Genomic DNA, 72,089 nt, shown 5'->3' with positions numbered 1-72,089 from the left:
TGATTTGGTGTGAATCCGTTCAGTGTTTTTTTAGTTGTTAAGTGGAAAACAAATTTGTATATATAGGGATGTGGATCCGTCGTGACTCCAGTGCAAAGCGTCGCAGCTCCTCGTGATACAAGAAGTTCTGTCATTGGCTGGCCACAACCTGTGGAGAAAGTTGCGGCCATCATTATATGAACCAGTGCACAGTCCCGGGGGGGGGGGGGGGGTGAAAATAGGGACTGAAAACAGTAAAAGGGGTCAGGGTAGAGTTACTCTGACCCCACGGGGGGGTTAGTAATGGGTGTCTGAGGGACCCCTCATTGGATGAAAAAAGTTTTTTAAACTTTTTTTTCGCCCCAATCATGGAGTTGTGACTTCATTGCTGTGCTCAGCATGCCCCCCTCGTAACACTGCGACCGAGGCGGGAACCTGGCCGATATTTTTTTAAAAAAAAATATGCATTCCCACACACCCTCAGACACTCATGCATCCACTGACAGACCCACTCAGACAGTGAAACCCAAATTGGCAGACCCATGAAAAAGACACTGACATGCCCACTCAAAGACCAACTCATGCACCCACTCACAGACACATTCATGCATCCACCCACAGGCCCACTAATGCTAATACACCCACTCAAAGACCCACTCAGACACTCATAAACCCACTCAAAAACCCTCTCAGGTACTCATACACACACTCATGCAGCTACTCAGAGACCCATTGACACTCATACACCCACTCAAAGACCCACTCAGACACCCACTCAAAGCCCCTCTCAGACCCTCACACACCCACTCACAGACCCACTCAGACACTCATGCAGCCACGCACAGACCCACTGACACTCATACATCCACTCAGACCCACTCACACACTAATACACCCACTCAAAGCCCCACTCAGACACTCACACACCTACTCAAAGACCCACTCAGACACACACACACACTCAGAGACTAACCCAGATACTCATACACCGACCCAGAGACCTGCTCAGACACTCACACCCACTCAAAGACCCACTCACACACCAACTCACAGACCAACTCAGACACTCATACACCCACTCAAAGACCCACTCAGACACTCATACACCCCTCACAGACCTATTCAGACACTCATGCATCCATTCACAGACACACTCACACTCTCATGCACCCACTTACAGACCTACTGACACTCATACACCCACTCAGACACTCACACATCCTTTCAAAGACCCACTCAGACACTCACACACCCACTTAGAGACCCACTCAGACATTTATACACCCACTCAGACACTCATACATCCACTCACAAACCCACTGACACTTATACACCCACTCAGAGACCCACTCACGCAGTCATGCACTCATTCACAGAACCATTGACATTCATATACCCACTCGAAGACACACACAGACACTCACACATCTATTCACAAACCCACTCACACACTCCTGCACACACTCACACACCCAAAGACACTCATGAACCCACTCAAAGACCCACTCAGACACTCACACACCCACTCACAGACCCACTCATACACTCATGCACACACTCACACACCCACTGACACTTATACACCCACTCAAAGACACACTCGGACACTCATAAAGCCACTCAAAGACCCATTCAGACACTCACACACCCACTCAAAGACCCAGACACTCATGCACCCACTCAAAGACCCACTCAGACACTCATACACATACTCAGAGACCCACCCACACAGTCATGCACCCATTCACAGAACCATTGACACTCATACACCCACTCAAAGACACACTCAAACACTCATGCACCCATTCACAGACTCACTTACACAGTCATGCACCCATTCGCAGAACCACTCAGATACTCCCACACCCATTCAGAGACACATTCAGACACTCATACACCCATTCAAAGACCCACTCAGACACTCACACACCCACTCAGAGACCCACGCACACACTCATCCACCCACTCAAAGACCCATTCAGACACTCACTCACTCACCCAGATACCCCCTCACATAGTCATGCACCCATTCAAAGAATCACTCAGACACTCACACACCCAATTAGAGACACACTCAGACACTCAGACACCCACTCAAGGACCCACTCATACACTCACACACTCAGTCAGAGACCCACTCACACACTCATACACCAACTCAAAGACGCAGTGAGACACTCATACACCCACTCAAAGACCCACTCAGACACACACATACTCAAAGACACGCTCAGACACTCATACACCCATTCAAAGACCAACTCAGACACTCTTACACCCACTCAGAGACCCACTCACACAGTCATGCACCATTCACAGAACCATTGACACTCATACATATACTCAAAGACACACTTAGACACTCACATGTCCACTCAAAGACACACTCAGACACTCACACATCCACTTACAGACCCACTCATGCACTCACTCACAGACCCACAGACACTTATGCACCCACTCAGACACTCACACACCCACTCAAGGACCCACTCACATCCACTCAGACACTCATGCACCCACTCATAGACAAAGTAGTACTCATAAACCTACTCAAAAACCACTCAGACACTCACACACCCACTCAGAGACCCACTCAGACACTCATATGCTCACTCAAAGACTCACTGACACACTCAAACACCCACTCAGAGACCTACTCACACACACATGCACCCACTCACAGACCCACTGACACTCATACACCCATTCAAAGACCCACTCAGACATTCACACACCCACTCAAAGACCCACTTAGACACTCAAACATCCATTCACAGACCCACTCACAAACTCATGCACCCACTGAAACTTATGCATCCACTCATAGACCCACTCAGGCACTCACACACCCACTCACAGATCCACTCAGACACTCATGCACTCACTCATAGACAAAGTAGTACTCATAACCCTACTCAAAAACCACTCAGACACTCACCCACCCACTCAGAGACCCACTCAGACACTCATATGCTCACTCAAAGACTCACTGACACACTCACACACCCACTCAGAGACCCACTCACACACTGATACACACACTCACAGACCGACGGACACTTATGCACTCATTCAAAGACCCACTCAAACACTCACACACCCACTCAAAGACCCTCTCAGATTATCACACACCCACTCAAAGACACCACACATGCACTCAAAGACCCACTCAGCCACTCACATACCCACTCAGACACTAATGCAGCCAGCCACAGACCCACTGACACTCATACACTCACTCAAAGACCCACTCACACACTCATACACCCACTCAAAGCACCACTCAGACACTCACACAGCCATTCAAAGAACCACTCTGACACTCAAACACCCACTTACAGATCCACTCATTCACCCACTCACAGACCCACTCAGACACTCATACACCCACTCACATTCCCACTCAGACACTCACACACCCACTCACAAACCCAGTCAGACTCTCACCCTTACACTCACAGACCCATTCAGAATGTCGCACACTCATTTATAGACCCACTCAACACTATTGCTTCTGCTTACAGCCACATTAGACTTCCACCGAGGTATTCAGAAATGTATTACAACATGGAGAGAGTGAAACAAAGATATCTGAACAATATATTGGGTGCTGTGCATTGAATGTGTGCTTTTGTTTGCGGATCCACAACCAAAAAAAGGTAATCAGATTTTCTTTTAAATTTAAACAGTTGTGGGAGGGGCCTAGATGGCCATCGTATAGGAGCGAAATCTCAGAGCTCTGTTGTTGGTGGGGTGAGATGTGGGCTGCCTAACCACCGATTTTGGCCGGACCTGGGTGAGGAGACAGCGTGGAGAAAGACAGGAGCCCTCTTTGAGCCTCTGATGCTCCGTGCTGAGCAGTGAACCGCTGAACACAGACGCAGCAGAGTGACCTCGTTGCGGTGGTGACATGGTGGCCAAGTGATGCGGGGAGATCAGGACTGACGGGGACCTCGAGGAGTGTCTACAGTGCTGCTCCAGAGTAGAAGCCGGCCACGAACATGCAGGAGCCCCTAAGATCCCTGCTGCTTATGACCACGGAACTGGCGTGAGTGTTGGGCGTGCCGGCCTGCACGTACCAGGATGGGATTTCTTGCAGTGGCAGGAGCCAGCACAACACCCAAGGTAGACCACACTGGTGGTGGGAGCAGAATCATAGCAGGCTTCACCTGATATGCACCGCAGTACTGACTAAGCGCCCAGAGGGATACAAGGTATAGTGGCAGCACCCTTCGCAAGGCTCCTTAATTAGTGAGTGGCTTCTCCCCTTGTGGCATATTTGACTGTTGTTGTTGTCGCACCCAGTTCCTTGTGCAGCGACTAACCACGAGAGCAAGTGGAGGAAGAGACATGATGGCCTGGGGTGCTTAGCAGTGGGGACTATACCGCAACCTCCAATAATGTGATGGCTGCCGGGGCCTGCATGTGGTGCTGATGAGCTGGACCTTCATGTCTTAATTGTGTGGCACGGCAGAGTAGCAAAGGTAGAGTGGTGCTTTTTCTGCCCCAAACGGGCCTATCCCCATTGTAGGCAGTCATACCAAGGCAGGGGGATTCCAAGAGTGAGGGGGGAGCTCTTCAGAACACTGGTGGTCACTTCAGACCGGCGCAGTGGAATCTTAGGACTACTTCCTCACCAGTTGGGGTCTCCCTATTAAAGCATAATAAAAAAAAGGAGGGTACCCTCAAGGATCTTTTCAGCAAGACCCAGGCAATGACACTGGACCCCCCTCAGGGTTGATCATTGGAAAGCGGTGGGACAGATTGCGGAGGGTGCCCAGATGTCAACACCACCATAATAACAGAGGCTTTCCTGGAATGATTGTTGGGTGTACTACTATGTTAAAGACTTTAAAAGGGAGGTCACTGAATTGGGGCAGTGAATTGACACAGTGGAACCCACCCATGATGCCCAGGAAGAGGATTTGGACCAGCACAGGCAGGAGATTCTAGCCCTACAGGGCAAAAACCAAGACCTGCAATACCATCTGGAGGACTTAAAAAACAGATCCCGGCACTCCAATATCCGCATTAAGGGATGTGCTGTTGCAGGTGACCATCGGGAAGCTTGAGGACTTCATGATCCACCTCTTCCACCGTGTCACCCCAGGGCTCAAAGACCAATAGATACTGCTAGACCACACTCAGATGTCCGGCTTGCTCAATCCTCAGGTCCAGCGCAGGATATTCTCATGTGCCTCCACTATCACCAGCGAGAACTTATTCTAGCTGCAGCCTTAGCTCTGAAAGCAATTGAATTTGAAGGGCATAGACTATGGCCCTCATTATTACCTTGGCGGTCTTTTTCAAAGACCGGCAAAGCCGCGGGTGCCAGAAGACCACCAGTGCTGGTGGTCTTCCGCCCACCATATTACGAGTACTGCAGGATTTCTGTCACATTTTTGGCAGAAATGCTGCGGTGTTCAAGCTGGCGGGCAGAGACGCATAGGCGCTTCCACCACCGACCCCGCCCCACCAGAAGAACTCCACCCACCAAATTATGAGCCGTAATACGGCATGGCAGTGTCCTGATGGCGGGGCGCTGCTGGCTGTGGAAGGGACTGTTCCCGTTCCCTGCTGGACGACCTCCACGCCGGACAAGATAAGTCAGGCATTCGACAGGGGAAGGGGAGTGGGAGGGTGGGGGGTATAGAGTGTGCACGTGTGAGTGGGTGTTGTCTGCGTTTATGAATGTGTGTGTATGCATGTGTGTATGAGTGTTTGTATGCATATGCGTGTGCTATGTTAAAGAGAATGCGTGTATGAATGTTGAAGTGAATGCGTGTATGGATGCATTTGAGTGAATGGGTGCATGTCAGTGTTTGTGAATGAGTGTATGCGGGGTTCTTGTGGGTGGCTCTGTGCGTGTGCATGTATGCGGGGAGGGGGATGCTGTAGCTGAAGGGGTGAAGGGGGTGGAGGAGGGGGTGCTGTACTTGAAACAGGGATGGGGGTCCTGGTATGGAAGGGGGTGGGGAGGGTATTGTGCTTGCTGGGGGGGTGGGGGAGTCGTCTGCCGGTGACAGGGAAGAAATTCCCTGTCGCTGGTAGCCTTGCCACCAGGGTTTTCGTGGCAGTGCTACTGCAGTGGAAACCCTGGTGGAAAGCCGGCTCATAGTACCACCGGCAGCCTTCATTGGACCGCTGGGTCGGAGATGCTTATCTCCGGCCTGGCAGGTCCAACCGCCCTGGCGGTGTGACTGGGGATGTGGCTGTGGCAGGTTGGAAGAGGCCAACCTGCCACACTCATAATGTGGCAGTCTACACCACCAGTCTGCTGGTGGTGAAACCACCACCGTGGCCCTGGTGGTTAGAAGATCGCCAGAGTCATACAGAGTGCCTATATTTTTTCCAGGACCTCTCTCCTTTGACATTGCAGCAACGCCGGTCCCTTTGTCCTGTAACGGATATTCTCAGGGAAAAGGGGATCCTTTATAAGTGGGATCATCCATTCCGGCTGTAGTTGCAGAATGAGGCCCACTCTGTCCATAAATTGGAAGAAGCCACATTTCTATCAGACATAAGTGTTGGCCAAGCGGAGTCTTCATTCCAAGAGCGGAGCTGAACCCTGACACTGCCCGCAGATTACTGTTGCTGCAAATCCCGACAGCGGAAAGGGAAACCCCACAATCCCTTTGAGGATGAGAGCAGAAAGGAGAGAGCTGCACTTCGTTGCCGCCTGAGGAGCCAGGAGAGTGCATCGGAGGAGGAAGCGGATACCTAGTGACAATGGTGTGGATGCACCTCTGTGCCACAGTCAAGGTCCCAGCAACAAGATGTGCTTATAACATGACTGTCCCACTACTGGTTTGGGACTGATGACCGGTGGATGGCGGTGGCCCGGTATGAGATGACAACAGAGTTTCATCCTCAGCAGATGAACGTGGAGATACAATTGGTACACGGTGATGTACCCCGGGATGTACTTTGTGGTTTCCCTAGCGGGTACTGGTTTGGTTAATAGTTGTTTGTTTGTTTGTTCTTCCTTTGTTAATGATATTTTCCTGTGACACAAATTATGTATACATGTCCCCATCAGGACTAACAAGAGATGTTTTAGCCCTCTCACTACATAGACGGCTACCTTAATATACATGTATGACAATCAACGTACTTAGTGACAGAGTTATACTCTGCGCCAAATTTACGTCTTTTTTATGCAAATTCAGCACAAACCTAACTCCATGTTTAGATTTTGACGTTAGACACGTCTAATGTCAAAATATAGGCGTTTGCATCATTTTTTGGATGCGTGCACCTACCTTGTTTCAGTGAGATAAAAGGTAGGTGCTCCAATCTAAAAAATGGTGCTATCCCCATAGCCCTATATTTATCACCCCATCGTAAAACGATGCACAGGTGGGAGGAGGGGCCAAATAATGTTGCAAAGTTTGCTTTGCACCATCATTTAATACCTGGGTCAGACCAGGCGTTAGGGGACCTGTGGACCTATTTCCATGGTTAAACACCATGGAATGGGTCCACAGGTGTCCTTCCCAAGCCTCAGAAACACCATCCCAAGTAAGTCTAGGTAAGTATTTTTTTATTTTTATTTGTTTTGCCATCGGGGGCCCTTACTTGGGGCCCCCTGCAAGGCATAGGATGCAATGGCCATGGCCAGGGGACACTTGTCCCCTGTGCTGGCCATGTCTCCAGTCTTTCCTAAGACAGGAGTCAGGTTTTTGGTGGTTGTGTGCCAGGAAATGGCACCAGTCTGGTTAGAGGCATTTTTTTGCCTCTAACCAGGCATGCATAATTTTTTGACCCACAACCCCCTCCTTCCCTACCGCCACCCCCACCTGGTTAGCATCTTATTTTAAGATGCCAGCCCAAGTTTAGCGCCGGCTTGCTCAATTCCTTTAATATGGCACCGACTGGCGCTTTGGAATGGTGCAACCCTGTGCTATACTTTTTGCTGCAAAACTGCATTTGCACAGTTTTGCAGCAAAAAGTTTGAATCAGGCCCTTAGTCTTAACGTTAGAGGTTCCAAATTTGAAATATGACTTCTACAAAAAACCCACCTCTGGAGGAGACTGAGATCCCATTCTGCGGGCCCAGGAAGGAAGGCAGGTGTAACGATACTGCGGGCCACGCACTTCCCAGGGAGGAAAACAGGAATACAAACTGAAGTGAATTGGAGACTTCCTCCACTATGTGGACATACATGGGTTCAAATTTACAATAGCATACATTTATAATCTAATGACCGTCACAAAGAATTCCTGAGAGATGCAATTGGACAGGTACTTTCCACACCCGACAATGACGTACTTATAGAAGGGAATTTTAACGTCATCCTGGACTCTCACTTAGGTAGAATAGCTCAGCATCACAGGCAGGCTGGAGCCTTCTCCCTGGGCTTTCAGGATTGGGTGGGGGAGGTGGCAGTTGTGTGGTGGTTGAAGAACCCTGCAGCTAGAGGATATACATATTTCTCAGCTGCTCATCAACATACATACGCTTAGACCTCTATCTCTCCTTGCCTCACATTCATAGCATGGTGGCTCAAGTGGAGATCAGGGTTGCAGACCCTTTCGAATTACACCCTGGCCACACTGCCCCTCTGAACAACTGGTCCTCAATCAGGTTTGAAGCCACGGCGCCTGAATATTAAACTCCTCACGTTTGAAGATGTACTAGTAGAAAGTAGGAACACAATAGAGGCTGACCTTGCTGTAAATCAGACATCGACAACCCCAGTGGCTCTCTTAAGGTACAATTTGAAAGCAGTGGTGAGAGGCCATTGTTTTGCCATTGCAGCATGTTTTAATAAAAGTAGGTGTGACAAGCACCAGCAACTGGAGGCCCGAGTGAGAGAGGTTGATGGAATGCTAAGAAATACTGGCTCTATGATGGCGTGACGAGAGCTTACAGTGACCTGCAAACAACTAAAGGCCCTGGACATAGACAGGGTGAAGTATGCGCTCCTGCGCACACAGCAAATGTATTATGTATTATGTTGGGGGTAATAAGGAAGGGCGCCTTTTGCATACCACCTCCACGTTCAAGCAGTGCAAAGGATGGTAAACATTATAAGATTGCATGACGGAGTTGTGTTGGGCGAGGAGGATCAGATTCTTAGGGAATTTGAGTCAAATTTAGGAGTCGGACACTGCCGGGATTGTGATTTACTTGGAGGCAGTCTCATTGACCTGTCTCCCACAGAGCGCAAGCGTCACACTAGACAAAGACATCACCCCCACTGAAGTGCTCATGGCCATCCAACGTCTCCTGCCAGGGAAGTCCCCAGGACAAGATGGTCTCGGAGTGAAATTCTATAAAAACTATGGGGTCCTCTTAATGCCTATCTTTCCACGACTATACAATGGCTTTGCGGCTTCTGGCAATCTCACCCCTACGATGTAACTAGGCCCGATTATAGTTATGCTCAATCCCGGTAGGATCCCCAATTATGTTCATCTTATTGTCCTCTCACTTTGTTAAACGCTGACACTAAGCTCTTTATGGGCATTCTATCATATAGATTGGACCCCTACCTGCATGGTCTGGTGGACCCAGATCAAGCAGGATTTATCCTTGAACGAACCTGCACAGACAACACTAAGAGGCTCTGCCACATCTTGGACATAAGTCAGCATGCTCTGCTTCTGTCTATAGACACAGAGAAGGCTTTCAACAGGGTACAATGGGGAATCTTACACAAAGTCCTACCCCGCTACGGTCTGGGACCGCGGTTCTGTCAATGGATCCTATGTAATTACAAATCTCCACAGGAAATGGTCAGCGTGAATGGCTCCCTCTCTAAGCCATTTCCCATCTATAGAGGCACACAACAAGGCTGCCCCCTGTCGCCACCGTTATTTGCCTTGTACATATAGCCATTTGTTGAACGTGTGTGCCATAACCTTCACATACATGGCATTCAAATGGGCGGGCGGTCTCACAATGTAGCTCTCTGTGCAGATAATGTGCTGTTTTATGTGTTCCAACCACAACAGTCGCTCCTGGTGACAATGGAAGAGTTGACAGCATTCGGGGCAGCTACAGGAATTAAAAAGAATCTACATAAGTCCTCCAATCTAAATCTTACAGTGCCGGAGATGGTTGAAGCATAATTCCAACAAACTTTGCTCTTTGCGTGGGCCAAACAAGGGATAAAATAATTAGGCCTACAAATACAACCTACACCAAGAGCTACAGCTTCATGCAATTATGCTGCGCTGCTGAACAACGCACGCATTGAATTGACTATATGGAAAGGATATGGCCTCTCTTGGCTCGGCCATGTGTCAGCAATCAAAATGACGCTGTTGTCCAAATTACCTTTTATCATGTAAACCCTGCTGCTGCAGTCCCCACATGGGCTCTTAGATAAACTACAGAACCTTGTCTGGGATTTCATATGGGCCGGAAAGAAGGTGAGAATGGCAAAAGTGCAAGCATACCTGCCAGTGTCTGATGGTGGGGTGGGGGTGCCTCACTTGTTGAGCTACTATCAGGCAGCCCAACTGCGCTACTTAGTGGAGTGGTCACGTGTAAGCACTAAGAGATACTGGTGCTTTATTGATCAGGAGGTGGCAGGGCAACTTATATAGAAAATTCTATGTCTCCTGAAGGCACATGGACCTCCAGGTGTATACATATCTCCCATCTTGCGTGCCACAATGGAGGTGTGGGACAATGTGTACATGAAGTGGGGCTTATCCACTCCTATATCCCCACAGACCCTGCTCATCTGTGTTCCAGATCTAGAAGGGCGCCAACTGTAAAAGAGTTGGCAACCTCTTTGATGCTTATGGCATCACAGAATTCCCACAGCTCCAAGATGACTATGGGGGTCATTATGACCCCAGCGGTAGGTGATAATGTGGCGGTAGTACCGCCAACAGGCTGGCAGTACATACCGCCACATCATGACATTGGCAGGTTGGCTGCAGCCAACCCGCCAATTTACTATTCCTACTGCCATGGCGGTAGCAGCTGCCGGGCCAGAGATATCCATCTCCAGCCCGGCGGCCACTATAGTACCGCCGGTGGCATTATGAGCCAGCCTACCGCCATGGTTTTCGTGGCGTTCACAATGCCACGAAAACCATGGCGGTAGGCCCTACCACTGACAGGGAATTCCTTCCCTGTCACTAGTTGGAGGTCACCCACCCGCAAACACTCCCCAGACCCCCCCACTCCCCTCCATCCACGCTCCCCCCTTCCAATTCCCCACCCCCATACACGCACACACCTGCAGACACGCACCACGCATACACACACTCACTCACACTGGCATACACGCATTCATACACGCATACATCCAGTCATGCTCGCACACATCCGTACACACATTCACACTGACATGCAGACACACATGCACATTTCCATTCTGACACACATTCACAAACATGCATACACCCACGCAAACAACACTGCACACACAGACGCATACATGCACATACTCACACATTCATGCAGACAACCCCCCCCCCACACACACACAACATGCCCCACTCCCTCTCCCACCAGCAGCGCCCGCCAGCAGAACACCGCCAGGCCGTATCATATGTCATGATACGGCTGCAAGAGGTCTACTGGCATGGCGGTGATGGTGGTAGCTGCGCCACCTTAGCACCTTCCGCCAGTATGGCCGCAGTCGGATTTCCACCCTTCTTGTGGTGGACGTCCAGCTGCGGTCATAATCTGGCGGATGGCTGGTAGCCGCGGCGATGGTCTTTTGGTGACCGTCACCACGGCTGTAGGCGGTTTATACCACCAATGCCATAATGTAGGCCTATGTCTTTCCAGCAGCGGCGTACTGGCAATATTTGGCTGTTTGCCACTGGGTGACTTTGCATGCAATCTGTCCACCCACAAGCAGACCTCTTACCCCTTTCGAGAGATGGTTGCTCACCCGCACATCTGATAAAAGGCTTATTTCTGGTATATACGCCTTTTTGGTGATTGTTCCACTCCTGATAAAGACTTCAGAGAGGTGTAGATGGGAAAGTGTGGCCTCTCTATTCCTGATAAAGAATGGTGAGATGTCCTGCATCGTGTGAGGATTGAAGCTTGTAATATGAATACCAAAGAATTTTGCCTGAAGATAACTCATTATTGGTACAATACACAGGAACGGGTTGCCCGAAGGGGGACAGGTAGTACAGATCGATGTTGACACCAGTGTGGTCAGTTTGGCACATTAACACATATTCTGTGGCACTATCCTAAGATTGCCTCCTTCTGGGACTCGATTCTGCAAACTGTAGATGAAATCTATGATACCACCATCCCCTGGTTCCCAAGCTATGTCTTGTTGGCCCTACTGAACCCACTGACTTAGTCCCTCAGATCCCGAAGGGGCGGGCTATCCCACTGGTGATAGGGGCTGCTAAACACTTGTTATTGGCTCATAGAGGTTCGAATGCCATCCCACATATATAGATTGGCTCCATAAACTATTAGACATACTGGGACTGGAAAAGATCACGGGATGGCAATGTGCGCAGAGTTGCTGTTCGCTAAGACCTGAGGCCCATGTATTGCCTACCTCTCCGACGAGTTTAGGGAGCTGACTTGCCCTCACTATTTGCACATACTACACTTGATTTCCCTCTACGGCACCTCGACAAGACAACAATCACCTCTTTAGAGCCATATAGCTAGTCCCTGTTTGCCCTTTGGTTTAAGGACCTGTTGGACATATCACAAACAGTCATAAGCATCTTCTGTTGTTCTGTCCTTTATTTTCTCCTTTTCCTTCCCTCCCCTTTCTATATCATCGATGACCACTGGCCAGTGGTTGTAAGAGGAGTTGTTGTACCTGTTTCATGCACTAAAATCAATACAATTATTTTAATCCTAAATTTAAATTGTGTTTGGGATATAGGGTGGCTCTAAGAAGAGCCTTTTTGTTTATTGCGTGTATATAATTAGTACACATAAGAGCGGATGCAGAGTTTCAAGTTGCTCAGAAGCACCCTGTTGCCTTCATCTGTAAAGTGAACACCATCTCTTCTATATATCCTATACATGTCAAAGTGCAGGTTGTTATTGTAGATCTAGCCCACGTTATGTTTTCTGAAGAATGAAGGAAATTAGCAGTAGCAGACAGGAGAAGGCTGCAGCAGAATGAGGCAGTTTTCAAAATGTGGAGTGTTGAAAATGGAGGGAGCACCTGCTTCAAAAGAAATACACAAATTTGATTGGATGTTGTAAATACATTGGTTGAAAAAACCAGGATGTGAATAAAAATATAAAGCCAGTACACTTTTGATTGGCTCTGATTATTTCACAAACAAGTAAAGGAGTTTTGATAGGCTTATGTTCTGCAACAGTCAACCACTCCTGCTACTGAACAATATAAACTACTATGCTGCTGACAGACAGATGGTACTGTGAACGTTTGAGCTACTGGTAGAGTAGAGTGTTGCAAAGTAGGTTGCTATGGCAACTGATGGGAAAAACCGTGGGGGGAAGGGCAGTTATTAAAGCAGACTTACAATCTTAAATTAAAAGAAGATTTTAGTATATTAGTACTTCGTAAAAATATATTTTTCCAAATCACAATTCCTATTGGATTGCAAGTGTACATGAAAAATAAGCTAAATACAATGCTAAATATATTTTCAACCCTCCCCTCCCGTCTGGACTCGCAACTCCGTCATAATGTTACACAGGGGCCATGCTGGGTACAGCGATGGTGTCAAGAATCCGACTGCACACAATAGGAAATTGGGCTTCTTTGTAAAACTACAAGTAAGGGTTAGCATTCACTGACCATTCAGGTATTGGATAGGAAAAATAAAATCTGAAAAACATTTTTCGATTTATTGACTAGCAGAGTATCTCTCAGACTACAGTTGAATAGGTTGTAATTAATGGTTTGTTCCTATGAGAGTGGTGTACCATTCTTATGCCGAGAGTTATTGATTATAAAAAGCAAATATTTCCAGTGATAGTAAGACATAGTTTTATCTATCAACTAAAGCACTATAACACGTATGTGAACTAAACTGTATGTTTACAACAGGTGTGTATCCATAGGTGTATTATAAATAAATGGGTTAAAAGTATATGACCTAGAGAAAAGAATAGTGTTTCTGAGAAATCCAGAGAAGTATTGATACTTTAATTCATATGTACCGTAAGGTATTTTTTATTTAATAACATGATTAGCACTGGTTCATTTCCAAATATACCTTTTGTGTGCTACAGCAGACTTTATATGCTGAGTTGCAGCTCTGAGTTGACCTGCCATTTAAAACACTTTATAAGCCTTAAATTACCTTTTTACTAGATATAAATAATGTGTAAAGTAGGGTATATGTAGGTTATAGGGAGGGTGGTATGTGCTAAATTTGAAGATGATAATTTTTCTACTCTTAGGGTCAGATGTACGAAAGTTTTGCGAGTCGCAAATCAGTCGCAGCGCTATTTGCGACCTCGCAAAAAGCAAAATGGTATGTTCCAATGTCATTTCAGAGTTCCAAATAGCGATGCGACCCATTACCGACTCGCAATAATTGCGACATGAAATTGCGACTCGCCAATAAGAAATTGCAAATTGCGAGTCGCAAACCAAATGCACAAGGCAGTCGCAAATTGCCACTAGTCGCAAAAAGGCCTTTTTGCACACCCAGATTAGCACTGATTCAAAACAGGTGGTAACCAGAAACAAAGTATAAAAGGAGACCCAGAAGGCATCAGGGTTTCTCAAAATGGCTGCACTATATGTGATAGCATGGAGGAAAAGAGTCCAGGCTTCCCAGCAGAGGAGGAGGACGCAGAGACAGGAGAGGATATACCGAACCAGGCAGACACTATTTCAACAAACTGAGGACGAGATTTATGATAAATACAGACTGAGCAGCACGGTTATCCTAGAGATTATTGAACTGCTGAAACCTCAGCTAGAACGCCAGACAATGCACGGCTGCTCCATCCCCACACATGTGCAAGTGTTCTGCTCACTGCACCTCTTGGCCTCGGGTAGCTACCAGGGGTGATTGCTGTTGCTGGTGGGGTGTCCCAAAGTGCCCTGTCATGATTCATCGACGGTTCCTAGATGCCATACTCGCACACATGTCCAGATATATATACCTTCCTAGGAATGAGGCCGAAATTAGAAGCACCAAGTTGGACTTCTACAGAATCGCCAACTTCCCCCATGTAATAGGGCGTGTGGACGGGACACAAATATCAATTTGCCCACCAGCAATTCTGGAATATGTGTTCCGCAATAGGAAATGTACCCACTCACTAAACATCCAGGTGGTATGCGATGCCCATAATGTCATTACTGACATTGTGGCTAAATTTCCAGGGAGTACACATGATGCATACATATTCAGGCACAGTGGGAAACACCGATGGCTAGAACGTGGGGAGTTTGGCAAAGGATATTTGTTAGGTACTGTGTAGTACACTCTAATGTCTTAAATACATGTCACTGCATAACCATGTGATGCCATGCTAATTTTGTCTCTTTTGTCACACAGGTGCATATGCTCTTAGGCCATGGATACTCACCCCATACCTAACACCTGGCAATCAGTATGAGAGGTGATACAACATAGGCGGACCAGAGCTGTCATTGAGAGGACTTTTGGCTTGTTGAAGTCACGTTTCCGATGCCTGCACAAAAGTGGAGGGGCACTCCAGTATGCCCCAGAGACTGCATGCAAGATCGTGGCTACATGTGCCATCCTCCACAACATCGCCACCAGACGTGGACTACATCTCACCCTTGACAACACAGATTCGGAGGATGAGGAGCAAGAGCTACCACACCGACAGCCTAGGGATGGTAGCATCACATTGGAGGGCAGACAGAGACGGGACCACATTGCAACTCACTACTTTGACAGGTACGTGGCAACCATGACAACATGCACAAATGTAAGACACAGATAGCCAGGTGGTGCAGTACAAAAACAAAATCCCTTTAATGTCAGGAGTGTAATAATTAACTTTTGACATCTCAACTGCAAGAAAAAAGCAAAATGTAATGTCTGACACATTTACATCATGTGCCTCAGGCAAATCCCAGAATAGGTAGATAACACCCTCCTGTGACTACGGCCAACATGGGCCAATCCTGGTTGGTCTCCTGATCCTTGGCGGGCACTGCTACTCCGCAGGATGTGTGCATCTGAGGCTGAAACGCTGCTCACGCTGGAGATGTCCTCACTATCCTGAGGGGTATTGCCAATGCCCCTTGCTGCCTGGGTGGTCTCTATTAGGCCCACCGCATGGCTGATGCACCCTAGTCCCCTTGCTACATCACCAGCAAAATGCCCAAGTTCAACCTGCAGCTTTACGGTGCACCTTGACAGGCAGGTAGTAGTGTTTGCAAGGCGGCAAATTGACTGACTCTGTCGGTCCAAATGGGCAGCAATGTTGCGCTCTCTGCGCCTTGCATGGGCCCTATCTGCCACCATTTCCCTGACCAAGTCATTGATGGAGCTGGTGAGGTCTGCCATGTTGTTGTTCATGGCAGTGAATTGGTTGTCAACATTGGCAAAACCCTGGGAGAGGGTCTGTTGCAGTCTGTGCAGGTTCCTGTTCATAACCTGCATATGTTTATTTTGCAGGTGGTGACTGCTCAGTAAGGATGCATCCAGTCCTAAGAATTGTTCACCTGTGACATCCTCCTCACTGGCTGACTGTTTTGGACGTTGCCATCTCCACCCAGACCCAGTTGACCTATGTGGCCGACTCCCACTAATCTGTGGCCCCGATGTCAGGTTGCCTGGCTCAAGATTGATGTCTCTGTCCTCGGTGGTCTCTCTTGCATGGTGGACAAGTGGTGTAGTCATGCACTCCCCTGCTGTTAAACTGGCTACCTCGTCTGCTGTGTTGGTGGCAGATTCTTCTCCCTGCACAGTAGGGTTGTTGGTGGGTACTTTTGGGAGACCTGTGGGACACAGGGGATGCACTGTCAGTGCCTCTCATATGTTTGGTGTATCACAATAAATATTTCTCAAATGTTGGACTACTGTACTACATTGCCCATAATGCATTGTTCTGTGGTTTGCAATATGGGAATGGAGCAAATCTGGAGGATGCATGCTTTTGTGTACTGTAGTTGTGAGCATGGTGCATTGAGTGGTGTAAATAAGTGATTTTTGCTACTTACTTTTGGATGTTCCCTGTGCAGAACTGTCCAGGTCTCCAATTCCTACCACAGCCTCCGGCTCCAGAGTGGTCTCCACCATGCTCTCAATGGCTGTAGGAGGTGGTACTGTTGATGGTCCTCCTCCAGTTCCGTGCACCTCACTCATCCGCTCTGCCACCCTTTCTTTGGTCCTGGATCTGAGGTCGTACCACCCTTTGCGGACCTCATCGATGGTGTGATGGGTAACTCCAATTGCATTGATTTTACTCTGGATGTCCTGTCAGATCTCCTTCTTTTGTGTGTCAGGGACACTCATTGCTGCCTTGCCAAACAAGACATCATGGTCCAGGCAGCACTCCTCTGTCAGGATCTCCAGCTCCCTTTCCGAAAACTTTAGTTTTCTCTTCCTCCCAGCAGTGGGTGTCTCCTTGTCCTGAGCTGACATGGCTGTAGTTGCTCCTCTCAGCTGGGTATGCCTCTGCTATCTGTGCTGGGTAGGCTCCTCCCTGTTCCATGGGGGTACCTCCTGGTTCTGATGTCATCACTCAGAACCAGGAAGTGTGTTTTCACCTATTTTATTAGCACCTGCGCCCAATTTGCGAGCCAGTCGCAATTTGCGAGTCCGGACCACACCTTTGTGCAATTTGCGATTTTTACCTACACCCCGTTTTGCGAGTAGGAAATAGCGATTAGCAAGGAGTCGCTATTTCCGAATCGCAATTCTTTTGCTTCGTACATGTGGCCGATTGTTCCATGTGGTGTATTATAGGTCCAGTGTCTCACCTATACTGTGTCTCACATACTTGTTGTAAAAAGCATTGTTGTACTCATGCACCTACTGAAAAAGATACTTATGAAGTTATGTATTGCTCAACATACTCACACAGTATACTCAGGCACACACTTATGCATACAGTAAGACACTCAGACACACATTCATGCATACACTAACATAACCAGGCTTACACTCATTCATACACTACCATGGCCAAGTACACACGTATCCTCACACTGAGATACCCAGGCACACACTGATACATACACCTACACACCCAGACACACACTGACATACAGTGACAAACCCAGGTAAACCCTGATGCAAACAATGACACAAAAAGGCACACACTAAAGCATACAGTGACAGATCTAAGCAGACTCTGATGTGTACACTGAGACAATCAGGTACATACTGATATATACAGTAATATAATTATACATACACTGATGAATACACTCAAGCACCAAGACACCCTAATGGATACAGTGACACATCCAGCCACACACTCATGAATACACTGACACATTTAGGCACACACTCATAAATACAATCACTGATGTATAAACTGACACACCAAGGACAGATTTATCTATGCACTAACACACATGATGACATACTTACACATACACTGACACAGCCAGTCACATAGTAATGCATCCACTACCACAGCCAGTTACACACTTATACATACTATTACATACTCAGGGAAAGATGGTCACATATGCTGACACATTCTGGTTCACACTTATGCATTCAGTAACATATCTACAGATACACTAGTGCATGTGATAAGATACCTGAGCATACAGTGAAATATACCCTAATGCACCCAAGTACACACTGATGCATATAGTGAAACTTTGTGAAACACTGATACCTATGATATTAGTGACAGGCCTAGTCTTCCTTAAACATGAACACTAGCAGAAGTGGAGTACAGAGCAGATAATGATGCCATTTTTTGTATTAGATTTCAATGTGTATAATATATAAATGAACAGCATGTTATGAAAATGTAAACACATTGCTATTTTCTTTATTTTAGAGGTCTATTTCAGCATTAAAAGAGACTTCTAAAATGCCATAAAATCAAATACAAAAGAAACTGAGGACAGTATACTATCAACTTGCAACAGAGAAATGAAAAGAACAACATGTGGACAATGTGCCTAATGAGAAAAGAGCTGCTGGTAAGAGAAGCAAACATTTCTTGAAATTGTCTGCAAAATCAAGTAAATAAAAAGAAACATTTGACATCATCCAACAAAGGACAAAAATAATTTCAGATGAAGTGTAAGAAATCATTGAAGAAAGTAGATAGCTTAACCAGAAGATAGCAACAGTTCCAGGAAATTAGTTAGAATGTTTCGTACCAGGGTAATTCAATATCTTATGAAAACTATGAAGCAGTACAAAAGGAGAAGAGAAGTAGTCAAACAAAAAAGAATGTGTTGAGGCTGTCGTTGATAAGGCGTTTGCCTTAAAGAGGAAGCGTTTTATTTTGATTCGCACTAGAATGAGAACACTGGATAAAATGGTGTATGAAGAGATGCTGCCAAAGGAAAGACTTGTTAATAAAACAAATTTTTGTACAATCTTTAGTGGTGAATGGAAGCATACCTCTAGAATCGAACCTTTCTTTAATGAAGAGGTTATTTGCAAGAGAACGCATATGTGCATGCAGTTTATTCAACTGGTTGATGTTATGAGTTGAAGGATGGCAGGCCTGTTGAAAAAGAAGAGATTGTTGCTAGAAATGTAGAAGAGTTTTTAGTTGAAGAGGTTCAGGGAAGGCGTAGACAGGATCCTGTTTATAAATGGAATTGTAGAAATATAAGAAGTATTCGGCAGCAACCTATTGATTTGTTACAAAATTTTCTACGTGTGTTTCCATGTAGAAGTCTGAAGCAAAATATTTCAATTTTACCAGGATTAGATCCATGCAAAGTAAGAAAGTATAGTTATTTACAAGGACATTCACTAGCATGTCTATCAAAGAAAGTGTGCCAAAGTACCTTTCAGTACACCACTCACAAATGCAGCATTTTGTTAGGAGGCTTTAATATGTGAAAACTCCAGCCTTATGTTTAGGAGATGTGAATAGAGTAATTTTGCATGGTACAGTAGAAGAGGTACAAAATGTTTGTGAAGATGTGGAGTTCCGTTTCTTTGGTTCTGAAGAGAAGTCTAGGGGAAATGAGGAATTTGTAGATCCAGGTATTGGGGAACAGAACACAGGTATAACTACTGACAAATGTGAACAAGAGCTTATAAAGTTTAACATAGTTTGTTCAGAAAAACTAAACTATGTTTGCATTTGTTGTAGACACACTCACTACAAAAGACAAACACAAAATGTAGATGTATTTTCTAAAACTGAAGGGCAAAACAAAGAAAATTGGCGAGAACATGTTGTTTATTTATTTGTAGAGAAGCTAATTGACTTGTCCATGATGCAAGCTATATATAAATACTGCTATAATACGTTAGAGGATTATAAAACACCAGCTAGAGCAGTTCTTAACAGGTTGGAACTTGTGACTATTCCAGAAGAACTATGAGTCAATCCTTATGCAGTCTGTAAATCCATTTCAAGCAATTATATGACAGGAGCCAAAAACAGGTACATTACATTCAACAGAGTTACAGAAAGGCCTTAAAGGAAGAGTAGTGTATTTGCCATTAGACTTTAAAAAGAATAGTGAAATTGTAGGGGTAGACAAGGACACTGATGAGCCACATTTTATTCTAGTAAGTGGTGTGTCAACTAAGAATAAAACAATTTGGCAAGTATTAGTTGATGTTAATAAAGTAAAACAAGCAACGTTCTACCTGGTACACAATCATGTTTATTATAAAAATGTTGATGTTGGGTCCGATGTATCAAATGTTGAAGATGACAGTTTGCCAGCAAGCAGACAAATAGAAAAAGTGGATTGATCACGACCAGAACAAATGTATGAGTAATACAGAATCTATCTGTAACATTCCAAATAAGTCATTGGTGGTGCTATTGAGCTATTTCAAATGAAACAAGCAAAGGGAATTTCCATGAGTGTGTGGAAAAAACGTTTAGAGGCTTGCTGTTTTCCCCAGTTGTTTCCCACTGGAGTAGGATGTTGCTATGATGACTGGTCCATACAAATACCAGCAGCTAAATACCAATCAAAAAGATTATTTATTCAAAGGGTCCAAGATTCAGACAGTATATCCCATACATATTTCACCTTCTATCTGAGAGTGACTTGTCTGGACTTTCATATGCAGTAAATCACATTCTAAAAACAAGAGTTAATCTTCAAAATCTCTCTGCAAGAGATTTTGTTAACAAAGCTCATGAAAAGGACAAAAACATAGGATAGAACTTGATTAATTTAATGGCGTGCCAAAGCGGTACCACCGAATATTGGTTCTGCAATCATGGAGAGCTGAAATGTATGCTGAGAAACCTGGGTGCCCCAACCTGGTTTCTAACACTCAGTTGCACTGAGTATGTGTGGGACAATCTCCTTAAATTCTTGAGAGAGGCAAACTCAAACCTGAAAGGCATCAATGTACAGACAGATGGAGAACTTTGCTCATTAGACCCTGCTAATATTTGTAGATATTTCAACCATAGGTTCCAGGCTATAATTGCTTTTATCTGCAACAAAAGCAACCTTCTTCTTGGAGAAGTAACTCATTTATTTTGGCAGAAAGAGTACAAGACAAGAGGTGTTCTTCATAATCATATGCTGCTATGGATAAAAGATCTCTCTGCTGCTCTCCACAGGCACTAGCTACAGTACTCTGTATATGGAAGACCTTGGCTGGAGGCAATCCTTTGCCTACCTCATGGGAAAGAGCTGGAACATCCTACCCCTGCACCTCAGGCAGTCATCATCGCTATCTCAATTCAGGAAGGACCTTGAAACCTGGCTCTTCAACTGATGCACAGAGGACAAACCCCCTCAGTGCCTTGAGACCCTTCCGGGTGAGTAGTTGCACTCTATGAATCCTGACATGATTGGATTTGATGCACCCAAATATCATGCAGACACTGATGAGTCTATACAGCTTTCGTAGATTAGTATGGGACATGTACACTACCAAAACACACTGGTGAAAGAGGTCGCAGAGAACACGTTTTGTGTTTCCAAACATATAAATATGGGAAGTACTGCTGTCATAAATACAGATCCAAAGAAATTGTTTACACAAAATGTAGATTTGGATTTCCAAGACCTGTCATTTCAAAAAGAAGAGTGAACAGCTTATTGTCTTCAGTCAGACATACACTGACATGTAAATCACCAAAGAACATATATAACCTAAAAAGAACAGAGGCTTCTAAATACATTTATGACTATAACCTTGTGAAGTAGAAACTGCAATGGAACAAGTGTGACACAAATCTGTGTATCTAGAACAGGTAATTCGCCAACTCAACAATGAACAGAATGACATTTATATTGAAGTAAAAGGCAAAAATAAAACATGGATTTCTTCATGAGAAGAAAGAAGGCATTTGCTCAGCATTCAAGCCAAACTGTTTATATATCAAGCTGGTAATGGGAAACGCTTTTTAATTAAAACTTTCTCTACTTATCAACAGATAACTTCAGAATCAAATATATTGTGTGCAGTAACACCACCAACAGGATTAGCTGCACATAATATCAAAGGAATCACTTTACATGGATTAGTTATGCTGTTGAAAGAGCATGATAATAAATGGGAGTACAAGAAGTTATCTGGTGAAGCTTGTCATGAGGTGGCAAGAGTTTTGAAGACATTTAAGCTTTTAATTATTGATGAGGTGAGCATGGTTTCAAATCTAATGCTTGCTTTTGTTCACCTGAGAATGCATTTGATTTTAAAAACTGGATACAACGTCTTGTTTGGAGGAAAGCATTCAATTGTTTTTGGTGACTTATTACAACTTACTCCTGTAAAAGGACAGCCTATTTTCAAAACTTTTTTGCATGAAGAAACTCAGAAATCTTTGGGAAGTATTGGCAATATAAACATTTGGCAGTATTTCAAATACAAGGAACTTGTGAAAATGTGCAGCAAGCCTCTGACATGGAACATGGAAACATTCTATAGTACATTAGAACAGGAGTTTTGACAGAGTAGGAAAAACATATGTTGAAAAGTTGGCTTATTAGAAAACTGTTTTCCTGTAAGAGCATGGCAGCAGGCCAAATGTATGGCTTTTGTAAAGAAGACAAATCCATAGTTTCTTTAATGCCTACTCTTCAAGAGAGTGCTGAATTTAATGAAGAATTACAAAACTAGAGAATGAGGAAATTAGGGAGATGGCTGCTATCAATGCTATTCAGTGAAAAATTAAAGATAAATTGAACTCTTTGGAGAAATCTGTATCCAGGACTGCTGGACTGTAGAAGTGTTTATGTGTCTGCAAAAATTGTAGAGTAATTTTAAAACATAATTTAAGTGTTGAAGAAGGATTAGTACATGGTGCAATAGGTAAAGTGAAAAAAATTATTAAATACCCTAACAGTGATGAGAATGAATTCTTAGCTATAAAGTCTGATCAGGTTGGTGGCTTAAAGTAAATTGGACAATGTGTTGTACGCTTTTTCTTGTAAAAGACTTATATAGCAGGCAAAAACAGTTCCCAGTTTGTCTTGCATATGCTGTAACTATCCTCAAGTCTCAAGGCTTAAATGTTGATGCTGCATTTATTAATATTAGAAGTATGGTATTTAAAAAAGGCAGCTGGTTTGTAGCATTGTCACGAGTTGAAACATCTGGTTTATTTCTGGTTGATTTTGATGAGAAAAAGCTTAGTGCAGATGCAAATTGTGTGAGAGAATACAACAGATTAGGAAGTAAATATGCTCCACATTTAGGATAGTATCCTGTTTGTGACAAATGGGAATTATGTCGTAAGTAGAAACTGACAACACAATCAGCTAAAATTACAGAAAAGACAGAGAACAAGGCTGAATAAAAAGGTATGAAGAAATCAAAATTGGAAAATAATGGAGAAATTGTAGGTTACCACTTGGATAACAATAGTGGTGTAAACCCGTATGGTAATGTTGTTCTCAGTGTTCTCTTCCATCTACCATATGTTGTAAATGCAATTCAAGAGAAACAACAGAGCACATTCTGCACAGCACTGTTTCATTGCTTTCAACCCTTATCGTGTGACAGAAGTGTAATACATATTGCTTCAGACATTTGAGAACTAGTAGACAAATATAGAGGATCTGTAGTATTTACTCTAAATGCTCAACAAGATGCATAGGAATTTATTATGGTGATCCTTGAAGTTTCAGAAGAAGATGTAAATATTGATGACATATTTGGATTGAGTTACACATGGAACCAAGAATGTGAAGATTGCTCTTTCGCATCTACCACTGACATCCAATCTGAGAGATTTCTGTACTTAACTCCTCTGGATTCTAAAACTGTATCTTTTGATTAAATAATAAAAAAGAGTGACCAAAGTATGACCTGTCCAAGTTGTAAATCAAATGTATTGTCTACATTGCTAATACGGAGAAGTTATAAATACATTACAGCAATGTTTCAACAATGCATAGCAGATGGAACAACATTGGACACCAAGATCACATACTTTAAAGCTGGTAGGACATACTGCACTTTAGCTATGATCTTCCATAACAGCCTTGATATTAGATATGGACATTATACTGTATATTTAAAGACAAAAGCTAGGTGGACAGAGTGCAATGGCAGCTGTTTGCATTTCAAGCAAAAAAACTACCTTCCAAACTTCCAAATTCTTACCTGTTATTTCCTCAGCCAAAGGTCTAAGAAGTATTGGTGGAAACAAAATGTGATATTTAGGCTTCTATATTGATCATTACTGGTTAATATATCATTCACCCAATCCACGGTCGTGGATTGGAAAAGTTGTCAAAAAGTGAAGTTTAAATGAAATGCTGTCAAAGAATTTGTGCTAAAAAATATATGGTTTCCTCTCCACATGTATAATCACTGTTTAAGACATTATTCAGCCTATCAGGGGTAATGTCAACAAAAGGATATCTAAAAATGAAGTGTGGATAAAATGCCTTCATGTACTGCTACAGCATAAGTATTATATACTGTTTTGTTTCAGATCTCTTGTAACCTGAATGCTCACTTATATTTTTGTTATTCTTTCAGCAGTATTTGGAGACATTTGTCATGAAATCTGTGAAGATAGTAGGAGTGGCAGAGAAATATTTCTTTGAGAAACGTATGGAGGCAGTCTTCATCCATAGAAATTATTTCATATGTGTTGACACCAGTTGTTTTTTTTGTCACTAACCTATACAGTACCTGACAGACACACACTCAGTCACTCTCCCATATAAGCACTGACACAACTGTCCATATACCACTTATACATTCACTCACTCATTCAGTCAATCATTGACACACATGTGATGTCACTAACTGACACATACTGCAGTCATACAGTCATTAAGTCATCCATAGATCACTAGTATACTCACTCACCCATACAATCACTCATACAAACAGTCACTCACACTGCCACTCAAGCACTGTATCTTTCACCCATCCAGTCAGTCCCCCATACAGTCACTCACTCACCCACATATCCACTCGTACACTCACTCACCCATACACCCACTTATGTGCCAACTCACTCGTCCATACAACCACTCGCACATCCTCTCACTTGCGGATCCACCCACTCATTCTCCCACATACTCTGTCGTACAACCACTCATACACTCTCTTTCTCACCTATAGTCACTCATCTGTACAGCTACTTCTGCACACTACCACTCACCCATACAGCCAGTCATTTATATAGTAAGTCACCCATACAGTTGCTCATACACTTACTTAATCATACATCCAGTCGTCCACCAACTCACTCACCTGTACAATCATGTGCACGTTGTCTCACTCACGTATACACCAACTCATCCACCCACTGTCTAATACAAATAGTCATGCGCCTCTCTCACTAACCCATGTACCACTCATGCACCCAGTCACTAAAACATACATGCAATCACTTATGCACCCTTTCACTGACATAGACCCACTCATGCACCCACTAACTCACACACCCAACCACCCATGCAGTCACTGATACACCCACTCATTCACCCAGAAAACCACCTACATATCTTCTCACTCACTAATACAGGCACTCATGCACCCAGTCTCTTCTGCATATATCCACTCATGCACCTTCATACTTATCCATACATCTACATATGTGCCCATTTACTCAGTAATATAATCACTCATGCACCCTTTCACTCACCCATACAGCTACTCATGCATCCATTCACTCATACATAAAAACATTCATACACCCAGTCACTTTCCCATTCAATCATGTATGCACCTAGTCAATCACCCATACAACCACTCATCTATGCAGCTACTCATGCACTCTATCTCTTAGTATGCAGCCACTATTGTACTCAATCACTCACCCATACAATTACTTTTGAGCTCACTCATCCAAACAGGCACTCATGCACCCAGTTACTCATCCTTACAACCACTCATGAAGCCAGTCACTCATCGATATAGCCACTCACATGCCCAGCCACTCATACAGCAATTCACTCACCCATACAACCAATAAAGCAGCTTATTATTCACTCATACATATGGTCATGCACTTACTCACTCACTCATACAATCACTGATACACCCTATCACTCACCCATACAGCCACTCGTGCACCCAGTCACTCACCCACACAGCTACTCACGCACCCATTTACTCATGAACACAACGACTCAGGCACCCTATTACTCACCAATACAATCAATCACAAGCCCACTCATTCACACATACTGCCACTAACACATCCTGTCACTCACCAATACACCAACTAATCTACCTACTCCCTCACCCATACAGCCACTCATACAACTACTCACTCACGAATACAACCACTGATGCACCCACTCACTCACCCATACAAATGCTCACACACTCACTCACACATACAGGCAGTCACACATGCATTCACTTACCCATACAAACACTCACACACCCTCTCAATCACTCATAAAGAAACACATGCACCAACTCACTCAGTCATTTAGCCACTCATGCAGTCACTCACACATACAGCCACTCACACAGTCACTGAGCCATACACCCACTCATGCACCCTCTCAGTAACCAACGCACCCACTGATGCACCCACTCACTCACCCATACACCTACTCACACACCCAATCACTCTTTCATACAAACACTCATACACCCAGTGACTCACCCATACACCCATTCTCTCACCCCTACAACCAGTCAAGTAGCTTATCACTCGCCCATCCATTCGCTCATACACCTGCTCACTCACACATACAATCACTGGCACACACTATCAATTACCCATAAAATTACTCAAGTACCCCTCACTCACAGATCAGCTACTTATACACCCACTCACTCACTCATAGAACTACACACAGCCTATGGGTCAGTCATACAGCCAGTTATGAGCTCAGCCAATTACCTATACAGCAGTCATACACTCATTCACCCTTATACACACACTGTCACGACCTGAGAGCTTCTTATCGCTGTAATTTGCCAGTCTCTGGGCACCACCAGGTTTCTTGCTTGTTCTGGATGGACCAAGGTAGGGGCGATCCTTTCCAGTAGCCACGGTGCTGCTGATAATAGAACACCAAGCAGGCCATAACCTCCAGAAGGAGTCCCAGAGATAAAAAACAAAATTTGGGGAAAATCTCAGATCAAGGAACTCCTGAAAAAGATAAAAAGAAAAGAAAAAGTAAGGCACAAAAAGTCTCGAACAAAAACTGCAGACAGGGAAGAGCAGTTGAAGTCCAAAATCACAGGATACAGGAGCAAGGAGCACAACCGGAACGGAAGTGTTTGAAACGTAAGGTTCAGAAGACCTACTGTGCTTATATACTGACAAACAGGAAAGGACATGCAGGAAGTAATGAACACACCATCTTCGATTGGGAAAGCCACATTAAAGTAAATGGAAAAATGGCCGTAATATAAAAAGTAGGGAGAAGGGCATGCAGCGAAGGAAACACAGACACATGGGAAAGAGAAAATATGGCCAAGAAGAAACAAAAAAGAAAAAATAAGAAAAGAATAAAAACTGTAAAAAACAGGTAAGAACAACTAGGGGGGGGGGGGTAAAAGGTGGGCGCAGCGTGAAACAGAGCCCAAAGGGAAAGTTTCAGGTCACGCTGCGGCCCAAAAAACAGGTCGCGACCTGAAAAGCGGCCCGCGGCAGAAACGGCTGTCTGAGATGCGGACTGCCGGTCTGATTGCGACCTGCAAATGGGACGCCGCAAGTCTTCGCGGCGTCACACACACATGCAAATACTCTCTTATCCATAAAAGCCGTCTTACTCCCTCTTACTCACCCATACAATCCCACTGCACTCATCACTAATAGACACACATGTATGTAGCGAATCGCCCATGCAAGCACTCATGAATTTCTTTTTTAAAGTGTAAGATGTGTTTCTAAGAAGAACAGTTTTTGTTTTGTGTTTTTAACATTTTTTTAACTTTTTTGTGTTTTTCTAACCATTTTGGTTTTTGTTGGTGTTTTCTTTGTTTTTTCAGAAAAAGAGTAACATGACTTGTAACAGCAAGTACATAAAATTTCAAATAGTGCAACCACTTAAATAGTTTTTTTAAAATAACATTTTGTTTGTTAATAATTTGCACTAGAGTAAGCACAGCTTGTTCACCTACACTCAGCGCCTTTCCGCATTTTGGGCAAAAAATTCCAACTTTGGTGAATTCCGGAATAGTGGTAGGACCTCTTGAAACCTGCCCTCCAGCGGATGATGTTCCTGGCTGGTCATTGCTTCCAATAGAAGACCCTTCCTCATTTTGCAGTCTCTGCATCTCCGCTCTGGCAAAACGGTTGGAGTGGATGGTACTTAAATGTTTTTACATACTTGATGTACCACAAGGATATTTCTTCTCACTCCATCTCGATAAAACGTTCTTGGAGAGTGTACAGCTCACTTTCCTTGCATTTACCTTTTTATCTCCTTCAAAAATTCAGAAAACAACCCACACAGTGCTCTCCTTCCTATTTTTGGGGCTGGTTCTTCTTCCTCCACAGGTTTAGGTCTTTCTCTTCCGGAAGTTGTCTAGAGAATGCCATGTTCTCACAAAATAATACAGCATGAATACACCAAGGAAAAATCTAAATGAAGGGTTGACAGAGAGAAGTGTGAAAAGTCACACCCACTCCCAAAGCAAAGAAGAATGGGTGGGCCTTTTCTGTATGGAAGATAGAAAGGGACTTAACCAATGAAATCCTTTTTTTCTAGGTCACCTGGGATGCGTGATGCTGCCGCCTCTCCGTCGTGACGGAAACACGACTCCAATAAACGTAATAAAACTATATTTAAAACGTATTTCTTGTCTACCCATATTATTTTTCTTTCTGTTGTAGTACACTTCTTTCTTCAATCTAAACATTGCAAGTGTCTATATATGTTTTTTACTAATTTTGAAAAACATCAGGGTCCTGTAATCTGTGCGATTTCCCTAATACATACCAGCATGGTGTGCCAGGACGTTACGACTCTTCAAAAAGTAGTAAAACAACAAATATAATATTTCTCCTCTATTGCTATGGTACTAACTAAAAAATATTAGTGAACCTTTTACCTCAAACTAAATTTCAATATCTTCTATATATGTTTTCAACAAATATCTAAACCAATCCGAAGTCGCTTACTGCTTGTGAGGGTTTGCCTATGGTGCATGATTCCCAAACTTAAAAAATAAATTAATTACACCATTTCAATAATATAGATACATAACAACCATCTGTGAATTCCAGAAGGTTAGGTGGTTATAAAGGATGGACACAGGGCCTGACTACAGGCCAGGCCCTCCAGGCAACTATGCCGTGCACAGGCAAAGACCATGTGCAGCGGTGGTTGCACTAACGTATAGTTAAAAAAAACACAGAAATTCACTGAAAAAAAACAAAGGTTACAGGGACTTTATAGTTAGGATCTGAATTTACTCACACAAAACCAGAGAAATTCAGCATTTATAGTTAGAGTTATTTCAAGTTGCTATAACTCGAGCCCTAAGGTAATTATAACACAGGCCCTCACCATGCACCGCTAATTACACAAGATATTACAGCACTCATGGCAACTTCTATAACTTATTAAAAATACAAATGAAGCATTATAAGTCATTTTAATGAAGAAAAACTGTGCATGGTGGGGGGCGCGAGTTATAGTTAATTTAGGGCGCAAGTTATAGCTACTTGAAATAACTAACTATGACTGCTGAATGTTTTTGAGAAGATGGGTTCACTTTGGTGTTTCGGAAATATGTTTCTTAACGGTGAGGTTGGTGTCCTTGGTGAATCTGAGTGACTTGGTATTGTCTGAAAGTTGAGGTTTTGAACCCTTCTAGTTTCATGCCATTGAGTCAGGTATGGACAAGTTGTTGCTTTCAGATGCTTTGCGGCACTTTACACAGGCAAAATAGAGACAACTGGAAAGGTATAGGGGTGGGAGGTGAGCTCCTCACTTCTAGTAAAGCTAACACAGCTTTGGCACTCCGCGCTCTGCTTGGAGTGCGGAGGTCAGCCAAAAACTCTGCTAGTTCTGCGCTGTGTGGCCCATAACTGGCCTGCTGTGCGCGCACTCGGCCCAAAGATGCCAGTGGCTCCCGGGCATGGCACTGCTGTAAGCTGCTGGAGTGCTGGTGAGGGGCTGTAACGGCGCAAGCACCGGATCTGGCAGCCTCCCTCCTTTCACTGTCCTCAGCAGCCCGGGAGTAGGGGGCAGAGGAAGGCAGAGAGCCAGGCCACTGGCAAGTGGCAACGGGGACCCTAGAGTCGGCCTGGACCCAGGTAAGACCCTAGTTTCCCTTTCTCTTCTATGGGCACACAGGGGCCGGCACTGGGCATGGGCAGTATTTTTATATTAGGAGGTTGGAGGGGTCTGTCTTTGGAAAAAAGGAAACTTCAGTCAGAGCTCCACTTGAAAAGAACCTGCCTCTCCAGAGTCCCTGGGAAAGGAAGTAGTGTATTGGGGTACGGTGCTGAGGCTAGATGGGAGAGCTGGAGACTGGGGCGGCATCAGCTGCTGAGTGGTAGATCAGATGCCCCCCAGATAGAGATGTGTGTCTCCTGAGAGAGTGCCTTAGAGCCCAGTGGCAAGCCAGGCTAGGCAGTTTGTGAAAATACAGGCTGCTGGTGGTGAGCTGGTTTGCTGCTGCTAGTGCTGGGCACTATAGAAAGGGTGGTCTGAGGCTTTGTGTAGGTGCAGACAAAGTGATTGCAAAGCTGGTACAAGACAGGGGGTGTGCTTGGCCCTCTGAAGCAAGTTTGTGAAGGAGGGCAGTTGGTGAAGGGAAGTGTCTTGCAGTGTGGTTGAGAGCAGCAGGCTATAGAACTGTGGGCTGTCAGCACAAGAGGCCTCAAACAGCAGCTTTTGCTGCCATTTTGGCATACCCTGGCCTGAATGAGCCTGGGTTAGTAATACTAACCAGGCCCAACCCTTCTTAGTGCTTCACAGATCAGACGCATTTAGTACCAGAGTGGTAGGGCAGGCAGCACTCCACTGCACATGGAACTCCATGGAATCCCATAGAGTTTGTACCCAACTCAGTGGAATTCTGTGGAGTACAACTCTGTACACTTCACCCACCACTAGAAAGTTGGTTGATAGCATATTAAGGTTTTGTAATAGCCGGAAAATGAACTATGAATGTGCTGTTCTTAGGGTCAAAATATGTGTTTATAGCAGTATGTGGAGAGGAAAAAGTTAAACTGGCGATAAGTAGTAATATGGCTCACCAGTACACCCTTGCATACAAGAAATTGGGTTATTTTGAGAGGGATGGAGGCCCCGCTCAAATAATAGACACAGGGGGTCATTCTGACCTCGGCGGTAAAAGGCGTTTACCGCCGGTCAGAAGACCGCCATAACACCGCCGCGGTAAACCGCCACGGTCATTCTGACCCGCAACTGCCAAACCGCCAAAAACCCGACATCCACAAAAGTCCGCCACACCAAAGGTCAGCGCAAAAATGGCGATGAACAAACCTCCACCGTCACGCCAACAGAAATACGCCCCTACCATTCCGACCCACAAATCCACGCAGCGGTCTTTCAAACGCGGTATTCCATTGGCGGTACACACCGCCGCGCTCAAAATACACACACACATAGAAAACTCAGCCACATTGGTCAGTTTGAAATACACACACCTGATACACATACTAACACCACTCCCACACACCCAACACAATATAAAACACAAACCCACATCACCCACAAGCCCCTACGACCCGAAATTATTGACGAAAGCTAGAGAGAGAGCACAGAATAGACAATCCCACAACACAGAGGCACACAACACCATCACCCACACAGAATCCACGCACCAAACACCACACACCACCACACGCACCACACTCATCACCACAAACGCCACCCCACACCTCAACCACACCACCCCATGGCACCCCAAAGACACCCAAGGGAAGATGGAGCTATGGCAAAGGATAGTGGACAGGGTTAACGCGGTGGGACAGCATCCACGCAATCGGGAGGACATCAGGAAGAGATGGAACGACCTACGGGGGAAGGTGCGTTCCATGGTATCAAGGCACAACATTGCGGTGCAGAAGACTGGCGGCCGACCCCCACCTACTCCCCCCGAATTTACCGCATGGGAGGAGGAAGTCTTGCACATCCTGCATCCTGAGGGCCTCGCAGGAGTAGGCGGAGGAATGGACTCTGGTAAGTCAAATCTTCACTACTGCTTCCCACCCCCACCCCACCTGCATGCCAAATCATACCCCCACCCCCATCACACCAACACCTAGCAAAAGGCTCACCATCACAACCCACCCATCCCAACACCAAGCCCTGCATGCGACCACAAAGCATGGACACCCATCACCAAAGCATGCCCACTGCACCCCCACATCACCCCCACAAGCCACCCTCACAAAAGCCCCCACAAGGAAATGCCTGCACTTGGGTACACGGACACCCACCCATCACACGAAATGCCACACACAGAAGCAATAACCATACCTTTATACCCCTGCAGGACCCGAACGCCACCACACCGCCACGGAGGGTCCAGAGATGTCCATCCCACCCCCAGAAGAGGCCCCCAGCGATGACAGCAGCTCTGTCTCCCTGGAGCCAGATGACCAGCCCGGCCCATCAGGGACCTCTGGACAGTAGGTTCCCCACAGACAGCCACAGGCTACACCAGACCCAACCCCCTCTGGGAACACCAGCACAGCTCCCACCCAGCGGGCCCATGCCTCTGTCTCCAGGACACGTAAATCAGCGGTGTGTCCACCACTACAGGGCACCCAGGTTGACCCACCACCCCAACAACAACAGGGACCTGGGGGCAGTGGTAGTGGGCACACCGTCCAGGGGACAGAGGCCCAGGAACACAGGGGAACTGGGAGGGCTGCTGTGCGACAGGGGAGGGACAGGCCCGGGGAACCGACTCTCCAAGAGGCCCTCTCCTCCATCATGGGAGCATACCACCGCTCCCAGGAGACGATGGCGACGGTACTGGCCCGGTTCCAGGAGATCCAGGAACTGCAGGAGGAACGGTACATGGGGTTCAGGGAGGAACTGAGGAACATCGGTTCCGCAATGGGGACCATCGTCGTGGCCCTTACCCAGATCGTCACCACATTGCGGGACCATGTGGCACCCCAAAGGGCCCCTGTCACTAGCCCAGGCCAGGAACAGCCTACCACCTCCTCCGGCGCTAGTGGGCAGGAGGCCCCCACACAACGACAGGCCACCAGAACCCCACCTCCTGCAGAAGAAGAACCACCCCGCAAGCGGAACCTGAGATCTCACAAGAAGACAGAGTAGGATTTGAAGACCCCCGCCAGCCTAAGATACCCCCTGATGTCATCCCACTGTCCTACATTGTCACCCTGTCCAACCTTGAACTGCCCCTGCTCCATCCTTCCACAGGCATATGGACAATGCACCTGTGCGTCTGAGAACTGGACTCTGCCATGGACATTACTCCACCCCTATCCATCACCGTTTCCCAATCATGTACCTATATGTAGCACTTAAAATAAATCACTTATTGCACTTAAAATAACAGGAGTCTGCTTGTATTCTTAACAAATGTATTACACATAACGGTGCAATAATGTCCAGTTACTTTGTGATGACAACATACCAATTTCAATAAGCTTTAGTCCATGGGCAAACAAAGCTGAAGTCAGGCAGTGGGTCATACAGCTCTGAAAAGGGAAGGGAAAGTCACAAATCAGTTAACAGGAACTGGGGGGAAACACAGACAGTGGAGACGCATGAGGCCTTAAGTAAATGTAAAATGGCGTGGCTGATTCTTACCTGTGTGCTACTGAAAATATTGTTGTATGACTGTATCCCTATTGTCCGTGTCGTCCCCGTCGTCTTCCTCCTCTTCACTCTCCACAGGCTCCACAGCTGCTACAACACCACCATCTGGACCATCCTCCTGCAGAAAAGGCACCTGGCGTCGCAAAGCAAGATTGTGAAGCATACAGCAGGCCACGATGATCTGGCACACCTTCTTTGGTGAGTACATTAGGGATCCCCCTGTCATATGCAGGCACCTAAACCTGGCCTTCAGGACCCCGAAGGTCCTTTCTATGATCCTCCTAGTTCGCCCATGGGCCTCATTGTACCGTTCCTCTGCCCTGGTCCGGGGATTCCTCACTGGGGTCAGTAGCCACGACAGATTGGGGTAACCAGAGTCACCAATTCGCCACACACAATGTCTCTGTAGCTGTTCCATCACATAAGGGATGCTGCTATTTCGCATGACATACGCGTCATGCACTGACCCAGGGAACTTGGCATTTACATGGGAGATGTAAACAGACCACCTGGACATTCATTGAATGATAACTTTTTCTGTTTCTGTACACCTGCTCACTTTCTTTGGGGGGAACCAAAGCCACATGGGTCCCATCAATGGCACCAATGATGTTGGGGATATGTCCAAATAGAAATCACCCTTCACTGTAGCCAATTCGCCCACCTCAGGGAAAATAATGTAGCTCCGCATGTATTTCATCAGGGCAGATAACACTCTGGACAAAACCTTAGAAAACATAGGCTGAGACATCCCAGATGATATGGCCACTGTTGTCTGAAAAGACCCACTTGGCAAAAAGTGGAGTACTGACAGAACCTGCACCAGAGGGGGAATCCCTGTGGGTTGGCGGATGGGGGACAACAGGTCTGGCTCCAGCTGGGCACATAGTTCATGTATAGTTGCTCTGTCAAGCCTGTATGTAAGTATGATATGTCGTTCTTCCATTGTCGACAGGTCCACCAGCGGTCGGTACACGGGAGGATTCATCCTTCTCCTCGTAAGTCCCAGCGGACGGTGCCTAGGAAGGACAACATGGAGCACAGAGTCAAGCAACCCACAGGTTCGTTCACACAGCTTGCACAGTACACGAATCGCTATTCATTGAAAGGCTTGTATGAGTGGCAATGCAAGGCCTAGGCCTGTGTGACGCAGTAGAAATCATGCCATGTGGGCCCTTGAAATGGCGGCTGCCTGACCTGTGAAGTGTGACAGTGGGATGTGAGGTCACTGCGCTGGCGTGGCACACTGTGGCGGTAGGCGGTCGAAGACCGCGGCGCAAAGCAGCATTGGTTAACATTGAACCCTATGGGTTTCAGGAGCCAATGACGATGTGCGCCGGCGGTCGCGGTACACACCGCCGCGGTACGCACCGCCGCGGGCATGACCGCCATTTTCTATCTGATTAATCACTCGAGACCTGATCATCCACAGGGGAGGACCTATATTGCAAGTGCTGCTGTGACCTCGGTCTGGGAGATACAATGGCTGCTGCGACTGGGGAAAGGGCCCCTGCCTTCACTTCCGAAGAATTGGAGAGACTTGTTGATGGGGTCCTCCCCCAGTATGCGCTACTCTACCGTCCTCCAGACCAACAGGTTAGTACACAGGGTGCACGTTGAATGGGCTATGCCTGTGTTGAGTGGGGTGTATGTAAGATGGTGGGGAGGGGAGCGAATGAGGAGATGAGAGCATGTGCCACATGGCAAGGTTGGGGAGGGGGGGCCACTCACATTGACCATGCAGAAAACTGATGCGATTTCCTTTACCACCCTGTACATGTCACATAGGTCAGCGCCCATCAGAAGATCGACATTTGGCGTGCCATCGCCAAGGACGTTCGGGCCCTGGGGGTCCACAACAGACGGGGCACCCACTGCCGAAAGAGGTGGGAGGACATCCGCCGCGGGACCAGAAAGACCGCTGAGTCTCTGCTGGGGATGGCCTCCCAACGTAGGAGGGGTGCCAGCCGCCAATTGACCCCCCTGATGTCCCGGATCCTGGCGGTGGCCTACCCCGATTTGGATGGGCGCGTGAGGACATCACAGCAGACACAAGGGGGTGAGTATCAGCACATTCTGCTATCTTTGCGCGCAGTGAAGGTGTCTGGGTGGGGGAGGAGGGCTGTGGCTATCTCCAGGCCAGGGCGCATTCTGTAGGCTAGGCCCCTCCGTTAGACACGGCCCTGTGCCCCCGCCCCCCACCTCTGTAGGGTGCCAAATACAGCTATCCATGGTCCGGCCTCACCCATGTGTGCATTTGTCGTCCATAGACCTGTAGGCCTAGTCACAATAACTGAGTAATGTACCCCGATTGCACGGCCTAGTTCAGGGGGCTTCTGTGTCTGTCCTCTCAGACAACGGTGTTGCCAATGCATGCACTCAACCTGTCTTCATTTCTCCCCCCCCCCATTTTCTTTGTCTTCCTGTTCATGTGTGCATTAGCATCATCAGGCGGAGGAGAAGTGGCATCGGCGCACGAGGGAGCTACATCTCACATGGCCCCGGAGGGCCATACAACAGACTCCGAGTACACCAGTGAGACGGAGGGCGAGTGGAGCTCCACAACGGGGACCCGTGGAGACGTCAGCGACACCGACACGTCCTCGGAAGGGAGCTCCCTAGCGGTGGCGGCAACATCCGTGCCCGACGCCACAACAGGTACAGCCGCCACCCAGCGAACCAGCCCCGCCCTCCCAGCAGCTCCTCAGCCTTCGCTCCATGCCCGCTCGGCCAGGAAGGCGGGCATCTCCTTCGCCCCAGGCACCTCAGGCCCTGCCCCAGTTACCCCTGCTGCCCTCAGTGAGGAGGTCATTGACCTCCTCAGGACACTCATTGTTGGGCAGTCTACCCTTTTGAATGCCATCCAGGGTGTAGAAACAGAAGGTGCATCGGAGCAATGCATACCTGGAGGGCATTCATTCGGGTCAGGCTGCCCATCAGCGATCGTTCAACGCTCTGGCCTCAGCACTGACAGCAGCCATTGTCCCTGTCTCCAGCCTCCCTCTTCTGACTCCCTCCACCCAGTCCCAGTCTCCTGTTCCTCTGCCTATCCCATCCACACCATCAGACCAGCCTGCACACACCTCTACACCCAAGGGCAGCTCATCCAGACATAAGCACCACAGATCCCACAAGCATTCACCCAAGCAACATCCAGATGCAGACATGCCAACAGTCACTACCACCTCTGTGTCCCCCACCTTCTCATCTCCCTCCTCCCTCCCTGTGACGTCTCCACTCACACCTGCATGCACACCACCATCAGCCAATACTTCCATCACCAGCACACCCTCCATTACAGTCCGCACATGTGCAGTCACCACCCCCACTGCCATTTACACGTCCCCTGTGTCCTCTCCCAGTGTGTCTGTCACCCCCTCTTCCAAAGCACACAAACGCAGGCAGCCACCCACCCAACAGCCATCCACCTCACAACAGCCTCCGTCACAAGCACCTGCACCCAAAGACAGCACACTTGACTCTCCTACAACCACATCCTCTTCCTCCACTCCCATACCCACTACACCTACCCGTCCCTGTCCTTCCCAAGTCGTTTTCCTTTCCAACCTTGAGCTCGTTCCAATCACTGACCCACCCCCTCCATCTGGTAAGAGTAAAAAAAGCACCTCAGCCACCACCAGCCCTGCATCTACTGTGACCATAGTGCAGGGCTATTGGAGTCCACCAGCTCCTAGGGCAGGAACATCGGCCAGCAGCAAGGGGACAGCCAGCCCACCCCCTGGGAAGAGGACAAAAAAAAAAAGGCCCGGCGCGACAAGACTGAGACGGCTGCCACCAAGGACAGTAGCCTTGCCCCGTCACCTGCCACATCATCCAAGGGAGGCAAGGGCCACAGAGCTTCAGCGAAGGAGGGCAAGGGTAGCAGGGCAGAGAAGTCAGGCAGCAGGCGAGCTGCCCAGGAGGGCCCCACCAGCCCCATTCCGGTTGTGACGGACGACACCCACGGGCCCAGGACTCCATCACAGGAGGGCCCCGCGACCACAACGTCGGATGGCGAATGAGCGGGAAGTCTTGCCCAGGTCTGGTTCCCTAGACACACAGGACAAGCACCGCTGAACAGGGCCCCGCCGGGAGGAGCACCGCTGAACAGGGCCCCGCCGGGAGGAGCACCGCTGAACAGGGCCCCGCCGGGAGGAGCACCGCTGAACAGGGCCCGCCGGGAGGAGCACCGCTGAACAGGGCCCCGCCGGGAGGAGCACCGCTGAACAGGGCCCCGCCGTCTCTGCACCGCTCCGCTGGGCCCTTCATCTCAAGCACCGCTCCGCTGGGCCCTTCCTGTCAAGCACCGCTCTGCTGGGCCCCGCCGTCTCTGCACCGCTCTGCTGGGCCCTTCCTGTCAAGCACCGCTCCGCTGGGCCCCGCCGTCTCTGCACCGCTCCGCTGGGCCCTTCATCTCAAGCACCGCTCCGCTGGGCCCTTCCTGTCAAGCACCGCTCCGCTGGGCCCTTCCTGTCAAGCACCGCTCCGCTGGGCCCCGCCCTCTCTGCACTGCTCCGCTGGGCCCTTCCTGTCAAGCACCGCTCCGCTGGGCCCCGCCGTCTCTGCACCGCTCCGCTGGGCCCCACCGTCTCTGCACCGCTCCGCTGGGCCCTTCATCTCAAGCACCGCTCCGCTGGGCCCCGCCGTCTCTGCACCGCTCCGCTGGGCCCTTCCTGTCAAGCACTGCTCCGCTGTGCCCCGCCGTCTCTGCACCGCTCCGCTGGGCCCTTCATCTCAAGCACCGCTCCGCTGGGCCCTTCCTGTCAAGCACCACTCCGCTGGGCCCCGCCGTCTCTGCACCGCTCCGCTGGGCCCTTCCTGTCAAGCACCGCTCCGCTGGGCCCTTCATCTCAAGCACCGCTCCGCTGGGCCCTTCATCTCAAGCACCGCTCCGCTGGGCCCGCCGTCTCTGCACCGCTCCGCTGGGCCCTTCCTGTCAAGCACCGCTCCGCTGGGCCCCGCCGTCTCAAGCACCGCTCTGCTGGGCCCTTCATCTCAAGCACCGCTCCGCTGGGCCCTTCCTGTCAAGCACCGCTCTGCTGGGCCCCGCCGTCTCTGCACCGCTCCGCTGGGCCCTTCCTGTCAAGCACCGCTCCGCTGTGCCCCGACGTCTCGGCACCGCTCCGCTGGGCCCTTCATCTCAAGCACCGCTCCGCTGGGCCCTTCCTGTCAAGCACCGCTCCGCTGGGCCCCGCCGTCTCTGCACCGCTCCGCTGGGCCCTTCCTGTCAAGCACCGCTCCTCTGGGCCCTTCATCTCAAGCACCGCTCCGCTGGGCCCTTCCTGTCAAGCACCGCTCCGCTGGGCCCCGCCGTCTCTGCACCGCTCCGCTGGGCCCTTCCTGTCAAGCACCGCTCCGCTGGGCCCTTCCTGTCAAGCACCGCTCCGCTGGGCCCCGCCGTCTCTGCACCGCTCCGCTGGGCCCTTCATCTCAAGCACCGCTCCGATGGGCCCTTCCTGTCAAGCACCGCTCCGCTGGGCCCCGCCGTCTCTGCACCGATCTGCTGGGCCCTTCCTGTCAAGCACCGCTCCGCTGGGCCCCGCCGTCTCTGCACCGCTCCGCTGGGCCCTTCATCTCAAGCACCGCTCCGCTGGGCGCTTCCTGTCAAGCACCGCTCCGCTGGGCCCCGCCGTCTCTGCACCGCTCCGCTGGGCCCTTCCTGTCAAGCACCGCTCCGCTGGGCCCCGCCGTCTCTGCACCGTTCCGCTGGGCCCTTCCTTTCAAGCACCGCTCCGCTGGGCCCCGCCGTCTCTGCACCGCTCCGCTGGGCCCTTCATCTCAAGCACCGCTCCGCTGGGCCCTTCCTGTCAAGCACCGCTCCGCTGGGCCCCGCCGTCTCTGCACCGCTCCGCTGGGCCCTTCCTGTCAAGCACCGCTCCGCTGGGCCCCGCCGTCTCTGCACCGCTCCGCTGGGCCCTTCCTGTCAAGCTCCGCTCCGCTCCGCTGGGCCCCACCCTCTCAAGCACCGCTCTGCTGGGCCCTTTCTGTCAAGCACCGCTCCGCTGGGCCCCGCCCGTCTCGGCACCGCTCCGCTGGGCCCTTCATCTCAAGCACCGCTCCGCTGGGCCCCGCCGTCTCTGCACCGCTCCGCTGGGCCCTTCATCTCAAGCACCGCTCCGCTGAGGCCTTCATCTCAAGCACCGCTGGCCCATTGACAGTGCCGGTTCTGTGTCGAGCAGGGCTTCAGGAAGCACTCTGGGCACCATGCCTCCTCCATTAACAGTGGAGTCGGTAATCCATCTGATGGACTGTGGCTTGGCACTTCCCAGGATGGAACAGTGGGCAACCCACCCACTGTAGAGACTTGAGAGACTGTGGCTTTGCACTCCCCAGGATGGAACAGTGGGCAAGCCACCCACTGTAGAGACTTGAGAGACTGTGGCTTTGCACTCCCCAGGATGGGACAGTGGGCAAGCCACCCACTGTAGGGACTTGAGAGACTGTGGCTTTGCACTCCCCAGGATGGTACAGTGGGCAACCCACCCACTGTAGAGACTTGTGAGACTGTGGCTTTGCACTCCCCAGGATGGTACAGTGGGCAACCCACCCTCTGTAGAGACTTGTGAGACTGTGGCTTTGCACTCCCCAGGATGGGACAGTGGGCATGGAGGCCCCTCGTGGATCTGGCGTCAAGGACGCATGTGGCTGAGGTGCCCCCCCTTCCCTTCCCCCTGAGGTGCATGTAGTTTTATCATCTGATGCCCCAGCAGAGTTCTCTCCAATGGTATCAGGTCTCCTGTGTGGGCTTTGCCCATGTGTTTGTGCACATTGGCCCACGGACTATGGAACTTTGACGGAATGTGCAGGACTTATTGCCTATGTATATATTGTTGACTATATTCATTCCTTATTTTTGTATCTTTTATATAGCATATTTCCCATACCTTTAATGGAGCTATTTATACATATATTTTATAGATCATTTTAATTGTGTCTTTGCATTATTCCGGTGGGTTTGGGTGGTGTCACTCTGACTTGTTGCTCGGCATTGGGGTGTAGGTATTTGTGGTGGGGGGGTGGGTGTATGGCGCATGTGTGTGCCCGTAAGCTTTCCTCCTCCCCCCTCCCCTGTGTCGTAGGTGCAGTACTCACCGTTGTCGTCTGCGCCGGCGTTCGTACTCCTGGTAGATGAGCAGGTAGACAATAGCTGGTAGGATGTTTAATTCGGGTTCCATGCTGTCCTCCTTCCTCGTGGAGTGTGTATAGGTGAGCGTTTTCCCGTTCGTAGTCTGTTTCCGCCGTGTTTTTATCGGCGGGGCTCCCGCCCCGGAAAAGGTGGCGGATTGGTGAGTTGTGATAGGGTGGGCGGTACATTGTCTGCCGCCTGCCTGTTGGCGGTGACCGCCGCGCTGTTTGTCTGTCCCGCCGTGGCGGTCGGAGTGTTAAAGTAGCGGGCTGTGTTGGCGGTTCCCGCCAGGGTCAGAATTCCTTTTTTTTGACCGCCTGCCTGTTGGCGGGTTGGCCGCCGCTTTATCACCGACCGCCAGGGTAAGAATGACCCCCACAATCTTTATCAGAGTAAACCACAAAGTCACTAAATTAACCTCTGCTTAACTCTCTGGTAGTTTGGCACAACAGAAGTCAGACTTAACCTAGAGGCAATGTGTAAAGTATTCATGCAAAACTCAAACAGTAATCAAATGAAAACACATCACAAGTAAAATCCCCAAACCAATCGAGAAAAATTGAGTATATTTTGATAAATAAAATGACAAAAATCCAACCACTAGAACCTGAGATATTGTTTTTCAAAGTTACTGATGAAAATAGCGCCAAGAGGAACAAAGTGCTATTTGGTAACTTTGAGCCGGGGTAAAGTCCCATGTTCAGACCAATCATGATGGAGTGGTGGTTGGATTTAGGAACTAGGTTTATTCAGCTGGAGACTTACCTTCCGAAGTCCGCACCAACAGTGCCATTCACAATGGCAAGGAGGTTGTTGCTGTAAAGAAGGGGGGCCCCCTGATAATGTTCAGAGTTCCAACACAGTTGGAAAACACATACAAATGTAAAGAACTGTGGACATTTGCTACTTACTTACACATAACAAGGAAAGGGCAGTGTTAGGAATGGGGTCTCTAGTTGGTAGTCAGTTTACACCCTGTTCAAGTAGTGACGCTCACTCTAGTCAGGGTAAGGGAGATACACAGATCAGATAACCCCTGCTGACCCCCTTGGTAGATTGGCACAAGCGGTCAGGCTTATCTCAGACCAACGTGTAAAGTATTTGTACAAACGCACACATTAACACAGTGAAAACACTACAAAAGGACTCCACACAAGTTTATAAAAATAGCCAATATTTATATAAATCAAACGAGACCAAAACAACAAAAATCCAACATACACAAGTAAAGATAGACAATTTTAAAGTAAAACAAGTCTTTTTCCATAAGAATAAATGGATGTGTTGTTTTAGCACAAAGTATCTGTATGCGTCAAAGTTAAAGCTGCTGGGGTGAACGTGTGTCAGAAAAATAAGCAACACGTTTATTATTTCTCCTCCGGGTAAGCAATGTGTTGATTCTTTTCTCACAGGGAAGGGATGCAGCGATTACTGGACAAGCATTCCAGGGTCTGTGCAATGATTTTGAAGATGTGATGCCCAGGGACGATGGGTGGAAAATCCAGACGCACTGCAGTGATGAATCTGCACTGAGCTGGTGATGTGTCAATTTCATGGGTGCTATGTTGAGTTTTCAGCCGCAGTGCAGGTGTTGTGTCAATTTTTCTGCCGCTCGGCTCAGGTGCAGGAATTTTTGTCTTGGGTTCACCAGCTTCTCCTTTCAAGGGCACAGGGACTAGATGTGGAACCACTTGACAGGTTAGGGGTCTCACCAAGAGAGCCCAGGTGCTGGCAGATTAAGTTGGTCATTACAACCCTGGCGGACGGTGTTAAAGCGACGGTAAGACCGCCAACAGGCCGGCAGAAATTTTTTGGGAATTACGGCGGTACAAACAAACAGCACGGCGGTCACCGCCAACAGACAGGCGGAGGACAATGTACCGCCCACACTATTATGACAGGCCAATCCGCCACCTTTTCCGGGGCGGATTCACCGTGGATAAAAACACAGCGGAAACAGGAATTTCGAAGGGAAAACGCTCACCTCTACACACTCCATGAGGAAGGAGGACACCATGGACCCGGAACTTCAAATTCTCCGTGCGATAGGCTTCGTGCTCCTGTACCAGGAGCACCAACGCCGGCGGAGAAGACCACGGTGAGTACTGCACCTACGACACAGGGGAGGGTAAAAACAGGGACACACACACGCAACACCCCCACACCCACCCCCCGACCCACTACAACACACACACTAATACATATATATACATTATAGTTACACCCCCCCCCCCGGAAGAATGCAAGACAAAAGGAAATGAGTGTAACCATTGTAATATATCAAAAATCAGTAAGCAAAAATATACATAGATACACTATTAACAAAATATACACCAAGATTATTAGTCCAGGTATTGCAACATTCATAGTCCATGGACCACTGGGCACAAAATGCATGGGCGAGGCCCACACACGATACCAGATCAAAACAGAGAGAACACTGCAGGGGCATCAGATCGAAATACAACAGGCACCTCAGGGGGAAGCGAAGGGGGGGCACCTCAGCCGGATGAGTGCACCACGCCAGATCCACGGGGGGCCTCCATGCCCATTGATGTATCCTGGGGAGTGCAAAGCCACAGTCTCTCAAGTCTCTACAGTGGGTGGTTTGCCCACTGATCAATCCTGGGGAGTGCAAAGCCACAGTCTCTCAAGTCTCTACAGTGGGTGGTTTGCCCACTGCTGCATCCTGGGGAGTGCAAAGCCACAGTCTCTCAAGTCTCTACAGTGGGTGTTTTGCCCACTGATCAATCCTGGGGAGTGCAAAGCCACAGTCTCTCAAGTGGATAACATTCTCCACTGGTTTCTGGAGGGGGCTTTGTGCCCAGAGTGCTTTATCCTGTGAAGGGCAGAGGTAGTGATGCATGTCTCCACTGGTTCTGGAGGGGGACTGGTGCCCAGAGTGCTTCATCCTTTGAAGGACAGAGGTAGTGGATGCATGTCTCCACTGGTTCTGGAGGGGGACTTGTGCCCAGAGTGCATTACTCACCCCGTGACGGTCCCTGTTGCGTCAGTGCCCCTGCCGCTCATGGTCTAGCGGTGCTTGAGTTGGCGGTCCTTGCCCTGTGCAGCGGTGCTCACCCTGTTCAGCGGTGCTTGAGTTGGCGGTCCTTGCCCTGTTCAGCGGTGCTCGCCCTGTTCAGCGGTGCTTGAGTTGGCGGTCCTTGCCCTGTTCAGCGGTGCTCGCCCTGTTCAGCGGTGCTTGAGTTGGCAGTCCTTGCCCTGTTCAGCGGTGCTCGCCCTGTTCAGCTGTGCTTGAGTTGGCGGTCCTTCATTGCCCAGCTGGGCTGGGGCTGGCGGTCCTTCATTGGTCAGCTGGGCTGTGGCTGGCGGGGCTCTCCTGGGCAGCTGGGCTGTGGCTGGCGGGGCCCTCCTGGGCAGTTGGGCTGTGGCTGGCTGGGCTCTCCTGGGCAGCTGGGCTGTGGCTGGAGGGGCCCTCCTGGGCAGCTGGGCTGTGCCTGGCGGGGCCCTCCTGGGCAGCTGGGCTGTGGCTGGCGGGGCTCTCCTGGGCAGCTGGGCTGTGGCTGGCGGGGCCCTCCTGGGCAGCGACGATGGGGCTGACGGTGGCCTCCTGGACAGTGACAATGGGGCTGGCGGTGGCCTCCTGGGCAGCGACGATGGGGCTGGCGGTGGCCTCCTGGGCAGCGACGATGGTGCTGGCGGGGCCCTCCTGGGCAGCGGGGATGATGGCGGGCTTCTGCATTGTGCTGCTCCTCCCAGACTTGCTGGGTTTCCTGTGGCCCTTCCCCATCTTGGGCGGAGTCACAGCTGAGTCCACACTCCCACCGGGACCCCAGGGAGCAGCTTGGGTGGCTGGAGTCTTCTCCCTCTCCCGCCGGGCACTGGCCAACTTCTGGTGCTTCACAGGGGGGGGACTGCCTGTGCTGTGGCTCTGTGACACACTGGCTGTCCTGGTGGCCGGTGCGCTCCACATACCTGTGACAACAGGCACCACTGGTCCCGGAGATTTTGTGGCTGAGGTGCTAGTTCGGGACCTATGAGTTGGACGGGGGTGGTGGGAAATAGGTTAAGGGTGGACAGAAAAAGTTGTTTGGACACACTGGGACGGGTAGCTGGAGGGGGTTTGGGAGGTGGTGGTAGTAAGAGGTGTACGTTTTGTGGCTTTGGGTGCAGGTGCACGCGCTGGAGACTGTGGTGAGGTGGATGTATGTTGGGTGGGTGTGTGCCTGCGTTTGTGTATCTTCGGAGGGGGTGTCACAGACACACTGGGAAACGGCACAGGGGACGTGTGAATGGTAGTGGGGGTGGTGACTGCACATGAGCGGGGTGTGGTGGTGGGTGTGCTGGTGCGGGACTTAGTGGCTGTAGAGGTAGTGCATGCAGGTGTGAGTGTAGACGTGACTGGGAGGGAGGAGGGAGACGACGAGGAGGGGGACACAGTGGAGGCAGTGGATGTTGGTGTGTCTGTATGTGTGTGATGCTTGTGTGAGTGCCTGTGGGATGTGTGGTGCTTATGTTTGCTTGAGCTTCCTTTGTGTGGTGAGGTGTGTGCAGGCTGGTCTGATGGTGTGCTTGGGATAGGCAGAGGTACAGGGGATTGGGTCTGGGTGGAGGAAGTTGGAGGGGGAGGCTAGACACAGGGACAATGGCTGCCATCGGTGCTGAGGCCAGAGTTTGAAAGGATTGGTGAAGGGCCGCCTGACCAGAATGAATGCCCTCCAGGAATGCATTAGTTTGTTGCAACTGCCTTTCTACACCCTGGATGGCATTCAAAATGGTAGACTGCCCAACAGTGAGTGACCTGAGGAGGTCAACGGCCTCCTCACTGAGGGCACCAGGGGTGACTGGGGCAGGGGCTGAGGTGCCTGGGGCGAAGGTGATGCCCACCCTCCCGGGTGAGCGGGCACAGGGCGAAGGCTGAGGGGCTGCTGGGAGGGCGGTGCTGGTAGGGGGGTGGCGGCTGTACCTGTAGAAGTGGGGGGCACAGATGTTGCCGCCACCACAAGAGAGCTCTCATCGGAGGATGAGTCCGTGTCGCTGGTTTCAGCTCCTGTCCCCACCGTGGTGCTCCCCTCGGCCTCTGTCCCACTGGTGTATTCTGAGTCCGTAGTGTGGCCCTCCATGGCCATGTGGGATGCAGCACCCTCGTGCTCCGGTGCCACTGCTCCTCCGCCTGATGATGCTAATGCACACAAGAACAGGGAGACCACAAAAAAGGTGGGGGGGAAACAGAATAAAGACATGTTGAGGGCATGGATTACCGCTACCGTTGGCGGACAAGACAAACACAGAAGCCCCCTGCACTACATTGCGCTGTTGGGCTCTACAGGGCAATTCCTGGGAAATGGCCTACAAGGATATGGACGACATCTGCACACATAGATGACACAGGTGCATGAATAGCTGTACTTGGCACTCTACAGAGGTGGGGTGGGGGGCCACAGGGCCATGCCTTACGGAGGGGCCTAGCCTACGGAACTTGCCCTGGCCTAAGGAAACACACAGCCTTCCTCCCCGACCCAGACACCTCCACTGCGCGCAATGTCATCTGAATGAGAGTGTACTCACCCCCTTGTGTCTGCTGTGATGCCCTCAAGCGCCCATCCAACTCCGGGTAGGCCACCGCTAGGATCCGGTACATCAGGGGGATGGGAGGCCATCCCCAGCTGAGCCTCCGCCGTCGTATTGCTCCAGCGGCGAATGTCCTCCCATCTCTTCCGGCAGTGGGTGCTCCGTCTGTGGTGGACCCCCAGGGTCCGGACGTCCTTGGCGATGGCACACCAAATATCCTTCTTCTGGTGGGTGCTGACCTACATGAAATGTACAGGGTACGAAGAGAAGTCATTACCAACTGCGCCGTCAGAGTGAGTGGCCCCCATCCCTACCCTTGCCATGTAGCACAAGGACCCACCGTCTTTCATGCACGCATAACTCTGCACCCTTCCTTCTTACAACCAGCCCTCTTCACACATGCATAGCCCATACAACATGCTCCCTGTGAACTTACCTGTTGGTCTGGAGGACCGTAGAGTAGCGTGTACTGGGGGAGGACCTCATCAACGAGCTTCTCCAACTCCTCCGATGTGAAGGCAGGGGCCCTTTCCCCAGACGCACAAGCCATTGTCTCTTCTAGACCGAGGTCACAGCAGCACTTGCAGTGTAGGTCCTCTCCTGTCGAAGATCAGGTATTGAGTGATTCAACAGATAGAAAATGGCGGTCACGTCCGCGGCGGTCACGTCCGCGGCGGTGCGTACCATCACCGCCGGCGTACATCGTCATTGGCTCCTGGGACCCATAGGGTGCAATGTTAACCAATGCAGCATTGCGCCGCGGTCTTCGACTGCCTACCGCGACGGTGTACAACGCCATCGCAGTTACCTCACATCCCATTGTCCCACTTTACAGGTCAGGCAGCCGCCATTTCAGGGGCCCACATGGCCTAATTACCAACTGTGTCACACATACCTAGGCCTAGTCTCAACACACATACAGGCCACATTTTGTGTATGAATGTTGTTCTGTGTAGACTGTGGGTACATACCTCTGAGTTGTTTAACTCTGTGCTCGCTGTTGTCCTTCATAGGCACCGTCCGCTGGGACATGTGAGGAGATGGCGGAATCCTCCGTTGTACCGACCGCTGGTGGACCTGTCGACAATGGAGGAAAGAAATTTGATAATCACCTACAGGTCTGACCGTGCCGCAATCCAGGAACTGTGTTCCCAGTTGGAGCCAGACCTGATGTCAGCAATCCGCCATCCCACAGGAATACCCCCTCAAGTGCAGGTGCTATCAGTGCTCCATTTCCTTGCTAGTGGGTCTTTTCAAACAACTGTGGCCATGGCATCAGGGATGTCCCAGCCTATGTTTTCCAACATATTGTCCAGGGTGTTGTCTGCCCTGCTGAAACACATGCGGAGCTACATCGTTTTCCCTCAGGTGGAGGATTTGCCTACAGTGAAAGGTGACTTCTATGCCCTTGGACATATCCCCAACATCATAGGTGCCATTGATGGGACCCATGTGGCTTTGGTCCCCCCCCCACAGGAGTGAACAGGTGTACAGGAACCGGAAGAGTTATCATTCCATGAACGTATAGATGGTATGTTTGGCAGACCAGTACATCCCCCATGTGAATGCCACGTTCCCTGGCTCAGTGCATGACGCCTACATCCTGCGGAATAGCAGCATCCCTTATGTGATGGGTCAACTCCAGAGGCACCGTGTGTGGCTATTAGGTGGCTCTGGTTACCCCAACCTGTCATGGCTACTGACCCCAGTGAGGAATCCCAGGACCAGGGCAGAGGAACGCTACAATGACGCCCATGGGCAAACTAGGAGGGTGATCGAGCAGACCTTCGGCCTCCGGAAGGACAGGTTCAGGTGTCTGCATATGACAGGTGGATCCCTATTCTATTCACCAAAGAAGGTGTGCCAGATCATCGTGGCCTGCTGTATGCTTCACAACCTGGCTTTGTGACAAGAGGTGCCTTTTCTGCAGGAGGATGGTCCAGATGGCGGTGTTGTTGCAGCTGTGGAGCCTGTTGACAGTGATAAGGAGGAAGCAGAGGAAGAAGAAGACATGCAGAACAGGGACTCAGTCATCCAGCAATATTTCCAGTGAAACACAGGTGAGAATACATTCCTGCCTACTACATGTACTTTTACACTTCTACCTCGCTCCTGTCAGTCGATTTCACCCAGTGTATGGTCACTGAGTTGTCACTTTGCCTTACGGTTTCACAGGTGTGGGTCCCAACGTGTGCCATCTGCCTAGATTCCTCATGGACTAGAGTTGTGTGACATAGGTATGTTGACATTACTATTTCATGAACATTTTGTCACTGTAATTGCAAATACACTATTTCGAAATCACAGACAGACTCCAGATGTTTTGGTGCTTTAGGTGTGTTTATTTATATACAAAATATTGGAGGGGGAGTTAAATGGTGAGGGGTGATGGCGGAGGAGTGTCCATGGCAGAGTCCAGTCTATTAGTCTCACAGGTGCATTGCCCATATGGGCATAGGAAGTGGAGCTGGGGCAGTTTCAATATGGACAGGGTGACAAAGTGGGACAGTGGGATGACATTCAGGGTGGTCTCATTTCTTGGCGGGGGTCTTGGCATCGTGCTCCGTCTTGTTCCTGGATCTCAGGGACCGTTTGCGGGGTGGTTCTCCGTCTGCAGGGGTTGGGGTGCTGGTGTGGTGGTCCTGTGGCGGGGTGTCCTGTCCACTAGCGCCGGCGGAGGTGGTGGGCAGTTCTTCGTCCATGCTAGTGTCAGGGGCCCCTTGGAGTGCCACAGTGTCCCTCCTGGTGTTGAGTACTTCCTTCAGCACCCCTACGATGGTGCCCAGGGCGGAGCTGATGGTTCTGAGTTCCTCCCTGAACCCCAAATACTGTTCCTCCTGCATGCGCTGGGTCTCCTGAAACTTGTTAGAACAAAGGCACATAGGAAGAAAATCATAGGATTTGGGCGCTCACAGTGAGTCCATATGGTAAAATTCGAATTCTAAATGTGGCACGGTGCTCCTGGCAAGAGGATCTTCCTTACTCCTCCAATGTTTCAAGGGAAACTACCAAAGAAAAGGCCAGCTGTCAGGGCACTCATGATTAAAAGTTAATACGGTATAGAGACTTTAGCTTTGGAATGGCAATAACACCATAGAGAGTTCATACACCATTTATTTTTGCAGTACAAAGTTCGCCATCAATATAAAACAAATCATCCTTAAATTCGGATATTCATGCAGTAGCCAAAGCTTTAATGTTCATGTAGCAACCATAGCCAACACGTGTTTCATCCTATGAGAGAGTATTCTCACGGACTTCATCAGGGCTTGATTCAAAATAAGTTTTATATAGGAAATCAGTCCTAGTAAGACTCTGTAGAAAATCTATAATAAGTACAAAACATTCCATAATACGTCGTATAATAGAGAAATCTTCATGCGTTACTTCAATGCGCAGTGCGGGGAGAAGAGTAATCGATAGCTAAGAATATAGCTGGGAAACCTATCTTCAAAGTAAATATCTATATCCAAGAGAGACACTCCGTGGTGCGATAATCCCACTAGGCTCTCAGTAACGGTGAAACGAAATCGTAGGTACTTTGGCTACTGCATGAATATCCGAATTTAAGGATGATTTGTTTTATATTGATGGCGAACTTTGTACTGCAAAAATAAATGGTGTATGAACTCTCTATGGTGTTATTGCCATTCCAAAGCTAAAGTGTCTCCTGAAACTTGGCCAGTACCTTTGCCATCGTCTCCTGGGAGTGGTGGTATGCTCTCATGATGGAGGAGAGGGCCTCGTGGAGAGTGGGTTCCCTTGGCCTGTTCACCCCCTGCCGCACAGCAGCACTCCCAGTTTCCCTGTGTTCCTGGGCCTCCGTCCCCTGGACCGTGTGCCCACTGCCACTGCCCCCAGGTCACTGTTGTTGTTGGGGTGGTGGGTTATCCTGGGTTCCCTGTAGTGGTGGACACACAGCTGATTGACGTGTCCTGGGGACGGAGGTATGGGCCCGCTGGGTGGGTGCTGTGCTGGTGTTTCCAGAGGGGGGATGGTCTGTGGTGGCCTGTGCCTGTGTGAGGGGAACCAACTGTCCCGAGGCCCACGATGCTCCGGGCTGGTCATCTAGATCCAGGTGGACAGAGGTGCTGTCATCACTGTGGGCCTCTTCTGTGGGTGGAGTGGACATGTCTGGACCCTCCTGTCTGGTGACGTTGGGTAGTGGGCCTGCAGGGGTGTAAAGGCATGATTATTGCATCTGTGTTTGTCATGGTGTGCAATGGGCGGGTGACTGTGTACCCCAGTGCTGGCATTCCTGTGTGGGAGCTTGTGTGATGATGGTTTAGGGGGGTGTATATGTATGTGCAGTGGGCATGCTTTAGTGATGGGTGTCCATGCGTTGTTGTTGCATGCAGGGCTTGGTGTTGGGATGTGTGGTTTGTGATGTTGGTACATTTGTGAGGAGTTAGAGTGATGGGGGTGAGGGTGAGGGTGGGGGTATGTGCTGGGGGTTGTAATAGTTAAGATTTGACCTACCAGAGTCCATTCCTCCACCGACTCCTGCGAGGCCCTCAGGATGCAGAATCGCCAAGACCTGCTCCTCCCATGTTGTTAGTTGTGGGGGAGGAGGTGGCGGTCCGCCGCCAGTCCGCTGAACCGCCAGGTGGTGTCTTGAGACCACGGAACGCACCGTCCCCCGTAGGTCGTTCCACATCTTCCTGATGTCCTCCCGATTTCTTGGGTGTTGTCCCACTGCGTTGACCCTGTCGACTATTCTTCGCCATAGCTCCATCTTCCTTGCAATGGAGGTGTGCTGCACCTGTGATCCAAATAGCTGTGGCTCTACCAGGACGATTTCCTCCACCATGACCCTGAGCTCCTCCTCCGAGAACCTGGGGTGTCTTTGCCGTGCCATGGGTTGGTGTAGGTGATGTGTGGGGTGGTGTGTGTGGTGATAAGTGTGGTGATATGTAGTGGTGTGTAGTGTGAGGTGCGTGGAAGTTATGTGGGTGATGGTGTTGTGTGCCTGTGGATGCTAGTTTGTTGATGGAGGTGTCTCTCTCTGGCCTTCTCTCTGTAATTGTTGTCGTAGGGGTTTGTGGGTGATGTGGGTGTGTGTTTTATATTGTATTGGGTGTGTGGGAGTGGTGTGTGTATGTGTATCAGGTGTGTATATTTTGAATTGTCCAATGTGGCTGTGTTTTGTAGGAGTGTGTGTATTTTGAGCTCGGCAGTGTGTACTGCCAATGGAATACCGCGGTTGGAAGACCGCCGCGTGGATTCGTGTGTCGTGATAGTGTGGGCGCATTTCTGTTGGCGTGATGGTGGAGGTTTTGTTTTCGCCAGTTTATCACTGACCTTTGGTGTGGCGGACTTGTGTGGGTGTCTGAATTTTGTCGGATTCCGAGATGTGGGTCATAATAGCTGTGGCAGAATTCCGTGGCCGCGTTGGTGTGTTGGCGGTCTTCTGCACAGCGGTAAGCGGCTTTTACCGCCAATGTTGTAATGACCGCCTAAGTCTTTGATGGCCCTCAGACTTCAGAACAGGGGGCAAGCTCATTCCAAGCCCATGGAGAAACTGCACAAGCAGGATTTCAGAAAGCAAAGTCAAGTCCTTTCACTCTCAAGGCAGAAGTAGCAGCAGCAGGCCAGCACAGCAAAGCAACAGGCAGAGCGGCAGGTCCTCCACAAGCATCAAGCTCTTCTCCTTGGCAGAGGTTCCTCTTGATCCAGAAGTAGTCTTAAAATTTGGGGTTTTGGGTCCACTAATTATACTCCTTTCTACCTTTGAAATAGGCAGAATTCAAAAGAAAGTCTCTGTTGTTCAAAAGATCCTGCTTTGGCCAGGCCTTGCTCCAGACACACTCCAGGGGGTCTGAGACTGCATTGTGTGAGGACACATACCAGGCTTAAACAACGCATCCATTGATTCTTATGGATTAAGACTCTTTTTACTTCATCATTTAATATCTGTACTTGTGTATGTTGCATTTTTGTCGTTTTTGTCTTGTTTGATTTAAATAAATATTGGCTATATTTCTAAACTGGTGTGGAGCCCTTTTGTTGTGTTTTCACTGTGTGTTTCTTTGTACAAATACTTAACACATTGCTTCTGAGATAAGCCTGACTGCTTGTGCCAAGCTACCAAGGGTGTGAGCAGGGGTTATCTGAGCTGTGTATGTCCCTTTCCCTGACTAGAGCAAGGGTCCCAACTTGGACAGGGTGTAAACTAACTGCCAACTACAGACCCCATTCCAAACAGACAGAAACAAATGCACAACAAAATACTAATCATACATACAAATTATTTATTATTGTCAATTATATATTAAATATACAAACATATGGAAAGCTCTTACAAAAAACAAAACACTACATATAGGCTTATAAATTACATACATACTTCTATCACAGCACATTCTCATGCCACGCAGGAAAACAGACTTACAGACAGAAAAAACAAGAAAATCTATTATAATTACTTTATATTTGGGATTACCATTAAAACTCTCCAAGGAACTATCATTTACACATAATCTTTCACAATTTCATAACTTGAAATTGTAGGTCAATTATCATCAATATATATCTTTTCCATGTACTTTCAATGTTACTTCTAATTTCTCCTCAATGGAATCATAATAATCATGGATCAGATAAATATATTTCTTCCCAACACACTCGCAATATTAGTTACAATATCTTCTCAGTTGAATCACAATAACGGTGAAACAAATTGATGCACGTTTCGGCCCAAAAGCACCTTCTTCAGGACATCCACCAAATAGCCTTTCCTACAATCACATGTCACAAAAAAACAATTGTTACTGCATTAACTCCAATTTAGAGATATGTGAGAACTAAAAATTAAAATTCAAACGTTTCTAGCCACTGTACACCAACACTCAGTGAATGTTTAGTACCTCATGCATTTTTTCAAAAGTGAATGGAACCTAAATAATAAATGAAAGATATAATGCAAAAAGCCAACCAAGAGGAGACAAAAAAACTTAAAACCCATTTGTGACACAAATCATTTGTACTTTAAAATCAGAACCTTTACTACATAATGCACAGAGCCAACCTTACCACTTAGTATGGCTATGATGCTGCGTTCATCTAATGTAAGCAAATATCCGAAGGACTACGTAGCTACACAGTGACCCGTAGCTGTGGTCACAAGGTGTTTACTTGTAGCAAAAAAGTGAATAGCAGTATAGATAATCAAAAATGAGAAAGAAAACTACTCAGTGCACAATACAGAGAATTACAATTTCACCAGTAACACTAAATAAGCCAAGGCTTGGCTTGGTAGGATTGGCACTTTTTGATGTAACCATTACAACTATACATTAAGGCCCTCATTACAATCCTGGCGGTCGGTGATAAAGTGGCGGTAACACCGCCAACAGGCCGGTGGTAAAAAAATTGAATCATGACCACAGCGGAAACTGCCAACACAGACAGCCACTTTAACACACCCACTGCCACGGAGGTAGCAACAAACACCGCAGCGGTAACCGCCAACAGCCAGGCGGAAGACAATGTACCGCCCACAGGATTACAACAGGCCTATCCGCCACCTTTTCCACGGCGGTACCAATGCCATCAAGAACACAGTGGAAACAGTACTCTGAAGGGAAACGACTCACCTCTCGACAGTCAAGGAAGAACCACAATGCCATGGAGCCCGAGCTTCACTTTATTCCAATGCTGGTGTACCTTCTCATACACCAGGAACACGAACGCCGTCGAAGACGACCACAGTGAGCACTGCACCTAGCACACAAGGGAGGGGGGAGGAAAAAGAGAGTGACACACACATGCAACAGAAAACACCCACACCAACACCCCCACCCCCAACACCATACACACAAGCAGATGCAACAACATTACATATACGCCCCATACCCCTCAGGAATAAAGCAAGGACAAAAGGAATGGATTAAAATGAGTGTAATAGTACAGTTTTAGATATCTACGTCCTTAAACAATAAACAGTATGTACAATATATATTCAATATATACAAAAGGAGACCCTAAAATGTCCATGGCCCACGGGGCCATAACACATAGGCCAAGGCCACTCTTGACTCCTGCCTCAATACAGAGAGAACACTGCAGGGGCATAAGGTCGAGAAAAAAACACAGGCACCCCAGGGGGACGGGGAATGGGGGGGCACCTACCCCGGAGGATAGTACAACGCCACTGGCCTGGAGGGTGCTCCATGCCCACTGCTTGGCCCAGGGGAGTACAAAGCCACAGTCTCTCAAGTGGGTGATTTGCCCACTGCTTGGTCCTGGGGAGTGCAAAGCCACAGTCTCTCTAGTGGGTGGTTTGCCCACTGCTTGGTCCTGGGGAGTGCAAAGCCACAGTCTCTCAAGTGGGTGGTTTGCCCACTGCTTATTCCTGGGGAGTGCAAAGCCACTGTCTCTCAAGTGGGTGGTTTGCCCACTGTTTGGTCCTGGGGAGTGCAAAGCCACAGTCTCTCAAGTGGGTGGGTTGCCCACTGCTTGGTCCTGGGGAGTGGAAAGCCAATCTCTCAAGTGGATGGCTTCTCCAGTGGTTCTGGAGTGGGCTCTGTGCCCACTTTGCTTCATCCTGCCAAGGAGGGGGTGGGTGGATGCCTTCTTCCACTGGTTCTGGAGGGGGCTTTGTGCCCAGTGTCCTTCATCCTGCCAAGGAGGAGGTGAGTGGATGCTTTCTTCCACTGGTTCAGGAGAGGACTTTTTGCCCAGTGTGCTTCATCCTGGATGGGGCAAGGTCACAGTCTCTCACCTGGGTGTCACACCGACAGGTGTTGCAGGGGCCAGGACGCACTGCAGCCCATGTAGTCACTACTACACACTGCTTGCTGGTGATAACAGCTGCTCAGTAGATGGCAGTTGCGCTGCAGGTGACGGTGCTGTCAGTGGTGGTGGTAGCCTCCAGGCCTTTTACTGCAGCCTCGGATGGCTGCCTACTGGGGCTGCTGCTGCTGGCAGTAGTGCTGCTGGCGGGGGGGCAGGTTGCAGTGCTGGCTGCAGTGGTGGTAGCCTCCAGGCCTTCACCTGCAGCCTCGGACGGCTGCCTACTGGGGCTGCTGCTACTGGCAGTGGTGCTGCTGGAGGCAGGGTAGGTGGCGGTGCTGGCCGCGGTGGTGGTAGCGGTGTTGGCTGCGGTGGTGGCCGCAGTGGTGGTAGCGGTGCTGGCCGCGGTGGTGGTAGCCTCCATGCCTTCACCTGCAGCCTCAGACGGCTGAAGTGCAATGGCTGGTGTTGTGTGCCCCTTCCTGCCCTTGGCAGATGGTGGTGCCTCCTTGCTTCTGCCAGCTGGTGTCTTTTTCTTGCCCTTGCTGGCTGGTGGTGCCTCCTTCCCCTTGCCGGCTGGTGGTGTCTCCTTCCCCTTGCTTGCTGGTGGTGCCTCCTTCCCCTTGCTGGCTGGTGTCCTCTTCTTGCCCTTGCTAGGTGATGGACCCTTCTTGGCCTTGGCAGGTGGTGCTGGCACACTGGCTGGGCTCACGGGGCCTCCTTGGAGCCTCTCACACCTGCAGTAGCTGCAGAAACCACAGTGGCCGTGGACTAGGTGGCTGAGGTGCTGGGCTGGGTTCTGGCCAGCCTGGCCCGAAGTAAAGGACGGGGGGACAGGGGTAGGGAATAGGTCAGTGGTGGTGAGGAAAAGATTCTTAGGGACACTGGGGTGGGAAGAGGGTGAAGGTTTGGGTGTGGAGGAAGAGGGAGTGGTTGTAGGAGGCGTCAGTCTGCTGTGTTTGGGTGCAGGAGCATTGGCTGGATGCTGTTGTGAGGTGGATGGCTGTTGGGTGTCTGAGTGCTTGCGTTTGTGTACTTTGGGAGGAGGGTTCACAGACACAGTGGGAGAGGACAAAGGTGTGTGTGCATGGATGTGGGGGTGGTGACTGTCAGTGAGGGGCATGTACTGATAGCTGTGCTAGTGATGGAGGTAGTGGATGAGGATGTAGTGCATGCAGGTGTGAGTGGAGATGCTATTGGGAGGGAGGTGGATGACGAGGAGGAGGGGTACACAGTGGAGGCGGTGGATGTTGGTGTGTCTGCATGTGGTTGGTGCTTGTGTGAGTGCCTGTGAGATGAAGTGTGGTGATTGTGTTTGCCTGAGCCACTTCTGTGTGTTGATTTGGGTGACTGCTGGTCTGAAGGTGTGCTTGGGATAGGCTGGGGTTGAGGGGATTGGGACTGGGTAGAGGAAGTTGGAGTGGGGAGGCTGGAGACAGGGGCAATGGCTGCCATCAGTGAGTTGGCCAGAGCATGGGATGCTCTCTGTTGGGCCACCACGCCAGAGTGAATGCCCTCCAGGTATGCATTTGTTTGTTGCAAATACCCTGCTAGACCCTGGATGGCATTCGGTATGGTTGACTGCCCAACAGAGAGGGATCTCAGGAGGTCAATAGCCTCCTCACTGAGGGTAGCAGGACTGACTGGGGCAGGGCCTGAGATGCCTGGGGCAAAGGAGATGCCCACCCTCCTGGGTGACCAGGCACGGGAAACACGCTGAGGGGCTGCTGGGAGGGCGGTGCTGGTACGGGGGTAGTGGCTGTATCTGTAGTTGGGGTGGGCACAAAGGTGTCCGCAACTACCAGAGAGCTTCCATCGGAGGAGGTGTCGCTTTCCTCTCCTGTCTCCCTTGTGGTGCTCCCCTTGCCCTCCGTCCCACTGGTGCCCTCACCGTCGGTGGATTCAGCCTCCAGACCCATGTGAGATGCAGCTCCCTCCATCGCCGGTGCCTCTGCTCCTCCGCCAGATGATGCTAATGCACACAAGAACAGGGTGACAATACAAAAAGGGGGGGGAGAGACAGAGGATACACTTGGTCAGTGCCAGCAACAAAACTACTGTTGGCGTACACAACTCACAGGAAACAGCCCTATGCACTAGGCCATGCACTACCAGTTACAATGCTAGTCACCAGGCAGTGGGGTACAATGCCTAATGCCATTAGCTGCACACCTGAAACACACAGGACCCTGCCCAGTAGTACATAACCACTAACATTATTGGGGTTGGAGTGCATCTGAGCTTGCCCATCATTGAACCTACCCTGCCATGTTCGCCCTGGCCTAGGGGCACCCACAGCCCACATGCCCCACCCAGGGAACACCTTAACGCGCACTAAGTCATGAATCTTGAATCTGTACTTACCCTCTTGTGGCTGCTGTGATGCCTTCAAGCGCCCATCCAATTCTGGATAGGGCACCGCCAGGATACGGAACATCAGGGGTGTGAGGGTACGACGGGCACCCCTTCCTAGTTGGGAGGCCAGCCCCAGCTGGGCCTCCGCTGTCTTCCTTGCCCAGCGGCACAGGTCTTCCCACGGTTTGCGGAAGTGGGTGCTCTGCCTGTCAAAGACCCCCAGGGTCCACACCTCTTTGGCGATGGCACCGCAAATACCTTTTTTCTGATGGGCGCTGACCTGCAGAAAAAATACAGCAGAAAAGGTATTATTCATACCTTCCGGAGTGTTATACTCATGACCCACCATATCACCCCCATCCCCTTACGCACATACATTGACCACCATACATGCAGCACTCTGCCCAGGACCCCCTACACGAGGCTTTACACACACAGCAATCCATACATTCATGCCCCACGAATCATGCTCACAGTTTACCCACCTGTTTGTCTGGAGGACCATAGAGTAAAGGGTACTGGGGTAGGACCCCATCCACCAGTCTCTCCAACTACTCTGAAGTGAAGGCAGGGGCCCTTTTCCCAAACACTCGAGCCATTGTCGCTTCCAGACACAGGTCAGAGCAGCACTTGCAGTGTAGGCCCTCTCCTGTTGAAGGTCAGGTAGCAAATGAGTGAACAGATAGAAAATGGTTGTCATGTCCACGGCGGTGCGTACTGTCACCGCCGGCGTACATCGGCATTAACTCCTGGAACCCATAGGCCCCAATGATAACCAATGCGGTGTTGCATGGCGGATTGTCGACCGATGACCGCAACGGCGCACAACGCCAGCGGAATTACCTAATTTCCACTTGTCCTACCTCACAGGTCAGGCAGCCGCCATTTCGGGGGGCACAGGTCATGGCACCTAACTGCGTCACAGAAGACATTGGTACATCAAATGACTTACGATTTCACATACTGTTTCTGTAAAGCAAAAATTGCATATTAATCTGAGAATATGTTTGAATATGACCTTCTGTCACAGTTTTTCACCCTAGAGTCCAACCACTGAGGATGAATAGGAGATGGAGAAATCCCCCGTGTACAGACCCCTGGTGGACCTGGCGACAATGGAGGACAGGCACATTATCCTAACTACAGACTTGATAGGGCCACAGCACTGTGTGCCCAATTGGAGCCAGACCTGATTTCAGCCATCCGCCACCCCACAGGTATCGCCCCTCTAGTGCAGGTCCTTTCAGTGCTCCATTTCCTGGCAAGTGTTCCTTCCAAGTGACAGTGGCCATGGCATCAGGGATGTCACAGCCTATGTTCTCAAACGTACTGACCAGAGTGTTGTCTGCCCTGATGAAACACATGCACAGCTACATCGTTTTCCCCAAGTGGAGGATTTTGCCACAGTGAAGGCTGACTTCTATGCACTGGGACATATCCCTAACATCATTGGTGCCATTGATGGTACACATATTGCATTTGTCCCCCCCCCCCGGAGAAATGAACAGGTGTTCAGAAATCGAAAAAGCTTTCGCTCTCTGAATGTGCAGATGGTGTGTTTGGCGGACCAGTACATCTCCCATGTCAATGTAAAGTATCCTGGCTCTGTGCATGATGCCTTTATCTTGAGGAATAGCAGATCCCATATGTGATGTCCCACCTCCAGAGGCACAGGGTGTGGCTAATAGGTGAGCCCATGGTCCCCACACAGTTGACATAGGTATATGGGTGTGGGGTTGGCCCTAAGGGTGAGTGTCTGGCTAACAGGTATCCCTCGATATTTACAGGTGACTCTGGTTACCCCAACCTCTCATGGCTACTGACCCCAGTGAGGAATGCCAGGACAAGGGCAGAGGAACTTTACAATGAGGCACATGGGTGAACAAGGAGGATCATTGAGCAAACCTCTGGCCTCCTGAAGGCCAGATTCCGGTGCCTCCATCTGACAGGTGGATCCCTGTACTACTCACCCAAGAAGGTGTGCCAGATCATCGTTGCATGTTGCATGTTGCACAACTTAGCCTTGAGACGCCAGGTGCCTTTTCTGCAGGAGGATGAGCCTGGGGATGGTCGTGTGGCAGTGGTGGAGCCTGTGGACAGTGACGAAGAGGAGGCAGAGGAAGAGAATGTGGACAACAGAACTACTCTAATTCAACAATACTTCCAGTGACACACAGATAAGGCACTGTAACTTCACCTTCCATGCAGTTTTGTGTTGGACATTGAACATGGCACCCTGCTTTTCCTATTTCTATGGCCACTCACTGTACCATTTGGCATCTCTATTTTCAGATCTCTTTGCCACACTCAGGCTCCTGGTGTGTTTACTGCTGCGCACTACGGGTCATACCTATGTAAGTATTACAGTACATTTGAATTGCAATGTTTACAGTTTGTTAAACTAATACATATTTCAAACAATTGACAGACTCCATACTTGTAATAGTTCCAAGGGTGTTTATTTCAGTGCTGAAAAGTAAATGGGAAAGTGCAATGGGCTGGGTTGATGATGGAGGAAAGTCCAGGATAGAGTTCAGTCTATTTGTATCACAGGTGCATTGTTCAAGAGGGCATAGGAAGTGAAGCAATGGCAGTTCAAGGTGGACAGGGTGACAGTGTGGGACACAAGGGTGACAATCAGGACAGTCTTATTTCCTGGCAGGGGTCTTGGCAATGTTCTCTGGCTTCTAACTGGATCGCAGGGACTGTTTGTGGGGTGGTTCTCTTTCTGCAGGGGGTGGGGTGCTGGTGGCCTGTTGCTCCTGTGGGGGGGCCTCCTGTCCACTAGCGTCGGCAGAGGTGGAGGGCTGTTCTTCGGTGTGGCTAGTGTCAGGGGCCTGTTAGTGTGCCACTGCCTCCCTCATGGTGTTGGCCATGTCTGCCAGCACCCCTGCAATGGTGACCAGGGTGGTGTGGATGTCCCTCAGGTCCTCCCTGATCCCCAGGTACTGTCCCTCCTGCAGCCGCTGGGTCTTCTACAGCTTGACCAGTATCTGGCCCATGGTCTCCTGGGAATTGTGGTATGCTCCCAGGATGTTGGTGAGTGCCTTGTGGAGAGTTGGTTCCCTGGGCCTGTCCTCCCCCTGTCGCACAGCAGTCCTCCCAGCTTCCCTGTTGTCCTGTGCCTCTGTCCCCTGAACCGTGTGCCCACCGCCACTCACCCCAGGTCGCTGATCGTCCTGTGCTTGTGGGGTTGCCTGTGTTCCCTGTAGTGGTGGACACACTGCTGATTGACATGTCCTGGGGACAGAGGTATGGGCTGGGTGGGTGCTGGGGTGGTGTTTCCTGAGGGGGGAGGCTCTGTGGTGGGTTGGGAATGTGCCTGGGTAACCGACTGTTCAGAGGTCCCTGATGGGCAGGGTTGGTCATTGTGGTCCAGGCGTGCAGAGCTGCTGTCATCACTGCGGGCCTCTTCTAGGGGGAACTGGATGTGGCTGGCACCTCCTCTCCGGTGACTTTGAATGGTAGAGCCACAGCTATTTGGATCACAGGTGCACCAGACATCTATTGCAAGGAAGATGGAGCTATGAAGAAGAGTCGTGGACAAGGTCAATGCCGTGGGACAGCACCCCAGAACAAGGGTTGACATCAGAAAGAGGTGGAATGACCTACGGGGGAAGGTACATTCCGTGGTTGCAAGACACCAGATAGCTGTACAAAGGACTGGCGATGGACCCCCACCTCTTCCCCAACAACTAACAACATGGGAGGAGCAAGTCTTGGCGATCATGCATCCTGAGGGCCTGGCAGGAGTAGCAGGAGGACTGGACTCTGGTAAGTCAAATCTCTATAACAGGAGAGTCATTTTGGATGAGGAAGCTAAAAGCATCCGTAACCTAGGTGCCCAAAGCTGGCAATACTGGTCGCAAATATGGAATACCAAAATGTATTTACAAATACGACACTAAGGGCCAGATGTATCAAAGAATTTTGCATTCGCAAACGGTGCGAATTGCAAAATTTGTCTGTTTGCGAATGCAAAATCACCTTTCTGAATGTAAGAAAGGCATCCGCAGTGCAATTTTAAGGAATCGCTAAAATAGCGATTCCTTAAAATTGTGACCCCATTTAGAGAATCGCAATTTGCGATTCTCTAAATGCGACATCGCAAATAAGGAATCCTTATTTGCGATTTCTTAACCACATGTATGAAGCAATTCCTTCATGCGAACTGGGCATTAAGGAATCGCTATTACCACCAAGTTGAACTTGGTGATAAATTTTAAAAATGCATTAAAAATGCATTTTTAAAATTGACATGTAACGCACACATGCCCTTTTGGCATGTGTGCACCTTACATGTCTTCCAAAATTGTTTTGGGGTGCAGCAGAGGGGGCCTTAGGCCCCCAGCACCCTGGAGTTTGCATTTCCCAAATTGCGAATTCCAGTTAGGAATTTGCAATTTGGGAAATGCAAAAAATTCGCAAATATGGGCCGACAGGCCCATAGGTGCAAATGGGGGCTGTATCACAATTTGCGATTAGGCAATAGCATTTGCGATTTTTAAGAAATCGCTATTACCGAATCGCAAATATGATACATAGGGCCAGATGTAGGAAAAAATCAAATTGCGACTTGCAATTTGCGAGTCTGTGCGACTCGCAAATTGCAAGTCGCAATTTGCTATGCAGAAAGGTGTCTCAGACACTCGCAACTCGCAATGGGGTCGCAAAGACCCACCTCATAAATATTTATGAGGTGGGTCGCAGTTTGCGACCCCATTGCAAGTATAGGCACTCGCTAACATGGAGGCCTGCTGACGTCAGCAGGCCTCCATGTTAGCGACCTGCCTTTTAAATAAAGGTTTTTTTTTTTTTTGAAGTGCAGCCCGTTTTCTTCACAGGAAAACGAGCTGCATTTCAAAAACATCCGAAACCTTTTGTTTCGGTTTTTTCAGGGCAGGGAGTGGTCCCTTGGACCACTCCCTGCCCTGAAAAAATAATTTGGGGTCCATTCACAAAGGGGAAGGGGTCCCATGGGGACCCCTTCCCGTTTGCGAGTGGGTTACCATCCACTTCAAGTGGATGGTAACTGCGACTCCATTTGCGACCACGTACGCGGTCGCAAATGGAGTTGCATACCACTCCGACTCGCAAATAGGAAGGGAACACCCCTTCCTATTTGCGAGTCGCAAATGCATATTGCGAGTCGGTAACGACTCGCAATATGCATTTGTGCATTGCAAACCCACGTTTGCGAGTCGCAAACTGCGATTTTCGCCGTTTGCGACTCGCAAAAGGGTTGCTACATCTGGCCCATAGCATTTTGCGACTCAGAAATATCGGTTTGTTAAAAATCGCTATTTCCGAATCGCAAAAGGCTTTTTTCATACATCTGGCCCTAAATTACCACCTACACTATGAAAAATGTTGCAGCAGGGTTCGTCTGTACGCATAAATGAAAAGCGATTACACCAAAACAGGGCACCAGAAGCTTGCATTTAGTAGATCTAAAATACAGTCAATCTAATTAAAGGACTAACGGAGGCCATCTTGATGGAAGAACCTATGGGGCTAAATAAGTCTCATGACATATAGTTGGCAAAATGACTCACAAAAGTGAAAGCCTACACTTGCCACTTAGATTGTCTTCCATCTATTACTGAAATACCTGTGGCTGCACACATTATAATAACACAGGGCATGCCTAGCATATTTGATAAAACTGCTCATACAGATGGAAACCAATGCTTACCACTTAAACTATTATAAATATACTGTTGACATATCTGTGAACAAAGGGCATGGCAGTGTACATATAACTGATCTAAAATATAAACAAAATGGTTCATGGAAGAACCCACAAAGCTAACTGGGGCTCACAACATCTAAATTACAAAACTGCTCACAAAGGTGAAGGCCTATGTTCGCCACTTAAACCATTTTCATTATACTGCTGGCAGCCTGTGAATGTACTCACTATAGTAACTCAGAACATGCCTAACATAGTTGACTAAACTGCTAGAAACCTATGCCCACCACTTATACCATTTCAAATATACTGTAGGCATACCTGTAGATGTACTGTCTATAATAACACCAAACCAAGCCTAACACACAAGTGTGGCGACCAAGATGTAAAAGAGGCCAACCAAAAAAGATAATTAGTATAACATCAAAAGACAATAATACAAAGGCCACAACCCTGTAATCAATTATGGTGAAACTGAATGGCTAGTTCCCAAGGGATTTCGTTGTTCAATCCATACAGATGAGTCTCCAATGTGAAGATCCAAAACACTTCTCTACATTTATGTTCTTCCTGAGGGTTCCTGGTTTTGATTAATTCTTTTCCAAAATCAACCATCTAATGTGCTCTGATTTGTGGCTTTTTGGAAGATAATGCTTAGCCATCGGAACACCTCTGATTTGTGGCTGTTTGGAAGATAATGCTTAGTCATCGGAACACACATTCTTTTTTGTTCAGATGGCTGAACGGTGTTCTGTAAGTCTACTTGCAAGGGAGCGAGCTGTCATCCCACATAGCCCTGCTCACAGGGACAGACTAGGAGATAATCAATATTCTTAGTTTTACAATTAGTAAAAATCTTCAGATGTAGTGTATGTTTCTGATGTCTATAATGACATATCTCAATGGCAGAGTCACATACCTTACACTGTGTACATTTGTTGCTACCTATGATAGGAACATTCCCATTTATAGTTTTCTACAAAGGTGTTGTTAGATTGCATATGTGATCTAAAACAGGATACCATGCAATCAGAGAAATTGACCAAACTGAATACTTTGTTTCTGTGCTTTTGGGTGGAAACTACTAAAGTAGACCAACATATTTCTTGCCGTAGGGTTCACATTGAGATCCACTTCCAATTGGTTGTCGTTTACTTGGATTGAAATCTCTAAAAACTCAACCTGGCTCTGACTGGCATGAGCCATGAAGTTCATGTTAGTATCAATAAATTAATCCAGCTGAGGAACACTTGTAACTGCTCAGGCTCACCAATCCATATAAAGAAGATATCATCAATATATTGGGCCCTGTGGGTCACAGACTCAAAAAATGGGGCAAATTCATTGTGGATGTATCAACGTTGGAATTGGGCCCTGTAGATATTGGCTACCGTAGGGGCACAAGGTGACCCTATGCTGACTCCTTTAATTTGTTTATAACATTGGCCATTGAAATCAAACATATTTTCTCATGGACAGTATGGAGACAATCCAAAATAAAGGTTTTAGGGCCATCTATGCTATATTGATCCAGGAACCGATCTACAACTATGATAGCTTCCTTTTGAGAGATATTACTATAGAGGGTTTTGAGATAAAAAATGACAAGAATCTCTAGAGGCGAGTTGAAAGGCAAGTCCTTATCTTATTGATAATGTCTCTCATGTCCTGTATATATGAGGGAATCTGAAAAACAAAAGGTCTCAAAATGGAATCAACATACTTGGAAAGGGGTTCTGTATTAGACCCTATAGTGGCGACTATCCAGACTATCATGATGTATTTTGGGCACTCCATAGATACTGACCATGTTAGGGATGTTAAGGTACTCTTATTCTTTCACACAAATATCATCATTTTCTAAGGTTCTCTTAGTCAGAAACTTGTTGGCTTTTCTAACTTTTAGAGTAGGGTCAATCCGAACAGGAGTATAATGCTCCTGATTCCCTAGCAGCTCCTTTGTTTTTGTCACATAAGATTGTGTGTCAAATCTCACAATCCCACCACCCTTGTCACGCTTTTTAATAGTCAATGTCTTGGTTTCTTTAAGAATATTCAGAGCATCCAATTATTCTCTGTTGAGATTGGGGGCAGGCCGCGGTATGTACCACATGTATACCGCATTTCCAAAAATGGCTACTTCAGGACCCACTTGGTCAAGAGTAGGAGTGAAAGTGGAGGGTGGAGAAAGACCTGCTCAATTCAACAAGGCAATGGGGAATAGATCATGCTCCACAAAATACTTCTGTAACCGTATTTTGCAGAAAAATGCCATAGTGTCTTAGAATAATTCAGAAGTATTTACTCCAGTAAGAGGTACAAAATATAACCCCTTCAAAAGGAGGGAATTGAATGATGGTTCCAACGGACGTTTGCTAAGATTAAAAACAAGTATCTGCTTCATTGTCTCCAATATTGTGCATTCCATGTCACCAGATACTGGCTGTTGTTCTGTTGGAAACTGCCTTGAAATCTGGGTCGATATCTCAGTCACCACAGGCCCTGTCGCTGCCCTCACCTCCCTTAAAAATTCTGTCCAGTTGCGATAACCGGTTCAGATGGTGTTCCCCTACCTGGCTGATCGAAATGATATGAACTTCTGAATTAGAAGTCTCTGAAAAAGTTGTAACTTTCAGATTTACAGTATTTTGACCACTATGGTACTGTTCATGATATTCGCCCTGATTATAATAATTCTCCGCCAAGTATGGATATGTTCGTTCTTTGGTAGTGAATCTCACACCCTTTTTTATTTTGTCTGTTTTTCTTTTAGCTAAATAGTCTGTATATGAGGCACTTCCATATCTATCTCTTCGAATTTTTTCTTCCTCACTGTTGGGCCTGGCCCTTTTACAGAGTCATTCCCCAGACTTTTTGCCTTTTGCCTCCTTATTTTTCTGACCTTTGTTGGCTGACGTTATGACTCTGAGCACTTTTTCACTACTAATCAGTGCTAAAGTGCATGTGCTCTCCCTTATAAAATTGGAATGATTGGCTTATACCTAATTGGCATATTTAATTTACCTATAAGTCCCTTGTAAAGTGGTATCCCTATACCCAGGGCCTGTAAATTAAATGCTACTAGTGGGCCTGCAGCGCTACTTGCCCCACTCACTGAAGTAGCCTGTCAAACCTATCTCAGGCCTGCTAGCGCAGGACCTGTGTGCGCAGTTTTCAACCACAGGGACCTGGCATCCAAATTTACTTGCCAGGCCCAGAACTCCCCTTTTACTACATGTAAGTCACCCCTAAGGTATTCCCTAGCTAGCCCTAAGGGCAGGGTGCCATGTATGTAGAAGGCAGGACATGTGCCAGGTTGCGTGGCCTGTCCTGGTAGTGACAAACAGCCTAACTTGGTGTTTCAGTGCTGTGAGTGCTGTCTTCTCATAGGATTGCATTAGAAATGCCCTGCCTTATGTTAAGGGGTATTGTCTAATTTATGAGGGGAAGCGTAGGCATGTTTGGTATGGTTGTAATGGTGGTAAGAAATGCTGCTTACTGGTGTAGGTGTAATTTTTATTACTATTACAGAAATACCACTTCTAGAAAGTGAGCATTTCTCTGTGCTTATGACTCTGGTGTTTTGCAGCTTGACTCCAATCCACGTCTGGGCAGACTGACAGTTGGGGCTTTGTGCATACTTTTCAGGCAGCCTGTACACAGGTAGGGTGGAGGTGTCACAGAGGTGCATCTACATATTGTGTGGTCTTACTGTACTGAGAGAAGGGAGAGGCGGGGCACACCTGCATTTGTAAAGGCTGTGCCCCGGCCTCGCACAATAGTGTAATTTACCCCCTACTGATGTTTGGAATCTGTGCTGGAGGAGAGAAGGGGCACTCCCAGAACCAGTTGTAACTGGTTGGAACCCCCGCTCCTCCTCATTGAAAGAGACACTGCAAACTGAGTAAAAGTACAGGGGAATTTTCCCCACATTTGGGACATTCTTGGGTCTCCAGAAAACTTACTTGGAACTGGACACAGGACGCTGTTGAAAGGACTCACCAGGACCACCTTGGACTGCTGTGCTGACCTGTGACCTGCCTGGTCACTAGGAGGAACTGCCACCACCTGCACCCTTGTACTGGCCTGTTGTTGGGCCTGCCAGCCCTGTGCTCCCCTCCCTTTTTGCTTGTCCCCAGGAGCAGGGTGCTGTGGCCCCTGACCCCTGTGAACTATCCCCATCACGAGGGGTGCGCCAACTTTGGCCTGGCCGCTTTAGCGCTGAGTGTAGCGCTTCCTTGACTGCTGTAAGCGCCAAGTGCAGCACTCTTGTGAAAGATCACCGCCGCAGCCCAGGCATCACTCGCATCGAGTGCATTGCCTCGCGCTTCAACAAGTGCCCCTGGGGCACAAGGAAAGGGAAACCGGAGCAAGCGTGCTCCTGTCGGTGCCCCCGGGGTAAGGTTCACTCTAAGGAGCGCCCCGGAGCACCACTGAGTGTTAAGCCAAAGTCACCGCCACGGCCCGGGAGGAGTTCGCGCACCAGACCCGGGTGCGGGTGGGGCCCGAAGCCAGTGAAACAGTGGACTCAGAAGAGCTCGCAGCATGCACCCTCTCCTTATCCTTCTTGATGAGAGGGAATTCCAGCCTCAGGAGGTCCTTCCTCCCTTGAGGTGGTTTATCTACCTGAACGACGCAGGACACAGGGGCGTAGAGGGAGTTCCTTTCCTCCCGGCCACTGTCTTAGGGGGGTGATCGCCCCAGTAACTCACCTGGCATTGTTTGGTGCACCACCCACCTTGGTGGTAGGACCAGAGGAGGCCCAGGGGGCCCCCCAGAGATCGTGGGCCCCAGGAGAGGCCCATCAGGCAAAACAGAGTGGGCGCCGACTACCCCTCTCCCCCAAGAGCTGAACGTGGCCCCCATTTAGCGCATAGGAGAGCCGGGGGCCCTACCTTCCTCTTCTAGGCACTAGGAGTGCCATTTTCTACAGAACCAGGTACTTTTGGGGACACTGGGAGGGTGGAATACTCCAGGCTCATTTTTCTAAATATATATATTTGCTACATGTTCCTGTTATTGGCATGACATGCTGATGTCCATGACCTGCCATATAATTTTATAATGTTCCTGATATAGGCATTTATGATATTTTCTATGACAAGTGCATTTATGTATATACTGTGATTCCTGACTACTGCTTATGTTGTAGAATCCTGAGTACTTACGTGTTCTAATGTGACAACTGCTTATTCTTGCAAAGTATTAGTAACTTGTGAAACGTTCTGACAACTGCTAAGGTAGCAGGGTATTACTGACGTGGAATGTTTGGTCTAATTATGTTTTGGGACATACAGTATATTTCTACATAGCTCAGTGTTGTGTTTACATTGTGGTGTACATATTGTGTCACGTGTGTTGGGTGTGTTGTGCAAACGCTCTATGCATTGCCTCCGGGTTAGGCCTGACTGCTCATGCCAAGCTACTAAGGGGGTGAGCAGGGGTTATCTTGGACGTGTAACTCCCTTGCCCTGACTAGAGTGGGTGGGTTCTGCCTGGCTTAGGTGCATACCCTAGCCAACCAAAAACCCAATTTCTAACACTCACCCAGAGCAGTGGACTATCTAACCTAATTTTACCTTTCATGGCCAACGTTTCAGTGAGCAGTGTTTGGACTACTTCCTTAGCTGTCTCAATTATCAGCATCATCAAGTCACGCGAACAGCGATTGGCAATCACAGACCACCGCTCTAAGAATTTATGTATATTGCAAACTTTAAGCCCCTGACGTATTACTCCGCCCGTAGATATTCAAGCACATATTTCCCATGAAGTTCAATTTGTTTCATCTTGTTTTTTTATAAGTATTAATTGCTTGACCTCATCACCTCCTGGTAAGTTCAAATTTGTTTGGATATCAAAACGGTGTGATTACCTACCAGTTGGGCATATTCCTCATCTGTGGTCCCAAATGTTTGCAGCATCTCCACATCTAGATAAAAAACACCTGCAAAAACACAAAAAGAAAACAGAAAAGAGACTTAAAGAAGGAAGATAAATACTAAAACCAGCCACTAATCTAAAATGAACAGTATGCATACAAACGAAAATCAATAATTGAAGAATCAATGCTCCACACAGCCAGGCTGCAGGTAAATTACTGTAAAGAGGGGGGGGCCCTGATAGTGTTCCGAGTTCCAACCAAGTGGAAAACACAAGGAAATGTAAAGAACTGTGGACACTCACTACTTACTTACACATAACTAGGAAAGGGCAGAAACAAATGCACAGCTAAATACTAATGATACCCACAAATTATTTAATGTTGTCAATGATATAATAAATATACAAACATATGGAAAGCTGTTACATAAAACAAAACACTACGTATATAAGTTACAGACATACTTCTATCACACAACATTCATACGCCACGTAGGAAAACAGACTAACAGATTGGGAACTGAAAATATCAATTAAAACAATTAATCTCTTCCTAAACAAGAAAATACATTATAATTACTTCATATTTGTGATTACCATTATAAGTCTCCAAGGAATGATCACTTACACATAATCTTTCACAATTTCAAATCTTGACATTATAGGTCAATTATCACCAATATCTTTCTTCCCCATGTACTTTCAATGTTAGTTCTAATTTTTCAGTGTATCCTTTGTACTTTGTTGTGCATTTGTTTCTGCCCTTTCCTAGTTATGTGTAGGTAAGTAGTGAGTGTCCATAGTTCCTTACATTTTCAATGAGGTCGTTGTTGGCATGAGCAGCAAGTCAAGCATTGCCAATGGTAAACTGTTGTAGGGAAAATAGCTGGTTGTCACTGGAGCTTCACATTGTCAGTAGTCATAAGCTGTCACTGGTGGCATGAAGTACAGGTTTTGTGTTTTGCGATCATTGCAGATGGTTGCTATCAGTCTGACAATCAGGTTCCAAAAGAGCTTAATGTTGGCTGTCATCACAGGCTGTCTATTCTTAGCACGAAGAGGTCACGTCACAACTTTACCATTAATACGGACTTTAAATTACACTTTCTCAATCCGGTTTTAAACTGAAGTTAGCACTTATTAAATCAAAAAAACTAATCCAGTGTTAGTCTGTAGAAAAGACAGCCAATAGAGCAGTAAAAAATGACTTCAGAAGTTTTACCTTGCCATGACATGTAAAATTGAAACCCACAGGTCCACCTTCTAAATATCATACACCCTTCCCTGTGAGCCCTTAGGGCCTAACCTAGGCATGACTAATAAGTATAAAAAAGGAAGGTCTGGACCTTACAAAGTGTTTATTTTGCCAGATCAGAATGGCAGTAGAAAACTTCGCCACAGGCTGCATTGTCAGGCCTGGTGCCTGGTCTAGAAGGCTACCTCTGTGGGTGGCACAATGAATAAGCCGGCCACTCAAAGCATTTAATTTACAGGACCTGGATACATGTAGTACTTTATGCAAGGGTCTTTAAAGTAAATTAAATATACCAATCAGGTGTATACCATTTGTATCATGTTTAAAGGAGAGAATATGTGCACTTTCCCACTGGTTAGTAGCGGGTAATGCTAATGCCAACAAAAACAAGTTAATTAAATATCAGGGAGTATAGGCAAAAAGTCTGGAGGAATATCATGCCAAGGATGTCTGGTCTAACACAAGTCATACAAAAACAGTTGTTTTATTAAACCTCTGAAAATTTTCAGGAAGCCTTCCTCGAGCCTTAGGTGGAAAAAAGGTTTTTTCCTAAAGGTAGAGTCTTTTGAATATAGGGAGTATACTCTGAACCTCTTAGAGAACTTTCAGTAAAGAACATGTGGGATTTCCAACATCTAATCAATTTCTGAAAGATTTAATCAAGCCTCAGTTTAGCCAGAAGGAATTCTTGAAGGTAGAAAGGAGGGGTTACTTCTGTAAACCACCTTAAGTTGGACAGGTTGATGACTAGTAGGTTCCAGGAAGATGACCATAGGCTCCTGCTCTCCCCTTTTATATGGGGCTCTGATGAGGACAGTATGTGTGATCCAAGGTCACCTCTGCACTAGAGAGGGAGTTCATGACCCACTGGGCACAACTTCCCACTACAAACTCACCAGACATTTCCCCATTTCCATGGGGTGTGTGTCTGTAATTCATCCTCTGGTGTATAGTATCATTAGAAGACCTTAGAAAGGCATTCAGGAAACGTTAGGAGCCTGCCATGAAGAGCATCATGGTCAATCCACTAAGTTTTGAAGCAAAACTTTTTGTTAGTCATGAACAGAGATGGATTGTTCTAGTTTGCAGATGGTTTATTATTTAGTGCTATTTTATAGAGTGAAATACATATTTGCAACCGTTTGGATGTGGAGACACATTTAACACTCAGTGAAGAGTGCAAAATTGCCTATGGCATAAAGAACAGCTGCTCGCATTTAGGGGCATATTTATACTTTGTGATCCAAAACAGCACTAACGCAGTTTTGCCTCAAAAAGTTTAGCACCGGCTTATGTCATTCCTGAGCGCCA

Source organism: Pleurodeles waltl, chromosome 3_1, assembly GCF_031143425.1.
Source record: "Pleurodeles waltl isolate 20211129_DDA chromosome 3_1, aPleWal1.hap1.20221129, whole genome shotgun sequence".
Classification (NCBI taxonomy): Eukaryota; Metazoa; Chordata; class Amphibia; order Caudata; family Salamandridae; genus Pleurodeles; species Pleurodeles waltl.
Note: the sequence above shows the minus strand (reverse complement) of the source record.